Source organism: Globicephala melas, chromosome 15 (genome assembly GCF_963455315.2).
Source record: "Globicephala melas chromosome 15, mGloMel1.2, whole genome shotgun sequence".
Taxonomy (NCBI): Eukaryota; Metazoa; Chordata; class Mammalia; order Artiodactyla; family Delphinidae; genus Globicephala; species Globicephala melas.
In genome coordinates this window covers 57,830,860-57,902,272 of record NC_083328.1, presented here as the reverse complement: position 1 = coordinate 57,902,272, position 71,413 = coordinate 57,830,860, and the positions used below count along the sequence as shown (strand labels likewise).

General features: G+C 46.4%; 1 protein-coding gene across 1 annotated transcript; it reads left to right on the top strand.

Annotated features, from left to right (window-relative positions):
- The first annotated feature begins 17,255 nt into the window (after positions 1 to 17,255).
- On the top strand, positions 17,256 to 59,235 carry LOC115847561 (protein-glutamine gamma-glutamyltransferase E-like). The gene is made up of 13 exons (XM_060285317.2): positions 17,256 to 17,313; positions 27,891 to 28,058; positions 28,403 to 28,645; positions 29,253 to 29,371; positions 30,765 to 30,893; positions 34,105 to 34,282; positions 34,386 to 34,521; positions 47,168 to 47,271; positions 48,644 to 48,889; positions 52,265 to 52,573; positions 54,915 to 55,072; positions 58,364 to 58,497; positions 58,875 to 59,235. The coding sequence occupies exons 1-13, from the start codon at positions 17,256 to 17,258 to the stop codon at positions 59,020 to 59,022; spliced, it is 2,130 nt and encodes a 709-aa protein (XP_060141300.1). The 3' UTR covers positions 59,023 to 59,235.
- Positions 59,236 to 71,413: the final 12,178 nt, after the last annotated feature.

Sequence of the window (71,413 nt, the reverse complement as noted above, 5' to 3'; positions counted from 1 at the left end):
AGCAGCTGTCTGTGAGCTTGCCGCCTGATGCAGGCCAGAATCTCAGGAAGGGGAACAGAGAGCTGGAAGGAGCCTGCGTCCTTAATAACATGGTACCAGCTCTGGACAGCCTGCCCCAGACTTCTTATTTAGTAAGAATAATAAAATCCCTTGTTTGCTTAAGTCACTGTTTCTCAGGTCTCTTTTATATGCAGTCAGTTGGCATTCCTAACTTAATATGTATCCGGTAAATGAATTCAATGAGGATACAGTGAAAAGTCAGTCTCTTTGTTTCCTTAACCACCAGACTCTAGGTCTCTTCCCTAGAGAAAAACCACCGTTAGCACCTTCTTTTAAATCTTTTCAGTTATTGTCTAAGCACACACAAGTATATGCAGGCATCATTGTGTGTGTGTCTATTTTTTTCAGTGCTCTTTTGATAATAATTTAAATCTACAATCCTAAACCTTAAGACTTGGGGGTGTGAAACATACAAAGGTCATTTTGTTGAGATTCTCAGAGAAGGTCAGAGAATGGGCCACACTTGTTGAACATCACTGTGTCCAAAGAGGTGTTTTGGATGAGAGTGTGTAGAACGTGTGATGGTGTAGGGGCTGAAGAGAAGGTCTGACCTACTGACTGACACCAAACCCCACATTTCCAAGGTCTCCAAGTAAATGAGTGAAGAGCCAGGACTAGCACTAAGTTTCCAGTTATCTAATTAACTGCTCAAATGTCACCCAAATATAATCATTAAGGACAGAGACTCTGAGCCAGAGGAAGTCCTCCTGGCTGTTTTGCTGCGGGGCAAAGCTGAAGAGAGGCCAAGTGTGTGGGGCCTGTTGGAAGCAGTTAGTGGCTCGTAAATTCTTTAATTGGTCCTGTGTCTCGATTGACTTGAAATTCCACTTCCTCTCATGTTCCCTGTGCACAAGTCCTGTGAATATTGCCACCTCTCTGAGAGTCAGCCTACTTGGACTTTCCAGGACTTCATGCTCCAGAGCGGTGAACAGAGCCGTTCCCAGAACTTCTAGTGTCCTGACTCTCTTCCAGCAGACAGGGTTCTAGCATTGTTTGCCAGTCACTCTTCCGGTTTAAAGTCAGTAACTTCCTTGCTGTGAGGGGCCATGTTATGCCAGCACAAGCTTGAGCCCTCTGTAGTTTATACCTTTCTTTACAGATGCATGAAACTAAGAGCTAAATCTGATGCGTGGGAAATCCCCACTTGTCCTTGAGAACTGAAGAACCTTTAGTATCAGATACATTCGGTGAAGATGAAAATTGCCAGTCAAACCCAGCCAAGAACCAATAATTCAAACTGTAAAATAATTCACTCATAAGTCACCTAGCGCCAAATCCATGTTTCTTTCCCTCATCCAGTATACAACAAGATCAAAACAGGATGGAAAGTGCACCCTTTGCACTCATTCAGAGCGGGCTGTTTGAAAAGGTGTGGACAAACTTGATAACTAAGCACGATGGTTGGCTGGGAAAGGCGGGCAGCTTACAGAGAAGAGTTGATCATGTGTGATCAAGCCTCTTCCCTGCCTTTTCCCTGCTAAGAATGCCCTTTCCTCCAATTTTTGTTTGTTCATATCTACCTTTTAAGGAGTGGCTCAAATGTCTTCCATGAATCTCTCCTCAAGTCCTCTTCACTGTTATTGTTCCCTTCTCATAGCAGGTAAGCCTGCAGAACGCTGCTGCACAGTGTTGTCAGGTTTTCTCTTCTCATCTCCTCTGTTAGACTGTTAGAGTTAACTCTTTAGAGGCAGGGATTCTATTTTATTAATACTTTTTTTAGAAAAATAAAAAATTTCCTGGTACATAATTTTACTTTCCTGTTAATAATTTATGCATATTCATTCTAGACAGCAGACAATACAGCAAAGCAAAATCAGGGAATACAAATCATTTGCATTTTGTTGTGCAACATTCTAAGCTTTTAAAATTCCTACATTTAATAACAAAACAGCAGACTCAGAGATATAGAGAGTAAACTAGTGGATACCAATGGGGAGAGAGAAGGGGAGGGACAATATAGAGATGGGATTAAGAGGTACAAACTATTAGGTATGAAATAAACTAAAAGAATATACTGTACAACACAGGGAATATAGCCAATATTTTATAATAACTATAAATGGAGTATAACCTGTAAAACTTGTGAATCAGTATATTGTACACCTGTAACTTATACAATATTGTAAATCAGCTACACTTGAATTAAAAAAATTCCTACATGGGCTTCCCTGGTGGCACAGTGGTTGAGAGTCCGCCTGCCGATGCAGGGGACATGGGTTCATGCCCCGGTCCGGGAAGATCCCACAGGCCACGGAGCCGCTAGGCCTGTGAGCCATGGCCGCTGAGCCTGTGCGTCCGGAGCCTGTGCTCTGCAACAGGAGAGGCCACAACAGTGAGAGACCCGCGTACCGCAAAAAAAGAAAAAAGAAAAAATTCCTACATTTAAAATTCTTACCTTTATAGGTGTATCAAAATTGGATTACCCTATAAAGTTTTTAAATCTTTTTTTATGTTACTCTATATCATTAACATCAGTAAATATGACGTTATTTTTTTAATGAAAATATGTTGTTTTCTGATTTTTTAAAAATGAGAATATGTTGTTTTTCTGATTATAAAAATATGTGATACGATTCATAAAAATTGAAAGAATACAGAATTGCATACAGTATCAAGATTATCTTTTTTTTTAACATCTTTACTGGAGTATAATTGCTTTACATTGTTGTGTTAGTTGCTGCTGTATAACAAAGTGAATCAGCTATACGTATACATATGTCCCCATATCCCCTCCTCTTGCGTCTCCCTCCCACCCTCCCTATCCCACCCCTCTAGGTGGTCACAAAGCACCGAGCTCATCTCCCTGTGCTATGTGGCTGCTTCTCACTAGCTATTTACTTTACACTTGATACTGTATATATGTCAATGCCACTCTCACTTTGTCCCAGCTTACCCTTACCCCTCCCCATGTCCTCAAGTTCATTCTCTACGTCTCCGTCTTTATTCCTGTCCTGACCCTAGGTTCATCAGAACCATTGTTTTTTGATTCCATATTTGTGTGTTAGCATATGGTATTTGTTTTTCTCTTTCTGACTTCACTCTGTGTGACAGACTCTAGGTCCATCCACCTCACTACAAATAACTCAATTTCATTTCTTTTTATGGCTGAGTAATATTCCATTGTATATATGTGCCACACAAGATTATCTTTTAATCACACCACATAGACCACTATTTCCATTCTCGTATGTAGCCTTCTATATATTTGACTAGATTTTCTTCTGAGAGCAAGTGTGCTTATATGTATCACACTCATATATATTAATACTTATTTAAATATGTTCATTCATACATACTTTTTTTTTTCTTTTTGGGTACGCAGGTCTCTCACGTTGCCTCCACTGTTGTGGAGCACAGGTTCTGGATGCGCAGGCCCAGCGGCCATGGCTCATGGGCCAGCCGCTCCGCGGCATGTGGGATCCCCCTGGACCGAGGCACGAACCTGTGTCCCCTGCATCGGCAGGCGGACTCTCAACCACTGCTCACCAGGGAAGCCCCTACATACATTTTTTTAAAACATGAACATCTTTCAGTGTCAAATTCTCATGTATCTACATCATCCCTTTTAATACCTGCATAATGTATGGATCTGCCACAAGTTAATAAATTTCCTATTATTGAACATTTACATTTTTTCCAAAGTATTTCCTTTTATTAACAAATTTATGGATCATTTTGTTATATGCACTTGTATATGTATACTTTTAAAGGTTTTGGTACAAATTGCCCTTCATGAAATGTGTTTATGTTTGAATTTTCCAAAGTGTCTAAAGAGAGCCTGGCACATGGTGGACATAATAAATGTGAGGTGGATGAATGCATGGAATATAGAAAAATATTTTCCCCTCCCTCTAATCTTTCTTCTTGTCTTTCGAGACCTCTGTGGAAGATCTGTTGATTCTTCAGGCACCATGGGAAGGGCCCAGGTTACTCAGGCAGTGCCTGTGTAAACTAACCACCTCAATTCTCTTAGCACTTTGGAGGCTGGGGAGATGGGCCCTGAGAGGGGGCGTCTGGCTCTGAGCCCGCCTGTGGGTGAGCAGCAGGGCTGGGGCCAGACAGAGCCGCCTGAAGCTATGGACTCCCAGCCCAGCCTATGCCTTCCCCACTTCACTCCCCTGGACAGCTCTTCACCTCTTCCCAAACCTTTAGATTCTGCGTAAATCACATTTATAGTCAAGTAACTTACGTTATGTCAGGTGGTAAAAATAAAGTGAAACGCTGTACATATACAAGTTACTCTAAGCATCCAGCACGTGAGTGAGCTTAAACATCTTTTTTTCCATTTATTGTTGTTATTATTTTTTTAACATCTTTACTGGAGTATAATTGCTTTACATTGTTGTGTTAGTTGCTGCTGTATAACAAAGTGAATCAGCTATACGTATACATATGTCCCCATATCCCCTCCCTCTTAAGCCTCCCTCCGACCCTCCCTATCCCACCCCTCTAGGTGGTCACAAAGCACCGAGCTCATCTCCCTGTGCTATGTAGCTGCTTCCCACTAGCTATTTTACAGTTGATACTGTATAGATGTCAATGCCACTCTCTCACTTTGTCCCAGCTTATCCTTCCCCCTCCCCATGTCCTCAAGCCCATTCTTTATGTCTGCATCTTCATTCCTGTCCTGCCTCTAGGTTCTTCAGAACCTTTTTTTTAGATTCCATATATATGTGTTAGCATACGGCATTTGTTTTTCTCTTTCTGACTTACTTCACTCTGTAGGACAGTCTCTAGGTCCATCCACCTCACTACAAATAACTCAGTTTCGTTTCTTTTTATGGCTGAGTAATATTCCATTGTATATATGTGCCACATCTTCTTTGTCCATTCATCTGTCGATGGAGACTTAGGTTGCTTCCATGTCCTGGCTATTGTAAATAGTGCTGCAGTGAACACTGTGGTACATGACTCTTTTTGAATTACGGGTTTTTTCAGGGTATATGCCCAGTAGTGGGATTGCTGAGTCATATGGTAATTCTATTTTTAGTTTTTTAAGGAACCTCCGTACTGTTCTCCATAGTGGTTGTATCAATTTACATGCCCACCAACAGTGCAAGAGGGTTCCCTTTTCTCCACGCCCTCTCCAGCATTTAATGTTTCTAGATTTTTTTGATGATGGCCATTCTGACTGGTGTGAGGTGATACCTCACTGTAGTTTTGATTTGCATTTCTCTAATGATTAGTGATGTTGAGCATCCTTTCATGTGTTTGTTGGCAATCTGTATATCTTCTTTGGAGAAATGTCTATTTAGGTCTTCTGCCCATTTTTGGATTGGGTTGTTTGGATTTTTGATATTAAGTTGCATGAGCTGCTTGTAAATTTTGGAGATTACTCCTTTGTCAGTTGCTTCATTTGTAAATATTTTCCCCCATTCTGAGGGTTGTCTTTTCGTCTTGTTTATGGTATCCTTTGCTGTGCAAAAACTTTTAAGTTTCACTAGGTCCCATTTGTTTATTTTTGTTTTTATTTCCTTTTCTCTAGGAGGTAGCTCCAAAAGGATCTTGCTGTGATTTATGTCATAGAGTGTTCTGCCTATGTTTTCCTCTAAGAGTATTATAGTGTCTGACCTTACATTTAGGTCTTTAAGCCATTTTGCGTTTATTTTTATGTATGGTGTTAGGGAGTATTCTAATTTCATACTTTTACATGTAGCTGTCCAGTTTTCCCAGCACCACTTATTGAAGAGGCTGTCTTTTCTCCATTGTATATTCTTGCCTCCTTTATCAAAGATAAGGTGACCATATGTGCGTGGGTTTACCTCTGGGCTCTCTATGCTGTTCCATTGATCTCTATTTCCTTTTTTGTGACAGTACCATACTGTCTTGATTACTGTAGCTTTGTAGTATAGTCTGAAGTCAGGGAGTCTAGTTCCTACAGCTCTGTTTTTCTTTCCCAAGATTGCTTTGGCTATTCGGGGTCTTTTGTGTTTCCATACAAATTGTGAAATTTTTTGTTCTATTCTGTGAAAAATGCCAGTGGTAGTTTGATAGGGATTGCATTGAATCTGTAGATTGCTTTGGGTAGTAGAGTCATTTTCACAATGTTGACTCTTCCAATCCAGGAACATGGTATATCTCTCCATCTGTTGGTATCATCTTTAATTTCTTTCATCAGTGTCTTATAGTTTTCTGCATACAGGTCTTTTGTCTCCTTAGGTAGGTTTATTCCTAGGTATTATATTCTTTTTGTTGCAGTGGTAAATGGGAGTGTTTCCTTAATTCTTCCTTCAGAGTTTTCATCATTAGTGTATAGGAATGCAAGAGATATCTGTGCATTAATTTTGTAACCTGCTACTTTACCAAATTCATTAATTAGCTCTAATAGTTTTCTGGTAGCATCTTTAGGATTCTTTATGTATAGCGTCATGTCATCTGCAAACAGTGACAGGTTTACTTCTTCTTTTCCAATTTGGATTCCTTTTATTTCTTTTTTGTCTCTGATTGGTGTGGCTAAAACTTCCAAAACTATGTTGAATAATAGTGGTGAAAGTGGGCAACCTTGTTTGTTCATGATCTTAGTGGAAATGGTTTCAGTTTTTCAACATTGAGAACAATGTTGGCTGTGGGTTTGTCATATATGGCCTTTATTATGTTGAGTTAAGTTCCCTCTATGCCTACTTTCTGGAGAGTTTTTATCATAAATGGGTTTTGGGTTTTGTCAAAAGCTTTTTCTGCATCTTTTGAGATTATTGTATGGTTTTTATCCTTCAATTTGTTAATGTGGTGTATCACATTGATTGATTTGCGTATACTGAAGAATCCTTGCATTTCTGGGATAAACCCCACTTGATCATGGTGTATGATCCTTTTAATGTGCTGCTGGATTCTGTTTGCTAGTATTTTGTTGAGGATTTTTGCATCTATATTCATCAGTGATATTGGCCTGTAGTTTTCTTTTTTTTTTTTTTTAACATCTTTATTGGGGTACAATTGCTTTACAATGGTGTGTTAGTCTCTGCTTTATAACAAAGTGAATCAGTCATACATAAGCATATGTTCCCATATGTCCTCCCTCTTGCGTCTCCCTCCCTCCCACCCTCCCTATCCCACCCCTCCAGGCTGTCACAAAGCACCGAGCCAATATCCCTGTGCCATGCGGCTGCTTCCCACTAGCTATCTACCTTACTACATTTGTTAGTGTGTATATGTCCATGACTCTCTCTCGCCCTGTCACAGCTCACCCTTCCCCCTCCCCATAACCTCAAGTCCGTTCTCTAGGAGGTCTGCGTCTTTATTCCTGCCTTACCCCTAGGTTCTTCATGACATTGTTTTTTCTTAAATTCCATATATATGTGTTAGCATACGGTATTTGTCTTTTTCTTTCTGACTTACTTCACTCTGTATGACAGACTCTAAGTCTATCCACCTCATTACAAATAGCTCAATTTCGTTTCTTTTTATGGCTGAGTAATATTCCATTGTATATATGTGCCACATCTTCTTTATCCATTCATCCGATGATGGGCACTTAGGTTGTTTCCATCGCCGGGCTATTGTAAATAGAGCTGCAGTGAACATTTTGGTACATGACTCTTTTTGAATTTTGGTTTTCTCAGGGTATATGCCCAGTAGTGGGATTGCTGGGTCATATGGTAATTCTATTTTTAGTTTTTTAAGGAACCTCCATACTGTTCTCCATAGTGGCTGAAGCAATTCACATTCCCACCAGCAGTGCAAGAGTGTTCCCTTTTCTCCACACCGTCTCCAGCATTTATTGTTTCTAGATTTTTTGATGATGGCCATTCTGACTGGTGTGAGATGATATCTCATTGTAGTTTTGATTTGCATTTCTCTAATGATTAATGATGTAGAGCATTCTTTCATGTGTTTGTTGGCAGTCTGTATATCTTCTTTGGAGAAATGTCTATTTAGGTCTTCTGCCCATTTTTGGATTGGGTTGTTCGTTTTTTTGTTATTGAGTTGCATGAGATGCTTGTAAATTTTGGAGATTAATTCGTTGTCGGTTGCTTCATTTGCAAATATTTTCTCCCATTCTGAGGGTTGTCTTTTAGTCTTGTTTATGGTTTCCTTTGCTGTGCAAAAGCTTTGAAGTTTCATTAGGTCCCATTTGTTTATTTTTTTTTTCCATTACTCTAGGAGGTGGGTCAGAAAGGATCTTGCTGCGATTTATGTCATAGAGTGTTCTGCCTATGTTTTCCTCTAAGAGTTTGATAGTTTCTGGCCTTACATTTAGGCCTTTAATCCATTTTGAGCTTATTTTTGTGTATGGTGTTAGGGAGTGATCTAATCTCATACTTTTACATGTACCTGTGCAGTTTTCCCAGCACCACTTATTGAAGAGGCTGTCCTTTCTCCACTGTACATTCCTGCCACCTTTATCAAAGATAAGGTGTCCATATGTGCGTGGGTTTATCTCTGGCCTTTCTATCCTGTTCCATTGATCTATCTTTCTGTTTTTGTGCCAGTACCACACCGTCTTGATAAGTGTAGCTTTGTAGTATAGTCTGAAGTCAGGGAGCCTGATTCCTCCAGTTCCTTTTTTCATTCTCAAGATTGCTTTGGCTATTCGGGGTCTTTTGTGTTTCCATACAAATTGCGAAATTTCTTGTTCTAGTTCTGTGAAAAATGCCAGTGGTAGTTTGATAGGGATTGCATTGAATCTGTAGATTGCTTTGGGTAGTAGAGTCATTTTCACAATGTTGACTCTTCCAATCCAGGAACATGGTATATCTCTCCATCTGTTGGTATCATCTTTAATTTCTTTCATCAGTGTCTTATAGTTTTCTGCATACAGGTCTTTTGTCTCCTTAGGTAGGTTTATTCCTAGGTATTATATTCTTTTTGTTGCAGTGGTAAATGGGAGTGTTTCCTTAATTCTTCCTTCAGAGTTTTCATCATTAGTGTATAGGAATGCAAGAGATATCTGTGCATTAATTTTGTAACCTGCTACTTTACCAAATTCATTGATTAGCTCTAATAGTTTTCTGGTAGCATCTTTAGGATTCTTTATGTATAGTGTCATGTCATCTGCAAACAGTGACAGGTTTACTTCTTTTCCAATTTGGATTCCTTTTATTTCTTTTTTGTCTCTGATTGGTGTGGCTAGAACTTCCAAAACTATGTTGAATAATAGTGGTGAAAGTGGGCAACCTTGTTTGTTCATGATCTTAGTGGAAATGGTTTCAGTTTTTCAACATTGAGAACAATGTTGGCTGTGGGTTTGTCATATATGGCTTTTATTATGTTGAGTTAAGTTCCCTCTATGCCTACTTTCTGGAGAGTTTTTATCATAAATGGGTTTTGGGTTTTGTCAAAAGCTTTTTCTGCATCTTTTGAGATTATCGTACGGTTTTTATCCTTCAATTTGTTAATGTGGTGTATCACATTGATTGATTTGCGTATACTGAAGAATCCTTGCATTTCTGGGATAAACCCCACTTGATCATGGTGTATGATCCTTTTAATGTGCTGCTGGATTCTGTTTGCTAGTATTTTGTTGAGGATTTTTGCATCTATATTCATCAGTGATATTGGCCTGTAGTTTTCTTTTTTTATGACATCTCTGTCTTGTTTTGGTATCAGGGTGATGGTGACCTTGTAGAATGAGTTTGGGAGTGTTCCTCCCTCTGCTATACTTTGGAAGAGTTTGAGAAGGATAAGTGTTAGCTCTTCTCTAAATGTTGGATAGAATTCATCTGTGAATCCATCTGGTCCTGCACTTTTGTTTGTTGGAAGATTTTTAATCACAGTTTCAATTTCAGTGCTGTGATTGGTCTGTTTATATTTTCTATTTCTTCCTGGTTCAGTCTCAGAAGGTCGTGCCTTTCTAAGAATTTGTCCATATTAGCACTTGACATGAGGTGGAGAAGAAGGAGGATGAAATTAGGAGTCAAAGGTTTAGATTTGAGTCTGGCTTCTGCTAAGACACAGAATCTATCTGGGCCTCCATTCTCTTCCTTATAACATGGCAGTTGTACTAAAATCTGCTCCTAGGAGCCCGGTAAGGATCAGGGGAGATGGTGAATATAAAAGCAAATGTTGTGATAATTGTACAAATATTTAACAATGTTAATAATATTTGCTGCTATTGATAAGATTGAAAAATATTTCCTTAATCTTGCATATCCGACTCTTGAGGCCTTTCTAAGATGGGTTTCTTAACTGAAAAAAAGGAAGGGACCAAAATGGCAGCATGTAGAGCAGAGTGTGGCAAGCAGGGAAGCCCGCATCCTAGTTCCAGGTGTTGGGGCTCACTGTTCTCTTTGGTGGAAGGAAGAAGTGGGACAAATGACCTTCAGTGCTCTTCTAGTTCTGAGCCCAGGCCAGTTTATCCTGTGACCATAGGCAAATCATTTCTCCAAAGGCCTCAGTTCTCCCATATGTAAAAGGCAGGTTTGGGCTGAATGAACTTTCTGGGCCACTTCCTTTCTGAGGACTTATGCAACTCCCCGGGGACCTGCCCTCTGTCCTTCTTGTTTCCTGGCAGGCAAACCCCGGGACCTGCCCTCTGTGCTCTTGTTTCCTGGCAGGCAAACTCCGGGACCTTCCCTCTGTGCTCTTGTTTCCTGGCAGGCAAACCCCGGGACCTGCCCTCTGTGCTCTTGTTCCCTGGCATGCTCTTGGTGCCTGTGCTCTTGTGCACACCGCCAGCCTTCTGGTGGTAGCTTCTTCTCTTCCTTGTTTGGTTTTTCAGCCACACACTCACAGGTGGCTGAGTGACAGCTTGACAGAGTGAACCAACCCTTCCGTCAAGAGGCATCACGGATGCACTGAGCGGGGCTGCCTTCTGATGTCCCTTCCTCATGCCCCAGGATCGTGTCCTCAGCCTGTTTCCGGGCAGAGCTGGCCTCCCCCACCCTCTCCCACTGTCTTCGCGCTGGTGCTTCCCATAAACTCACGTGCAGTCTTTTCCTGAGAAGGCTACCTGCTCTCCTCTGCCTGGAATGGCTCTCTCTGGTCTTTTCCTGCCTCCCCCTCAATAAATAACTCTTTTTAATCTCCGCAATCGGTGGCCATCACTTGTTCTGCAGCTCTTTCCAGCTCTTATGAGTTTCTGCTTTTAAAACAAGTTCAGCTTCTCCCTAAGCTGCTCCCTCTCTTCCTGAGGGCTTGGAGTCTCCAGTCCTGACCAGTTCCCACCCCTCCGACAGACATTGCGTGAAATGAGCACTGACATGAACTGTGAGGGACTTTTACAAGTCTACTCTCCCTCCAAGGTTTTGCTTTATTTGTTTGTTTGGGTGGGAGTGGAAAATTTGGACATAAACACATTGAAGTTGAGGCTTTGATATTAGTTCCGAAGGGGCCCTTCCTTCTGTCCAGCCTTGAGTTAACATCATTGTCACCAGTATCAGTAACAACAATATCCTGAAGGCAAGACCCAGAGACACCCTGGCGTCACTGAACTGGAGGATTCATCAGAGACAGGGTAACATAGATAGGCCTCTGCTGTCCAGCAGACCCGGGTTCAGATCCTGCTTTGCTACTTGTTAGCTGTGTACCCTTGTCAAGTTCCTTAGCTTCTCTAACTAAGCCTCTGGTTTCTTATTTATAAAATGGAATTGTACTATCTCCCTGGGAGGATTGTTGCGAGGTTTAAAAGTCAACTGATGTGAAACACTTGGCACAAGGCCTGGTGTCAGGAAACGGTGGCCAGCCATGCAGACTCACACACTCCCCTCCTGAGGAAACGTCACTAACAGAGTCAGATCGTGTATCGTTAGGTGCCTGATGCATGACATTGGACAAGTTCCAGAGGCTCACACGGAGAGAAGTCAATGCACCTTGTCATTTACAAAGAGCTTTTACGTGTATCATCACATGATTCCTCAGAATGCTCTGGAGGGTGAGCAGTGCTGGCATCATCATACCCATTTTTCAGAGGAGAAACCTTAGGCTCAGAGATGTTAAGTGATCTGCCCAAGGTCCATGTGATTATAAAGATACGTGCTCATGAAATGTGTCTGGGGCTTAAACCTAGGTTTGCTTGTTTCATCACAAACTCTTTTTCCACAACATACTGGAATGACCAGGAGGAGAGGAGACACTTGCTTTGGGCCTTGGAAGCGATGAGACCTTGATACAGTAGGAATAGGGAAGGTGTTCCAGGCAGGGGCATTTTATAAACAGGTATAGAGGCAGGGACAATCATGTGGGGTTCCAGGAAAAATGATTAGACATGCTTTGCTGAATAGGAGAGTTCGTGTAAGAGTGGTAGAAAAAAACAGAATTAAACCGGACATTCGCTGAAGTGAATGCCAGACTAAGGAACTTGAGCTGTGATAGGTCATGGGGAGCCACTGGGAGCCATCGAAGCTTTCAGAAGAGGGGAGCACATGATCTCATCAAGAGGAGAGGCCTCTAAATCATGACTCACCAAGAATGGTTGGAGAGACGGACGTCTAACCTAGAGAAGAACAGACTTATTGGGAGAGATGGGGGTGTTTGCCAGACTTGGGGGAGAACACGATGGCTGTTGGGTGAAGAGGGGGATGGGGGACTCAGGTGGGATCAGTGAGGGGTGGGGAGAAGCAGCGAGGATCAATGGGCAGAAGCTCTAAGGAGACAGATTCTCAGTTCAAAGGAGAAGAACTTTCTGGTCCTTTCAACGCACTTTAAACCCCGGTTCCTGAGAGCCCACGGTGTGCTCTGGGCACAGTGATGCACTGGGGATGGCGCAGTGATGGATCTGGAAAAAAGCTCCTGCCTTCACAGAACTCCTATGAAATGGGGGAAGATATGCCTTAAACAGAATCATCCCAGAAATGGATGTTACAGCCAGAGCTGTCTGGTTCGTGTATGGGCTGCTTTGAGACTGTGAGTTCCCTGTCACCGGAGTTTTCAAGAGAAATGTGTCAGGAAAGGGGATTCTTACACTGGGAAAAAGGCTGAGTAGATGACTTCTCATAAGGTTTTGTACCTTTACACGTGTAGTGAAATCTTCAGCAACTCTAAATCCCTTAATTAGAGGGAGAAAAAAAGGCAAATGATCAAATAGCGTCTCCTTTTTTTTTAAAGCCCATATTTGCATGTTCCATCCTAATGGAGTCTGAGGTGCAGAAAGGGTGGCCAAGCAGGAATTTCATCATGCGTGTGGCTGGGTGACTCCACCTGTGAATTGAAAATCATTAGCTGAAATTGTGACACAGCATGCCAATTACAGCATTACCCCCGCCTGCAGGCTGGGGCTGTGGCCGCATCTGTGGCCGTGGTACAATCCTCCAGCAGCTAATGTGAAGTCAGCTCAGAGCAAGGAGGCAAGGCCCCACTGCTGGGCAGTTAGCAGACCGCAGGGAGCCGGGCCAGAGCGGCAGGCAGGGCGGAGGGACGCCGGCACCACCCTTCTATAGGGGAGTGTCATATCTACGATTTCAGAGTTCTGAACCTCACAACAGCACTGGGAGGTGTGTGCATAGGCTGATGAGGAAACTGAGGCTCAGAGAAGGAAAAGGATTCTGCCAAAGTCACACAGTGGGCAAGCCCCAGAGCCCGGTGTTTAGTTGGGCTCCTCTGAATCCAACTTGGGCATCTTTCTACCACACCACCCTGGGGTCAAGACTGATCAGCTACAGATCCTTCCAAGGGGAAACCAAGGGGCCGGTGGGCAGGCACCACTGTCCACACTGTGGGTCCCATCGCGAAATCTATGACACTCGTTACTGCGGGATGCTGTACGGGCAATGAGCATACCAATAGCATCAGTGCTACCGTGTTATGCTGAGTGGTGACAGATGTGATGCCGAGCACTTGTATTCATGCTCTCCTTCGATCCTCGTGGGGCTTGTATCTCAGCTTTACTGATGAGGGAACGGAGGCTCCAAGAGTTGAGGTGGTGGCACAGCCGAGTTTGGACCCCGGTCTGTGTGACTTCAGGATTCTTCAAGGGCAGCACTGCCTCCCTGTCCCCTTGTCAGTTTTTCCTGCCAGGTCACTGAAAGGGATGCCCAGGGTCCAATTCTTGGCTGCCAGGCCAACAACAGCAGTAGTAGTAATAAGCAGCCCCTCCCCCCATTTCTTTATCCCTCGCTTGAGGGCTTGTGCAGCCCTTCACATCCGCTCATCCCCTTGGAATCACGCAGCTCTCGGGGTTTCTGGCAGGACTGACTCAGCATAGTGAGGGCCTTGCCCAGAGTGCCAGCCAGTGCCACGGCAGGGGCCAGGATGCATGCCACACACCCAGCTGCTGCTGGGGCCAGCTCTCCCCGCCATTACCTCTCTACACTCTGCTCTCTTCCGAGTCATCTGCCAGAGCCAACAGTGGCCACAGTCCACGGGGCCATGGGTGCAGAGCCGCCAGAGGCCTGGGAAAGGCTGAGGTCCCACGTCACTTAGGCGGCCAACCTCCAGGTTAAGCAGATGGGCTCTGGAGTCGCTCACATATGGGTGTGAATCTCCTGGTCACACAGACTTGTGTTAACCCATTTCTCCCTCCCATAAGATAGCAAAATGGTACCCATGCCATAGGACTGATCTGAAGACAAGAAAAGGTAATACATGTGAAGCGTTTAGACAGTGCCTGCCCAGGGTGGGCTCTACATTGATGGTAATTATTTCCACCTTTACACTGATTGTTTGATCCACTCATTCAAAAATATGTGTGCTCCTGCCGTGTGACAAGCCTATGCTCTGTTCTGAGAAGATGTGGATAACACACAGCCTGGACCTTCAGAGAGTGAGTGATGGGGACAGACCTAACCAGATTGCCCCAGTGCAGGGAGACGCATTTGGTAAGAGAGGCCCTAAGATGTACCAAGTGCTGTGGGAGCCCAGAGCACAGAGACACAATGCGGATGCCTCTTTCCCCGTCCGCCTGTCTATTCACTCTCACTTCTCTCAAGATCCAGCATTCCCACCTTCTCCCTAACGCCCTAACAGTGTCCTGGTGCTTCCCTCCCCCTCCAAGCTTGGGGGAAGCCTTGGGAATCTCCACTCTGTCATGGACCCTTGGAGCACTATCACGTTTTAACAGTCCCTTGTCTGTCACAGGAAACCTTGGAACTTGTAAACAGCCACAATAGGATCTTTTGAAAAATATATCCCCTTAAAACAACAAACAAGCAAATAAAATACGTAGAATGAGAGTCTCCCTCTCCTTTATGTAACCAGTATAGAAGCTAGGCTCAGAGATGGTCCGTGACTTACCCTCCAGTGTTACGGAGAGTACATGGCAGAGCCAGAATGAAAGCATGCCACAGCTACAGGTTCAGGGGCTGTCCCCACTGCCTCATTAAAAAGAACAGTCCCCCCCCTGCCCCTCCCCACATCTGAATCAAACCGACATTTGATTCCAGGTGACAACTGGATTTAATCCATTATGGTGCACATCCGTGCACTTCCCACTCACATCACCTATTTGATTATTCCCCCACTTATCGAGTTGAGAAGGGTGGGCATGCCTCCACTCTAGTCAGAGGAGGCTTCCAAGGTTTCAAGGTTTAGTGATAGCCCAGGACCCAGCCAGCATCGGAACTGAGTGCTTCTAACCCCAAATCAAATGCACTTTCTGGCACACTGCAACCTGAACAGTGAACCGTGATGAGCATCTCACGCCCCTCATGCAAGTGGAGACCATCAGCGTGTGCAGATGGTGAGAAAGGACTAGGCAATTTTCTGCTTGCATTCTGGGGAGACATTTCTTTGACCTCCCCAAGGGACTTCTCAGCATCAGCTCTGGACAAACTACTTCAAGAAAAGCATGACATCGGGCTTCCCTGGTGACGCAGCGGTTGAGAGTCCGCCTGCCGATGCAGGGGACACGGGTTCGTGCCCCGGTCCGGGAGGATCCCATATGCCACGGAGCGGCTGGGTCCGTGAGCCATGGCCACTGAGCCTGCACGTCTGGAGCCTGTGCTCCGCAACGGGAGAGGCCACAACAGTGAGAGGCCCGCGTACCGTAAAAAAACAAGAGAAAAACATGACATCATTTCCTAAACCCTACGATCCAGGAAGTTGCTCATCTTGAAAAAACAATCATAAACTCAAACTCTGCATGTTTTTTCTTACCTCCCCTCTTCTCCCCAAGCTGGTCTTGCACAAGCAGCATGACCTTCCATTGGGTGACAAGTATGTGGTTAGTGAAACGCTTACAGGTACTACAGGAAGGACCTGTAATGAGGTGGGTGCCTCACCCACCTCATTAGGACTCTCACTGGGGTGTGTAGGAGAAGCTTCTATAAATGGTAAGGTGATCCCAGCGGCCAGTCTCCCCACACCATCTGTGCCATTCCCAGACGAACCCAGAGAGGAGGCAAAGGAAGGTGAAACATGTCTGGTGAGTACATGGAATCTTCTCTGCCAGCCCCCGCTGGATGCCCATGCTTCTGGGCCGACTGAGAGGCAAGAGTGTCCAGCTCGGGACAGCTGCCTTGGGAACTCTGAAGGCTAGACCTTGATATTTTAGGGTTCTCTTTCTCAGGGGCTGCCTATTCCCTCTAGCATGGTCCCGGAGATAGAGCGTGTTTGGGATGGAGTCCTGAATAATGGGCAGGGTCTTCAACGCAGCTGGAGGTCACGTCCCCTTAGACAGACAGACAAGCTTTGCCTTTTCAAGCCAGCTGGTACCTGCTTTCTGTGTTTCTCAGTGCAGTTTTACCAGCTGTCAGTCACTCTGGCAAAGAAAAGTACATCTCAGGGCTACAAGGGAGGGAGGGAGTGACAGCATGTGAGTTGATTTAAAAGAAACCACTGGCAGCGCCGGAATTCTCCTAAGTAAACTACACATCCAGAAGCACCAGCAAGCTCTTTAAAAGTGACTTGGTGAGCTGGAACCGCCAGGAGCAGAAGGGAGCAGGTGTGCCGAGGACAGTTCCTACCAGCGGCCCCTGGGAAGGGGGTGAAACATCACTGCTGGGGAGCTCAGGTTCTCTGGCTCTGAGGTCACTTTGAGGACTGGGCTCGGCTTTGACGGCGCCCCTGCTAAGCAGCAGGCTAATTATTGCCTGTCATGGGTGCTCTGCCCAGTGGTTTGGCAGCTACACCAAATCCAAACAAGGCAAGAGTCAAACCGGTAAAATACTGTGAATGGTGGTTAGGTCTGCAGGAAGGTTTGCCCAAGAAATCGCTGAGCATGATGCAAACGGGCAATGCTGGTTACTTCAGAAGTCACAAAGACCAGGACAGGGTGGCAGCAAAAAGGACCATTCCCTCATCCCCAGCTTCCTCCCGTGAGCATGCAGCAGTGCTGGGTTGCTAAGAAGGGGAACTTTGGATCCTGTAGACTTTAGCAAGAGGGGATGCCAGCTGTCAGCCAGGCCATCTCCCTCCCTCTGGAGGAGATGGTGGCCCAGGAAGGTACAGACACTTACCGGGGTCCCACAGAAAGCTGATAGCAGGGCCCAGACTCGGTTCTAGTAGCACCCTTTCCACTGTGTCCTACTATCAGAGCCGAGCTTATCCATGAGTGCGGGTGACGTCTGCGACACAGGAAAGCAATACTGAACCTGGTTCCTCATTTGAGCCTGAGCCTCTGCTGCCGCTGAGCCTCAGGCTCCCGATTCAAGACAAAGGGCTTGAAATGGATAGACTTCCAGGCTCCTGCCAGTACTGACAGCTCTCTCACCATGAAAGGGCACCCGGGACAGAGAGCAATGGGCCCCAGCAGAGGCTCACCCTCTGGGGGCATGTGCACCCACAGCAGCCTGCCCACCGGGAGACCTGCATGACGTCCTGAGGGGCCCAGTGTGTCAGTGCCTGTGACTCATGGAATTGAGCTCTTAAGGCTCAACTTCTGGATCCACCAGATATTCTAAGGTCACAGTGAAATGTGGACGATGGTCAGTTCAGAGAAAATCAAATTTTTAAAAAGAGAGACAGGGAAACACCTTCACTCCTTTGAAGCTCTCACACCTGAGTTCCTGGCCCGTCCTGGTCAGTCAGCCAAGCAGGTTTCAGAAAATGGTTCCTGAATGAACGGGTTCACTTACTGGACACCCAGGGAAAGAGCCACGAGGCGCGGTGGAGCACAGAGATCATGAGCTGCGGTCTCTGCCCTCGTGGGGCTCGAAGTGGATTGTCATTAGGCTGTGTTACAAATCCAAACAAGAGCCAGGGGGCCAAGAGGAGGAGGGGATTAATCTTGGCCATGGTTTGGGGTAGGAAAGACCCTGGGACCCAGGTGGCACTTGGTATGGACGATGAGTTGGACTCAGTCAGAAGTAGTTTTGTGGGGGCTTCCCTGGTGGTGCAGTGCTTAAGAATCCGCCTGCCAATGCAGGGGACACGGCTTCAAGCCCCGGTCTGGGAAGATCCCACATGCCGCGGAGCAACTAAGCCCGTGTGCCACAACTACTGAGCCTGTGCTCTAGGGCCCACGAGGCACAACTACTGGGCCCACGTGACACAACTACTGAAGCCCGTGTACTTAGAGCCCGTGCTCCACAACAAGAGAAGCCACCTCAATGAGAAGCCCACACACCGCAACGAAGAGTAGCTCGCGCTCGCCACAACGAGAGAAAGCCCGCGTGCAGCAATGAAGACCCAATGCAGCCAAAAAAACAAATTAATTAATTTTTTTTAAAAAAGTAGTTTTGTGGAATGAGGAGTGTTCTGGGCGGAGGGAACAGGAAAAGAAACGTGGGTGGTTGGGCACGTGTGACCCAGGGGACTATCAGGGTCACAGCGTGCTGGTCTGAGAGGGCTGCGTCTAGCTCCCAAGTTAAGGTTCGTGTTGGAATCCGGGGTGTGCGGTTACTCCGCCTCCCGGAGTGGGGGATGATGTGGTGGAGGAAGGCCTGGCAGCCTTCTGCACAGAGTGGTCGGGCACCATCTGCCTGCCAGGCACCGAGGCCAGAGCCCCACGCCAGACAGGAATGCAGGCTGTGGACACAGACGCTGGGCCCAGTGTGGAGGGGAAGCATTGTTCCCCATCCTTGAAGCCACTCGGAGGCCCTGGGTCAGAGGCAGGATCCCCAAGGTTCCAACCTGGATGCAGACCTCTGCCTGCAGGAGGCCAGAACCTCTGTGCTGAGGACTGACGCCCTGTCCCGCTGGGATGGTGCGCTTTCCCGCCAGCCGCTTTGCTGGGCAGAGCGCTGGCTTCAGGACTTACCCTCTCTGGCCTCAAGCCCCAGTGTGCAGAGGACCCGTGCCGTTCTGGGCTGTGGGTCTGCACAGAAGCCCTTTCCGGGGAGCTGGGATGCCAGCGGCTCTTTCCCCATTTCCAAGCCCCTGCGCTGTGTCCGTGCTGCTCTGTTCACCTCAGAGAACTTCTCGGCTTAGCCTCCACCCTGCTGGGCTGCGCTCCACAGCTGGAGCAATGGTTCCTTCCCCAGGGCCCACGTGTTGGCCTGGGATGTGAGCTGGAGTGAGGAAGTAAGGAACGGGGACTCAGGTCTCTGGATCGCTGAAGTAAGGAACGGGGACTCAGGTCTCTGGTAGGGGCTGAGGGGGATTCCGAAGGAGTCTGCACTCGTCTCTCTCAGCCTGTTTTCCTCCTTTGTAAACAGGAGATGGTGACTGCCCCATCTGCCTCCCTCTCAGAGCAGCTGTGTGGCTCAGGGGAGAGAATTCACTGAAAGGAGCTTTGATTAGTGTAAACGCTATGTAGGCCTAAGGCAGTGATTCTCAGTCCTGGCTCTGGCTCCGAATTAGAATCACCAGGAGAGTTTAAGGGAAAAAAATCAACGCTGTCCCTAACGCAGAGATCAAGATCCTGATTTCGTGGGTCAGTGGTGGGGCTTAGGCTAATATGAATTCTCCAAATGATCCTTGGACTCAGTGAGGGTCTAAGAGATCCTAAACTCTCTCTGGAAGTGAAGGGGGCCCAGAATCCTTCTTCCTTCCTCTCCTCTCATGCTGACCATATAATGTCGAGGCGGGGAGGAAGCTGTGGGTGGCCCTTTCTCTCTGGCAGCTTCCTGGAACTGTGCCCAGGTCATGCCACCACCACGACCTCAGCTGGCTGCAGGGTGGCAGCGTGGAAATTGCGTGTGGTCAGGCCGCACCAGCTCCCAGTCTGGGCTCAGGCCAGGCTCTGCCTGAGCAAGTGATATTTGGCAAGTGACATCACCTGACTGGACTTTCAAATCACTCATCTGTGAAATGAGAATGACAACATAGAAGGGTTTGTAACTATAAAAGAACACATGCTCACACATGCTTAGCAGTGTCTGCACATCTGAGGCCCTCAATGGCAGCCCATGAGAAAGCTCAAACCCTCCTCTATCCTGTGTTGCTGGTGCCATTATGTGTGGGATCCTAAGGCATTTGTATGCCCCTACCAGAGGGCCAGGCCCTAGTGATGGGCACACGTGGGATCCCAACAAAAGCCCTACAAGGGAGGATGTTTGGTTTCACTGTCCCCTTCTACAGAGATGCTGAGACCTTGCTCAAGGCTGCTCAGACCATCCGTTCAGGGCTCATTCATCCCGGGATCCTCAGCAGCCCCTCATTCAGCCACCCAGGGAACCCCCATTTCCCCACGACCTGGGTGCCAAGAAATTGTACCACCCATGCTGCACAGGGATTGAAAATGTCTGAATGTGGGAGAAAGGTGAAGGGAAGCAGCACAGGCTAGAGAGAGAGAAAGAACAGAGTGGCAAGGGCTGGAGCGAGTGGGGGTCCTGCCAGGAGCTGGAAACATCCCGGTGCCTGGAGCTGAGGGGGACATTGGGAATGACTCACAGCCCACCAGTGACCAAGATCTAAGACCTGGTTTCTGAGCCAAGCTCTGCCTCTAAACTACCCTGTGACCTCAGCAGATGGCTTCCCCTTCCAACGCCTCAGCTTTCTTACCTGTCATATGGGAATATTGGATCACATCACTGTTTTTCAAGCTGCCAGTTGTCACCCATTAGCAAGTTGTGAAATCAGTTTAGTGGATTGTGATCAGCAAATTAAAAAAAAAACAAACAGAAAATATCAGTGCATTGTACATAGTAAGGGTTAGTATTTTTTTGTGAAGCTTTACGTCAATCATAGACCCATGTGTGTAAGCAATGTACAAAATGTATTTCTGTATTAATGAAGTCTCTAACAAAAAGCTTGAAGACACTTGGCTAGATGACTTTTAATATATCTCTCAGCCCTAATTAACTCTAGAAATCTGTAAGATTAAAAAAAATCTTAGTCTAGAGAAGAGACCTAGGGAATAGGGTCTGGGCAGGTGGGGAAGGTGCAGCCCCCAGAGTATCATTATGTGATGGGCACCTGCCAGCAGCTCTCTGTGGTCCTCCCGGAAACAACAAGTGAAAACCCCAGTCCCACACCTGCAACCAAGTCATCCTCCCCACCTGCTGCAGGTGACTCGATTACAGAGCCCAGCTGATAAGGATGGAGACGGTTGCCTAGTGAGCCCGCTTTCACAATCTGGAATCTGTTCTGTGCTTCTCATGTTACCCCTGCCAAAGGTGGACCACAGAAGAAGGGGAGGTTACATTATCAGGTATATGTAATTAGGTTTAGCTGTGAATGACAGTGAACCCCAAATAACAATGGCTTAGAGAAATAAACAAGACAGAAGTTTACTTCTTCCCTACACAATAGGCCTGGATGTAGGCCATTCTGGTGGAGAGGACAGCTGCACAATCCCCAGGGGCCTGGGCTCTGTGCAGTTCCCCACTCTGACGTCCTGAGGGCATGCGTGGTCTAGAGTTGAGTCTACATCACACCCACACCCCGGGCAGCAGGTGGAAGAAGATGGAAGTGAGCAGGCTAAGGGCATTTGCCAACTTTTGAAAAAGAGGTTTCCTCAGAAGGATTGAAAACAGGTATTCAAACAAATACTTGCAAATGAGTGTTCATAGCAGCACTATTTACAATAGCCCAAAGGTAGAAACAACCCAAATGTCCCTCAACTGATGAATGGATGAACAAAATACAGTATATAAACATAGTGGAATATTATTCAGCCATAAAGAAGGAAGGAGCTACTGATAAATGCTACCACATGGATGAACCTTGAAAACATTATGCTAAGTGAAAAACCAGACTCAAAGACTACGTACACGTGTGACTCGATTGATATGAAATGACCAAAATAGGCAAATCCAGGGGAACAGAAAGTAGATTAATGGTTGCCAGGGGCTGCAGTTAGCGGGGAATGGGGAGTGACTGCAGATGAGTGGGGGATATATTTGGGGTTGATGCAAAAGTTCTGAAAGTAGATAGTGGTGATGGTTGTACAACATTGTGAATATACTAAATGCCACCGAATTGTATGCTTTAAATGGTTAAAACAGTGAATTTCACCTCAATTTAAGAAAAAGAGGTTTCCTAGAAGTTAATACACATCACTATACCTACAAGTCATTGCCCAGAACTCATTCACATGACCCCCAGCTGCAGGGGAGCCTGGGCATTAACATGGGGGATTTTATTACCAAGAAAGAAGGAGCAAGTGAATACTGGGATAGACTTTTTTTTTTTTTTGCAGTACGCGGGCCTCTCACTGTAGTGGCCTCTCCCATTGTGGAGCACAGGCTCCAGACGCGCAGGCTCAGCGGCCATGGCTCACGGGCCCAGCCGCTCCGTGGCACGTGGGATCTTCCTGGACCGGGGCATGAACCCGTGTCCCCTGCATCAGCAGGCGGACTCTCAACCACTGCGCCACCAGGGAAGCCCTGGGATAGACATTTGTCAGTTGCTACCACATTAGTGTTGCTGGTGGCACTGATATTCTCAGGAAAAAAATATTGGGGAAATTGCCCCCGGCCTGATGGTAGAGTTAAGCAGTGACTCAAGGAGGCGGTGTGGGATTGTGAGACGGGCCCTGGATGAGAGTTCAGAAACATCCCACTGTGGGCAAACCACCTCCTGGGCCTCCACGTCCTCACAGCCAGAATAAGGGTGTGGGGAGATGCTCGGTCTCCAAGGCTTCTCCCTTGGAGAGTCTGTGTTTTTGAGTCAATTGTAAGGGCGAAGCCACTCTCCTTTCATCCCTGCCCTTCATCCAGGCAGGTGTAAAAAACAGCTCTGAGGCTCATAAACATCCATGGAGTTGTAAACTCAAGAAGAAACTTGGATGGCTGTGCACCTCCCCTACCCCCTGCCCTACCCTTTCTAGAACACTCTGGCTGTGATTAGTGCTATGCCAAGGGGTGGTGGGTGGGAGAACAAAGGCCCTGGATAATCCACAGACAGGATCATCAGATCCTTGATTTGGGGCTGGCAGAAACGATCCTAGGGCTCACACGTGGGGCGGTGACTGAGGGAGGCAGGAACCACCTGGGGACTTTGGGAGCGTGCACTCAGCATGCCGTCCCCCTCGGGATTCAGGGATGCTCCTCTTCTACTCACCTCCCAGTAGAATGCCCTTTGGAACACATTTCCCCTTCCAGGTGCTCACTCTCTCCTCCGTGTCAGGATGCAAATGCCAGAAGGGAGGACAATGCACAGTGAGGGCTTCTCACCACCTGGGTCCCCCTCCCAGGTGGAGAACAGGGGACCATGGCAACAGGGAGGGTCAGTAAGACCTGGGTTCAGAATCCTGGCTCTGCCAATCATTAGGTATATGACCTCGAATAAGGTATCAGTTTCTTTCTTTTTTTTTTTAGTTGAAGTATACTTGATCTACGATGTTCTGTTAGTTTCAGGCATACAGCAAAGTGATTTGGTTATACTTATATATACATTCTTTTCCATTATAGGTTATTACAAGATATTGAATATAGTTCCCTGTGCTATACAGTAGGACCTTGTTGTTTATCTATTTTATATATAGTAGTGTGTATCTGCTAATCCCCCCCTCAGTTTGCAGTTTCTGTAAGATTTCATCGATGACAGGTGTAAGGTGCTCTATGTACTGTTTTGGGGTTTTTTTTTAGCAATACAAAAGGTAAATATTTTTTCAGAACAAAACTTTAAACAATCGATTTTACATTCTAAGCCACGAGGAAATCGCAAAACATAAAGGAAAGACAAAAACTAAAAGAAAAGCAGTGTACTGTCTTTTCTACTTGAACTTGATAACACTTAGTAGACCCAATGCCCTCTAGCTTGGACTATTTCCCAAGTACATTTCAGAGTTAACAGCTCCCCTGGAATTCCGTCTTTCTCCTGAGAGTCCGGAGGTTGCAGATGAGCTCCAGTCCGCTGCTTCTCTGGGGACACTAGCTATTGAGGCTAAGATGCAAATGCAAACCTTTACTCAGGATCACCTCTATTTCTCACTGATGGCAATGAACAGGGAAGGGGAAGGCCACAAAGAAGTGGGGCCACTTTAATCCAGATACGGTACCCAAGGGGGCAATGAGTACACCCTGGATTATGTTCCTTTGTCCCTTCCGTATCTCCCAAGTATTCTGAAGCTCCTGCCAAATCTTCTGCTTCCTTCCCCAGATGATTTCTTAGCATTCCCCTGGGCTCATTATTCTGGAAAGAGCAGACTTTCTGGGCCCTCAAGTGTTGAGGAAAATGTTGTGAGGTGTGAGAGGTAGTGGAATGAGCACCGGGCTTGGGGTCAGGGAACTCTACTCTAAGCTAGCTCTGGCACCAGACAGCTATGTGATTTTTGACCCAGTCATTTAACCTCTCTGGTCCTGTTTCATCTGTTGGAAAACCAGTGGATTGGTCTAGACCAATTTTTAGGTCCTTTCCAGCAGGAAAATTCCAGATTCGATTCCATGATTCTGTGAAGAATGGCTTCTGAGCCACTGAAAGCGCTGTCACAAAGTCCATGCATTTTAATGCCATAAGAGAGGCCCTTGGCCACCATTCAGAGCCTATTGACTCAGGTTACATACACTTCTAACAACACTGGTTTCACAAATTCTCAGACCACGGAGATTAGAAGCAGCAAATTAAAAGGGGACGGGATGAGCTTCAAAAGATAGACACCCTGACAGAAGCCAGGGTCAACAATATTCTCAATTCAACAAACATTGATCTTCAAAAACAATAAAAAATGGTTTAAAAAAAAAAAGGTTTGGCACTTAAGAGGGGTAAGCTGGCTCTGTGTTCACCCTGGCAGGCAGGCGGGTGTTCAGTGCCCAGCCACGCCGGTTAGCTGAGCTGCCACGGAATTGTGAACCGCTTTGGGACGCTGGGCAAAGGCGTGTCCTCGTTTGCCACAAAGGTTACACGCGATGCCCTTCCGGCAGTAAGGGCTCAGGTGCCCCTCCTCCCCGCACCCGAAGGGGTGCTCTGTGTACTGTTAAGAGCAGTTGACACATAGGAGACTGATGACAAATGTGTCATGCTCTTCCTCACCCTCCAGCTCAGAGAAGCTCTGCATGTCCCACGAGCACCCCATGAAGGAGCAAGACTCCTTCATGCCGGGGCTTATGCTGGGAGAGGCAGAGATGACCATCTCAGTCATCCCAGGACTTCACCTAGTCCGTGCAAAGTGCCCTTCGTCTCCTTTCGGTGTCTGCAGCCAAGGCACCCTGGAGCTCAGTCTTCTTCATCATTTTCCCTGCAGACAAGCCACTGCGTTCTGGCATGAAAGGGAGACATCGCTACTATTTTTCTGATAGTTAGAATTGTTTTATTTTTCAGGACTTAAGCAAACCTAGGTACACTGGCTGTGTGTACTTTTGCATGTTGATTCATCTTTTTTTCATATAGCAAACAGTGCATAACCCTCGGCACAGCAAAGAAGGAGGTGGGCCTGTTGGAGGGAAGGCAGAAGTTGGCTATAGATGGGAGTCGCTGCCACCCCTCTTTCCTCACCCCTGTGCTTGACTGAGGGCTGTCTGGGGACATAATTGCTGCTCTCCAAGAGTCCATGGTCAAGAATAATAAGCTTCTCCTGGGGAGAAGGCGCATATCCTTTAGGGTTTGGGAGCGGGGAAGAATCTCCAGGGGGGCTTGTGTGACCTCAGACCACACATTTCTAAGAGCTCTTCTTTTTTTCTAAAACGAGACAGTGAGTGAAGCTCTACCGGATCCCATGCACAGAAGGCAGTGAGCACAGTTCGTAAGAGGCAGGGGTTTAAAAGGTGGGGACGTTGCCCTAAAGAGTCCTAGCTTTTAGCAAACCAGCTCTCTGCAAGTCACGTAGAGCTTGATGTTTGCCAGAGGGTGCCTGAGATCTGAGCTGTCGCCATTCAATGTCTGCATTCAGGAGCGTTCATCTTCTTCTGTCCCACCTTCTCTCCGTTTGCCTTGCCCTTCATTCAATAGATATTTTTGATTGCATGAATGTTTTAGTTTCCCTGAGCAAAAAAAAACTTAATTTATTCTTTCAATAACCATTTGTTCAATGAATGAATGAACAAGTGGGCATTTGAATGAATGAATCTTTAGTACTCCAAGTGGAGGTGAGATCACCTCCTGAGCCCTGCTTCAGCAGCAGCCTTTGGCTCATCACCCGAGTCTGCGTCCCACTCAAGAGAGTGTCTCTTACGAGCCTCTGCCCATCTCCGGAGTTGCTTGGATGGGAGCCCCCAGCCCCAGGCCCGCCCTGGAGCCACGCCCTCCCTGCCTCCCCTTTCTCCTCTGTGCAAAGCCTCTGCTCTAGCTGAATGAGACACCTGCTCTCCTGGGCCTTGGGCCTCTCTGCCTGTTGCCTGGAACGCACCTGACAAAATTCTCTCTTCCTTCAAGGCCCAGCATTTTCAATGAATTTTTTCTGATCCCTATAACTGAAAGTGATTCTTACCTACATCTCCTAGACACCTTTTCTGGGGGAGATTGGATTTACCTCATTCCACCATTCATTCTGACATGTCGTCTTATGCACTCCTGAAGCTCTTTGAGGATTCAAACTACTTTTCATACATTTTCACACCCCCAACATTGTGCTTTACGTAGTGTTCTATAAATAATACGTATTCTCTATATGTTTATTGAACAAATACCCCATATACACCTTTCCTTATAGACTAAATTTAGAGCTCTAGTCATGATAGTCATTGCATGACATTAGTTTTATGTTTGTTTGCTCATTTATTCCCTTGGTTGTTTGTCTAACTGTCCTAACACAGTCAAGCAATGTGCTAGGCATCAGAAGATAAAGTTCAAGAAGGCACATTCTGATGAACACAGACAGACACGTATAAACAAGAGCTGTGCCTGGTGCTGGGATGGGCTACTCCACTCCCATCATAGCCATGGCCACATCGTAAAGACAGAGACCACTTTCATTTGCAGAAGAATGGGTGGTGAACATCTCAAATGTAGCTCAAAGGAATTAAATATCTCAAAAGGTTTAAATTGGCTAAACTCCTCATATCTCCTGGAATCTTTCTTCTCTGAAACCCTTCTCAGCTTAGCTCCCTCACCTCCACAGTCACCTGAGAAGTTTGGGGGTGGATTTTGAGGTGTTAGTCCTCAGGGTCTTATCCAGGGGTCTCACGGCCTTAGGCCACTCTTGCCAGTGAGCATTTGAAAGACCTTCCAGGCCAGTGATTGCCCAATGTCCAGCCTCGAAATGCTTGTCAGGGTTACACAATCCTCCTCAGCATCAGATGCTCAGGCCAACACCGAGGTGTTGCACATATAAAGTACAGATGACACAGCTAAATGTTTGCTGGGTGTTGGAGTGATAGAAGACACCTGGTATCTGGGAGGACACAAAGGAAAAAGCAAGGAAGCCAAACCAGGGTGGTGGATTCGAGAGAAGTAGCCTCCTCCCAGTTCTACGTGAGCCCGCATCCACAAAGGAAGGAGGATAAAGTGGACAGAATTGGTTACTCAGTTCTCCTGGCCAGTTGGGTGAAGCTACTTCTTTGAGAGCTGAGTGACAGTTGGCCAGGGGGAGGGGGAAGTGGGACTAGTGTGTGCAGAGCTTCAGCAGCCTGAAAAGGCAGATGGGAATAGGTTGTAAAGTGCTTGCTATGCTTGCATTTTCATGTGATTCTTCCTAGAATATTCTTCCCCAGCGAGCCCTGTCCAAAAGCAGTCTCTTTGGTAACTTATACTTTTTCCCCCACACCACCATCCCTTGCCTCTGAGGATCTCAAGTCTTCTTTTCTGTCTCATGGCTTTAGGACTCCAGAGTGTCGACTGGCAGATAAGCCTCAATGAGCAGGCACATCACACAGACAAGTTCTCCAGCCAGGAGCTTATCGTGCGGAGAGGCCAACTCTTCTACATGTCATTGACCGTATACCGATGTCTCGGCTGTAACAGAAGTGCGACATTCACAGCTTCCACAGGTACCTGCTCCCTGCTCTCCCAGCCAACACACATCTGAGTAGACCTCGGGGCTGTGCATCCGAGGGATGGTGGTGGTGGTGGCCCCGGGCTTTAGCCCAGCTCTACCATTGACTTGGTGTGACCTTGAGCAAGTTTCGGCCTGTCTCTGAGTCTGAGGGTCACGGTCTTCACATCAAGAGGGATTTGGCCCACGTGGTCTCTCCAGCTGCTTCCAGCGCCATAACACAATGCTTCATTGTATGATGTCTCCCAAAGGGCCCCGGCAGTTATATTGGAATCTGGTTTCTCCCCACAGTCTGGCCAACACGACTTGGTTTCCATTGTCCTATGCCTTCTTTTACAGGGCCTTACCCCTCAGAGTCGGCCAAGACAAAGGCTGTGTTTCCACTCTCCAACAGGATAAGTGGCACTGGCTGGGGTGCACAACTTCTGAACAACAAGAACAATGTTCTGAGCATCTCCATCCTCAGTCCTGCCGATGCACCCATAGGAAGATACACGCTGAGCATTGAGATCTCCTATGAGGGCAATGACTCCACTATGGAAGTTGGAACATTCATACTGCTCTTTAACCCCTGGTTGCAAGGTAGGCACCTAGCCACCCACACTCCCAGCAATCAGCCAAGCGATGCCCATGGAAGGGAGACGGGGGGAATGATTTTCATGGACTCAGGTTTGATTAGGGAAAGTTTCTGGAATATGGAAACCGCACAGAAGCTAGAAGTCAGAAGCCAGGGGTTTGAGTCCAGCTCTGCCACTTAACCAGCTTTGTGTGTCTGACAGTCACTCTACCCTTCCAAGCATCAAATTCCTCACCATTAAATGGACATCCTGCTATTTCTGGAGCTATTGCAGGGATCTCATGGGCTTTTGAAAACTGTATAGTACGGTGTAATGACCACAGCACAATTCTGCAGTGTGGAGATAGCTTGTGCCTGAAGAAGCAAGTGTTTCATTCCCAAGGGTCTCATTTTCAGATTCTCAGGTCATCCCAGCTTCTTTTTCAAGCTCATAGTTCCCATAATATGAGGTGGAAGCATTATAGCCCAAGGCTTCACTCCTCAGTGGAGGTTGGGTGAAGGGTTGCAGGTGGGGCTTGCTCCAGCCCCCAGGAGGATACTCAGGACTGAGAGGACGACTGGTCTCTATAGTCCTCTCTATAACCCCTAATATCTGCTTTTTGTGTCAAACAGCCGATAGTGTCTTTATGAGTAACCATGATGAGAGAGAGGAGTATGTGCAGGAAGATGCTGGCGTCATCTTCGTGGGAAGAACAAGTTACATTAGCGTGATTGGCTGGAACTATGGACAGGTAAAAAGATCATAAAGCCTGGTGGTAATGTCCCTATTATACCCAAGAAGCTCAGCCGCTGGCCCCACAGATAGGTGGAAGTTCCCAAATCTGTCCATTCGCCTGCCGTCTCTTCATTCATCCATTCAGAAGGCATTTACTGATGACCTACTATGTGCCAGGCCCCAAGCTGCACACTATGGATACAGGAGATGGATAAGACAGATTTCCTGTCTTTGAGGAGGTCACAATCTAGTGGGCAAAACAGACACGTAACTAAATTGATGCAATGAAGTGTTATTGGTACCATGATGCACAAATGAGGATAAGGCCCAGTAGAGACACTTGGGACAATAATGTAGTTTCTGTTATTCATTCTAGGTAAGAATGTGAGGAAGCTTCCTTGGCGTGTGCATTCGACCTTTCAAAGGTCCTTCATTAGTATGACATCTGAGTCCACAGAGTTCCCAGGTTTGCTCAGCCTGAAAAACATCCAGGGATTCCCTCCACCTTTTCTTTTCTCCAGTAGACAAATGAAGACATTACAAGGAAGTGCCTTGGGTGGGGTACCTTGCATGTCCAGCAGGGGGTGGACAGGTGCATTCTCTGCCATGTCCAGACCCCATTCTGTAGTCAACCAGAGCACATCTGCCGTATATTTTATATGTTGAGTTTTATATGTTGGGTTCTGTGTTAAATTTCATTCAAAAAGAAAGTGGGATGGGGTGGGTAAGGGCATAAGGTGCACCCGGGGATGGAAGGGAAGATATTTTTGAAGGGCGAGATCTGGGTAAGCCTCTCTTAGAAAAGGACTTTTGATCAGAAACCTGAAGGAGGCAAAGGAGCCAGATAGATCTCTTGGGGAAGAGCACTGGAGGTAGAAGGAACTGCACATGCAAAGACCCTGAGGCAAGAAAGAGCTTGGCCTTCTCCATTTGAGAAGCAATGACAAAAATAAGTCTTATTTTGTGAAAATGGCTTCAAATTCCAATTTAATGAGACATTTTATCTTTTTAATCCGTTCCCCCAAAGTCTGAGTAATATGCTCAAGATCAATGTCAGATCTAGATGGAAACTTTGAGATGAGCTCAGTCTGATCCCCTGTTATAAAGATGGACAAATTGAGGCCCAGACAGGCCAAGTGATTGCTCTCAAGTTCATAACAGTGAGGGAGTGCCATTAACTTTAGGGGCCTCAGTTCAAGGCCTTGTGTATAGCCAGAGCTCTGGATGAGTTTGCAGGGTTAAAGCCCAAGTTGGGTGGTTGTTCCTCAGATTCTCTCAGCTCTGGAGGCTGTGGAGTAGAAGGATCTGGGCAGAGCCCATGGTTCTTACCAGGGTAGCCCCCGTGCCTTCAATAAGCTGATACTATTTGTCATTTCTTTCATCGTAACAAATGGTCCCATTTTGAACAGTTTGAAGAAGGCATTCTGAACATTTGCCTGTCTCTGCTGGATAATAGTCTGAATTTTCGCCGTGACCCTGCTACTGATGTGGCCCGCAGAGACGATCCCCAGTATATTGGCCGGGTGCTGAGTGCAATGGTGAGTGATGAGAAAACCATAATAACTAGTTATTCCTCTATATCAAACCCAGCTATGGGTTAGGCACAACCACTTATAGCGTTGGTTGACATCTCACAAAATGTAGTTGTGGCTGTTACCATCCCCATTTCGCACGCGTGGAGCCTCTACATTAAAGAACATTCCTGAGACACACAGCGAGTGAGTGGCAAAAGCAGAACTGGACCCAGGCTGCCTGGCTCCAAAGCCCTTTCCACTGTATTGCGAGGCCTTCCTCCAGTGACGAAGGATTCGGTCTTTGGGTGTCTGCCAGGACCAGAAGGAGGCAACGCTGAGAATTTGCTCCATCCCTGGGGCTCCTGGGAAAGGGGGTAAGCTCCTGAGTGAGCCTGAAGCGTTAACCTCCTTTGCTCTGACTCATCCCATCCTCAGCACAGAGGGCTCCAGTGCCAGTGGGGAGGGCAGAGGCCAACACAGTCATTGTCTAGATGCGGAAACTAATGCCAGGGGGCTGAAGTGACTCACTCACAGCCTCAGCCTGTGAGTCTGGTCAGAACAAGGCCTCCAACTGCCCGCCCAGGGCCTCCTTCACTTGTCCAGTCCCTCCACGTGAGAAACCTGTCCCCACTTCCCCAGACACATGTGCACGTGCACTCAGAGGCACACATAAGCTGGATGCTGGAGGAATGCACTGCTCTGTAGTCAGTGTGCAGAGAGCACCTCCATCAGAAATTATCCAAACAAGGGATAGCCTGCTCAAAAGTTACAAAGTAAAAAGCTAAAAGTCAGAGAGTTCTTGAACTTTAACCCTCTGAAACTAAATGATTACTCAGGAGTGTCTTTACCTTTTTTTTTTTTTTTTTTTTTGATTAATGGACTAGGCATTTCAAGTCTCTTTTGAGTTGGGAGAATATCCAAGCTAACAAGCTAGTTACATGGTTAGAAATTTGAATGACCTTCTGACTGCATGATAGATATCGGGGGTCATCAGACAGCACTTCTTAACCCAAACTTCACAGGACAGCTGTGGGGAGGCCCAGGCAATGTGGAGGTGCTGAGGAAATGGTGGGGACCAAGGCAGCTGGGAAGAGTGCAGAGAGGGAGTGGGGCCTGGGCCCAACCTGGAAAACCAAGTGGCCCAGGAGGGGGTGGATTAAAGCCAACGCCAAGGTCGAGGGAAGCTGGATTCAGGCACTTTAGGAAGTTGAGCCTCCTCAGCTCAGGAGAGGGGAGGGGAGGCAGCTGGCTCCAGTAGCTGCTGACTCACCCCTGCCCTCCAGACAAACCACTTGTTCTCAGAGCTGGGTGCCTCAGCGGAACCTCCCCACTCTCTCTCCAGCCCTCCTGGTTGGGCTGGGCCACGAGCGAATTATGGCCTGTGTGGGGCTTTGAAACCTCAGCTTTCAGTCAGAGATGACCCTGCTGATTACCACTTTGGAGGCTGATGCACCTGTGACTCAGGAGATGGGGATGGGCCGTGCAATCTTCCATCTTGAAGGAGCCCCATCTGGCCCCATCCTGCTATTCCAGCCCAGACCATCCTGGAGGGGCTGTGGAGCTCACCCACCACACGGAGGGACCGCGGAGGGCTGGGTCAGCCTGTCCTGGGCAAGGATCCTTCCATTTCCAGACTGTTCGTCCTCATAGGCCTTGCCCTTGTGGCCCCCACTGAGAGAGGGAGCCGTTCTCACTGTAAGGTTGGGATAAATGCTAGTCAAAGTTTCATAAACTCTGAAAACGTGGCTGCTGGAAGACAGCTGAGGAAGTACTTGTTTCTAAAGTTCCCTGTGTTGGAAGGTGAAGAATGAAGGCCCAGAGAGGGGAATCGACTCCCGCGCAAGCAGTCACCCAGCTGACAAGCAGCCAGGCTGGGCTTGCAACTCGGGTTTCTTCTTCTTCTTTTTTTTTTATTTTTTATTGGAGTAGGGTTGCTTTACAATGTTATGTTAGTTTCTGCTGTAAGCAAAGTGAATCAGTTAGACGTATACATCTATCCTCTCTTTTTCAGATTTCCTTCCCATTTAGGTCACCACAGAGCATTGAGTAGATCTCCCTGTGCTATACAGTAGGTTCTCATTAGTTATCTATTATTTTACTTTATTTAAAAAAAATTTTTTAATTGGGGTATAGTTGTTTTACAGTGTTGTGTTAGTTTCTACTGTACAGCAAAGTGGAGTTCCCTGTGCGATACAGCGGGTTCTTATTAGTTATCTGTTTTATACCTAGTAGTGTGTGTATGTCAATCCCAATCTCCCAATTCATCCCACCACCCCCTTTCCCCCCTTGGTAACCATATATTCGTTCTGTACATCTGTGTGTCTAGTTCTGCTTTGCAAATACATTCATCTGTACCATTTTTCTAGATTGCACATATAAGCGATAATATACGATATTTGTTTTTCTCTCAGGTTTCTCCTTTTTTCATTCTCTTTTAACTTTTTGTCATGGAACAGTTCAGACTTTCACTAAAGTAGAGGAAAAAGTAAAATGAACTCTTACGTACCCATCACCGGCTTCAGCCATTACCCACTCAAGGCCATTCTTGTTTCATCTCTGTCCCTTCCTCCACAGATTGTTTGATAAATCCCAGACATTATATCATTTCATCCCTAAATATTTCAATATGAGTCTATAAAAGACTAAGACTAAGAAACTCAAATCTTTTGATCGCTAGTCCAGCGCTCTTTTCATACTGCATCGTGGTTGTGTTACTTATACAAGAATCATGCCTTAAGTTGAGGGAACGAATAAATGAATGAATGAATGAAAAGCAACAGTCCATCTTTATTCTTTCCAAGAAGAAGTTAGTTGCTGAAGTTCTAAGGGGATCTGTTTAGAAGACCAAGACACCAAAAGAGAGCTTCAAACCGTGGACTCTCGAGTCAGGCAGCAGCAGCTGCCCATGAGTTCTGGCCAGAAATTGCCTGCAGGCTGATTTTTTGCCCGTCCCTCACCACTGACAAGCCCCGGAGCCTCAGTTTTCCCTGTGAGCTGGGGATGATATGTGAATTAGGGGCAAACATGGCCTGTTAAGGAAAGCACTGTTAAATTCATATACCGCTTGATACCCCTAGGGGGATCATTGTCACAATTATCATCCAAATCACCCAGAAAGACAGAAAATCCACTTGAAGGAGGCTCCCTGGCTTCCTTCCGTGTCTCCTTATCTTGTCCCCTGAACTCTGCATGTCACTCTCTGTGCTGATTTCTTTGGGGTTTTTTTCCTGCCCAGATCAATGCCAATGATGACTATGGTGTGGTTTCTGGGAACTGGAGTGGTAACTACGTAGGTGGCCAGGACCCGAGGAACTGGAATGGCAGCGTGGAGATCCTCAAGCGGTGGCAAAGTTCTGGCTTCAGGCCAGTCCGATACGGCCAGTGCTGGGTCTTCGCTGGGACCCTCAACACAGGTACTCTGGGTGTGATGTGCCTTTCCTGGGTGGGCAGCAGTGGGGTATCCCAAGATACCACCTCCACTGCACCCCAAGTCCTCAGACTGCCCTTGACTTGCAGCGCTGCGGTGTTTGGGGATTCCCTCCCGAGTTATCACCAACTTCAACTCAGCTCATGACACAGACAAAAACCTCAGCGTGGATGTGTACTATGACCCCAGAGGATGGCCCATGGACAAAGGCAGTGACAGCGTATGGTGAGTGTCTGACCCTTTCTGAGCACCACATCTGAGCAGCTTCTCCCCAGCTCTCCCCAGCTCCTGGGACCCAGCTCCAAACAGGAGTTAGGAGGCAAGTACCATGTCAACATATGGTTTAGAGTGGAAATGCTATCCCTTCTTGACCTTTTGGCTAAGATCAAGTGTAAAATGAAAATGCTGAATCTAGCAAGAATCTAGCAAGACCCGAAACAGCTCTTCTCAGAGTTCTGCAAAATCTGATGGTCTACTTTATCTCGCCGCCAGATGAAGGCTGTTATACCAGTGCAAGATATGATTCCTGGGCTCTTCCCTGAATTTGTAGCGCCCACTGGACCCCATGCTACTTTAGAAGATAAACACTGAAACCATTGATTTTCTAGTAATAAATATAGACTTATGTCACTTCAGGCAACCCATATGACTTCTGGGTTTTCTTAGAGAAAAGCGACACATTTTCTCTTATGCATATATACTTGCTGTGTATCATGGTTGATAGAATAACATGTTAGCTTATTCTGGATTCCAGCTGAACAAAAAGGAGCTTTCTATGTAACTGGGCATATGTATTTCTAACCATAAATATGCTATGTGCACACGAATCTATCCACACACATGTGTATGTAATATATAATAAATGCCAACTGGAAGTAAGTTATCTAAAACTTATAGACATATATTCATAACTTTGTATAGCTGCATATATACATAAAATAGATATTGTTACAGCTATTTAAGATTAAACCATATGCCAAGTTATTACCAGATGGCAACTGAAAATAATTATGTCTATATCTGTATATACACATAGATATCTAGGTGTCTATGTATATAAAGTACTACATGCATATGTCAATAATCCATTGTTTGAATCCATTTCAAAGGCTATACACACACATAATCCCTCACATGCATATACTTGTCTAGATAACCTGATAACAGATGCCATCTTATTTCCAGATGTTCAACTTTGAAATGGTCTATAAAAAAATTCTTTATTACTTATTATTCCCAGAATAAGTAGATCCAACTTTACTGAAATGTACTCAGGGTAACTAATAAAGTCAAAGCAATAGTAAAATGAACAGAAAAAGCTTTTAAAACAAATAAACAACACCCCACACCAATAATGGCACTGAGTAGTGTAAGCAGCCCCTCCCCTCTGAAGGGAGGGAGGAGTATGAATTCACTCAAGGTCACATGGATTCTAGGGTTTAATGGGGCAGAGAAAGCTTATTTCAGAGGTTCTTTCTTAACCTGCCCGTACACAACGTTTCTCTCTAGTGGCACGGCTACTTACAGAGAGGTTTTTTTCCCAGCTTCTCATAAATGAAGGTCTTTTCTTCTGCCTGTTTTTTTCTTTTGTTACTGTGTCCAAAATCCCATTGTAACCTGTTCTGATCCTTGGGGCAATGACAGTCCTGACTTTGGCTTCCTTCACAAAAGGAGATGCTTGGTTCAACAAGTGACTGATTTGGGGAAGGGGAGGTCCCCTTTGGCGTAACCCTTCTGTGATCATCCTGCACACTAGCAACTGCAGAGAGACCAGAATGCTTAAGGCTCAGTCCCTCCACTGAGAGCATATCTGGTGCTGCTAGGAGATAAGGAGTGGGGAGGCCATTAGTAGAAGCTATTTAGCAATGTGGGATGGTGTGGGGTATGCCAGGTGCGTGATTCAGACTGTAAGCACTGTGGGAACTCAGGGAGGGAGCCATCAAGGAAAACTTCCTGGGAACAGGAAGGTGGGGCCTTTAAGCTGAATTTGTAATTAGTCCTGAGATCTCTTGCTTCCTGGTTCATGCTACCACTCCACATTAGCTTCATAATTCATTCCAAATATAATCACCTTGGGGCAAGTCTGGGCCTGTGGAGACATTCCAGGGTGTCTCCACTGTCATTTCTCTTGGCCTCATTGCAGGGTATTGGGCCCTAAAGCTGTGATTTTTCCTGGGAGTCTCATCCCCCCTCATCAGAACCGTCCTCAGAAAGCAGTGAGAGCTGTGAGTCCCTCCCCACCCTCCTCCCTACCAGCTGTGGGTGGGGAACCTGCACTGGGTGGTGTGCACACAGGGAATCCTGAGCCCTAGTTCCAGCCCCACTACCATCTGGCTCTAGAACTTGTGAAAGCCACTTCATGTTTCTGGTCCCCAGTTTCCCCAGCAGTGAAATATAAAGGTTGGCCTGAATCTAGATGTTCACTTAAGTCTTTAATTATTTTATTCTCTGCAGCTTCAGTTTGCCCCACTTTTTATGTAAGAGCTACCCCTCCCAAGGGAGCTATTGCATCCCTTCAACATGGTTCCCACCGGGGGGTAGTGGGGGAGCTGTCCCACGAGTCATTTTCTGCATAGAGTGGGATTCCTAACCTATTATTAAAAGGACAGTTTGGGTTTGAACAGAAATCCTTCCAACTGAATCTTTGTATGTTGTAAATGTTAAAAATTTTTAGAACCTTGTCCAGATTTGCTTAAAGTAATAGAATGTAAGGATCAAGTGAGGTTAAGCATCTGAAAGTGCTTAATAATGATAACAGCAGCAATTAATAATTTGCTGAGCAATTTTTGTGTTCCAGGTAATGTTCTGAGTGCTTGCATGTACTCTTCAGAAACAATGAAGTAGGCACTATTATGAACACCCCATTTTACAGTTGAGGAACCTGAGACACAGAGTCATTCACCCAAGGGCAGGTAACTAGAAAATGGTGGAGCTGGGATTTGAACCCAGGCGGCTTTGTAAACTATGAAGCACCAGAGAGATGCCAAAGAATGTTATCACTATTCCTGACTGATGTTTGAGAATTCAGACCGCTTACTTTGAGATTTTCCAGAAAAGGAGTGGCTGGACACCAACCAGGTGGAAAAGCTGGGTTCTTAGGTTCACACTTAGGCAGCAAACGCAACTTTTCTATGATACTAGATGCTGTCTCAGCAGCTCAGTGGGGAGAAACAATTTGCCCAAAGTCAAACTGAAATAGCATCCAAGTTGGAGGTGGACCTAGGTGTCTGTCAACATGACTCTCCCCAGTCAAAGAACATTAGAGCTGGAAGGGATCTTAGAGATCCCTTTGTTTGTACGGGTTAGGATTAGGGGACGGTTTAGGGTAAGGCTTCGGGTAAGGGTTAGGCTTAGGGTTAGGGAACGGGGACGGTTTAGGGTACAGATTAGGGTATGAAAACGGTTTAGGCTGAGCGTACGTGTGAGGGCACGAGTTAGTGTTAGCGTATGGGTTAGGATTAGGGGACGAGTTAGGGTTAGGATTAGGGTTAGGGTTAGGAGACAGGGACGGTTTAGGGGACAGGTTAGGGTACGACAACGGTTTAGGTTGAGCGTACGTCTGAGGTCATGGGTTAGTGTTATCGTACGGGTTAGGATTAGGGGACGGGATAGAGTAAGGCTTTGGGTAACCTTTGGGAAACCTTTGTTTCCCATCTGTAAAATGAAGGGCTAGGTCGGGGACCTCAAAAATTTCTTCTAGATCCTTCTTTTTTTTTGTTGTTTTTGTTTTTTTTTAACATCTTTATTGGAGTATAATTGCTTTACAATGGTGTGTTAATTTCTGCTTTATAACAAAGTGAATCAGTCATACATAAACATATGTTCCCATATGTCTTCCCTCTTGCGTCTCCCTCCCTCCCACCCTCCCTATCCCACCCCTCCAGGCTGTCACAAAGCACCGAGCCAATATCCCTGTGCCATGCGGCTGCTTCCCACTAGCTATCTACCTAACTACGTTTGTTAGTGTGTATATGTCCATGACTCTCTCTCGCCCTGTCACAGCTCACCCTTCCTCCTCCCCATAACCTCAGGTCCGTTCTCTAGGAGGTCTGCGTCTTTATTCCTGCTTTACCCCTAGGTTCTTCATGACATTTTTTTTCTTAAATTCCATATATATGTGTTAGCATACGGTATTTGTCTTTTTCTTTCTGACTTACTTCACTCTGTATGACAGACTCTAGGTCTATCCACCTCATTACAAATAGCTCAATTTCGTTTCTTTTTATGGCTGAGTAATATTCCATTGTATATATGTGTCACATCTTCTTTATCCATTCATCCGATGATGGGCACTTAGGTTGTTTCCATCTCCGGGCTATTGTAAATAGAGCTGCAATGAACATTTTGGTACATGACTCTTTTTGAATTTTGGTTTTCTCAGGGTATATGCCCAGTAGTGGCATTGCTGGGTCATATAGTAGTTCTATTTGTAGTTTTTTAAGGAACCTCCATACTGTTCTCCATAGTGGCTGAAGCAATTCACATTCCCACCAGCAGTGCAAGAGTGTTCCCTTTTCTCCACACCCTCTCCAGCATTTATTGTTTCTAGATTTTTTGATGATGGCCATTCTGACTGGTGTGAGATGATATCTCATTGTAGTTTTGATTTGCATTTCTCTAATGTAGATCCTTCTTTGAATCACATTACAGGATCCAGTGGGGTCCATTTTCTTCTAAGCCATTCTGCTCATGACAGTGGTTGGGCTTAAAAGGCACAAGGCTCTGGAGTTTTCACTTCTTTGGAGTCAGGACACTCTGGGGGAAGCTTCTTTAATATGGTTCCCTTCTACACCACTATAAAGGAGGTTTCTGAGACCTGCAACCAAATGATTTGGAACAGTTCGGCCAAGGTTATCTTTACCTTGGCATTTCTGGCTCATTTTCTTATTTCATTCAACTTGATTCCCCAGTTTCTCGAGTCACAGACTTGACTCTATTTGTAGCCTTTTATAGAGCTCCGAGGTGGAAGGCAGATGGAGATTTCCCGGCCCTGTGGTCAGGGAGGTGGCGTCGGTCAGTTCTGGAGAAGAGCTGTCAGAACCCATACCCCCCACTCGAGCCCTGGCTCCTAATGCGTCTCTCCATGGCCACCAGCCTCCACTAATACTTAGCTAGTCCCCAACGTACCTGGAGTAGCTTGCTCAGACCCACAGCAAGGAAACCAAGGCTGCAAGAGTGTCCAGGTTCCACAACAATTCAATTCAGTGAGCATGGTGTAAGTACTGCATGCCAGACCCTGCACTGGGCACAGGGCACCAAGAGGAGTGAGATACAGGAATCTCGCTAGAGGAGTTCCTAGCTGCATGAGAAGCTGGGTGATTACTGAGCAGAAGTCAAATAACTGAATCATGCAAGATGCAGAGATAGCACAGAGGTAAGGTTGGCACCCTCTGAGTATGTTAGGAAAAGATTTTCTGAAGGAGGTGGTATCTGAACTGCATTTGGAAGGACAAATAGGCAGAATGGGTAGGGATTTGGGTCACTTTCTAGAGAGGGTCTCCTGACCCCGTGAATTCAAAGGTTAGCATAACTCAGTTGCTGTCTCTAGGGGCAGTGGTTTATAAACTTCAAAGGTCGCATTAGAACTGATTTGAGTGGAGGGAGCTGGGAGGGCAGGAAATCTGCATCTTTTTAAATAAATGCCTCAGTCTCTCCTTTTCCTAAACTCCTACTCCTGAAACACTCAAGACAGGAGCAGAGCCCAAGGTTGGGAGGTGGGAAAGTATGTGGCACACAAGCAGAAACAAACCCGATGGTGCATTTGAAAGGCACATACATCCCAAGTAGCTGTGAGCAAAGTGCTGGCTTTCAAATGATGGAGGGACCAGGATGAACTTTTAACTGCTTTGTCTTAAATTCCTGCCTTGCAAATAAGTATTCAAACATAGCTACTTACCAATCTATCTTAACCAACCCGCCCTTCTCTGGGGCTCTCTGCCAGGAATGAGATGAATGTGAAACATGGTGTTCTCCCTGTTTCCTCATCCTCTCTTTCTCCTTTCACCCTTCTAGGGTCATCTTCCCACACTCCTCTTACTTTCCTGGGTGAATTCTAACTGATCTTAAGGACCCAATCAAAAAGGCATTTTGTGGGGCTGCCTAGAGATAATTTTTATGATGACTTTTTTTTCACAGTCATAGGAAATCTCAGAAATATGTAAAGTGGTTTTCTATCCAATCTTTTCTTTATTAGTTGTTGTTTTTATAGAATTGGGATCATACATTTTACAAAGGCATGGGTAAAAGACGGAGCATATGATAGACACATCCCACTTTTCTCCACACCTGGAAACCAACCACTTCATAGTTTTAAATCGTGTGCTTTGGACTAAACATGGTATTATGAACATTTTCACAATGTCATTAAATAATCTTCAAAAAATAAGATTTTAAAAGTATCATATTCCATTGAATGGTTAAACCATTATCTCTTTTCCTGCTATAAACTATCTCCTATTCCCTATGTTACCTATCCCCATTTTTTCCTACTGTAAATAACACAGTAATGAGCATTGTTATATGTAAATCTTGAGCATGTCTGTGATTAGTCCCATAAGAAAGATTCCTAGTAATGGTATATGCTGGGTTAAAGGGAATGGACATTTTAAAATCATCTAGTGCTGTAGCCTTCCAGAAATTTTGTAATGACCTATGTTTCTTTTTTTTTTTTTTGAATTTTATTTTATTTTATTTTTTATACAGCAAGTTCTTATTAGTTACCTATTTTATACATGTTAGTGTATATATGTCAATCTCAATCTCCCAATTCATCCCCCCCACCCCACGCCCTGCTAAAGATGCACTAAACATTCTTTTTTTTTCACACACACACACTGTATTTTATTTTTATAAGAGATAAATAAACTGACACCAAGCATTGTAAATGGATGACCACAACAAAAGCAACAATGATTGCAATTACCAAACACGAAACACACTCATACTATGTCATAATATTGACATTCAGTCCAGTAATCCTCCACTGTAACAGCTCCTTTACTTTGCAGTGATAATTGATTTGTACATTTTTTGCCTCTGAGTCCTTGTGAGATTTTTTTTTATTCAAACAGAAAGTCACAAAAATTATAATCATCCTCATCAGTTCACTCAGTCCCATGTAATTCATTTTTTTTTATCTTGATCTCTTGTTTTTGTATCCATTCAGCAAGGCTGTGTCTTTTGGTTGGAGCATTTAATCCATTCACATTTAAGGGGATTATCGATATGTGTGTTCCTATGACCATGTTCTTAATGTTTTGGGTTTGTTTTTGTACGTCCTTTTCTTCTCTTGTGTTTCCCACTTAGAGAAGTTCCTTTAGCATTTGTTGTAGAGCTGGTTTGGTGGTGCTGAATTCTCTTAGCTTTTGCTTGTCTGTAAAGCTTTTGATTTCTCCATGGAATCTGAATGAGATCCTTGCCCAGTGGAGTAATCTTGGTTGTAGGTTCTTCCCTTTCATCACTTGAAGTATATATCATGCCACTCCCTTCTGGCTTGTAGAGTTCCTGCTGAGAAATCAGTTGTTAACCTTATGGGAGTTCCCTTGTATGTTTTATGTCATTTTTCCCTTGTTGCTTTCAATAATTTTTCTTTGTCTTTAATTTTTGCCAATTTGATTACTATGTGTCTCAGTGTGTTTCTCCTTGGGTTTATCCTGTATGGGACTCGCTGAGCTTCCTTGACTTGGGTGGCTATTTCCTTTCCCATGTTAGGGAAGTTTTCGACTATAATCTCTTCAAATATTTTCTCTGGTCCTTTCTCTCTCTCTTCTCCTTCTGGGACCCCTATAATGCGAATGTTGCTGCATTTAATATTGTCTCAGAGGTCTCTTAGGCTGTCTTCATTTCTTTTCATTCTTTTTTCTTTAGTCTGTTCCACAGCAGTGAATTCCACCATTCTGTCTTCCAGGTCACCTATCCGTTCTTCTGCCTCAGTTATTCTGCTATTGATTCCTTCTAGTGTAGTTTTCATTTCAGTTATTGTATTGTTCCTCTCTGTTTGTTTGTTGTTTAATTCTTCTAGATCTTTGTTGTGCAGTTTCTTGCATCTTCTCGATCTTTGCTTCCATTCTTTTTCCAAGGTCCTGGATCATCTTCATTATCATTATTCTGAATTCTTTTTCTTGAAGGTTGCCTATCTCCACTTCATTTAGTTGTTTTTCTGGGGTTTTATCTTGTTCCTTCACCTGGTATATAGCCCTCTGCTTTTTCATCTTGTCTATCTCTCTGTGAATGGGGTTTTTGTTCCACAGGCTGCAGGACTGTGGTTCTTCTTGCTTCTGCTGTCTGCCCTCTGGTGGATGAGGCTATCAAGAGGCTTGATGGGAGGGACTGGTGGTGGGTAGAGCTGACTGTTGCTCTGGTGGGCAGAGCTCAGTAAAACTTTAATGCACTTGACTGTTGATGGGTGGGGCTGGGTTCCCTCCCTGTTGGTTGTTTGGCCTGAGGCCACCCAACACTGGAGCCTACCTGGGCTCTTTGATGGGGCTAATGACAGACTCTGAGAGGGCTCACGCCGAGGAGTACTTCCCAGAATTTCTGCTGCCAGTGTCCTTGTCTCCATGGTGAAACAGAGCCACCCCCTGCCTCTGCAGGGGACTCTCCAACACTAGCAGGTAGGTCTGGGTCAGTCTCCGCCGGGGTCACTGCTCCTTCCCCTGGGTCCCGATATGCACACTACTTTGTGTGTGCCCTCCAAGAGTGGAGTCTCTGTTTCCCCCAGTCCTGTTGAAGTCCTGCAATCAATTCCCACTCGGCTTCAAAGTCTGATTCTCTAGGAATTCCTCCTCCCGTTGCCGGACCCCCAGGTTGGGAAGCCTGACGTGGGGCTCAGAACCTTCACTTCAGTGGGTGGACTTCTGTGCTATAAGTGTTCACCAGTCTATGAGTCACCCACCCACCAGTTATGGGATTTGATTTTACTGTGATTGATTGTGGCCCTCCTACCATTTCATTGTGGCTTCTCCTTTGTCTTTGGATGTGGGGTGTCTTTTTTGGTGAGTTCCAGTGTCTTCCTGTCAATGATTGTCCAGCAGCTAGTTGTGATTCTGGTGTTCTGGCAAGAGGGAGTTTGACCTGTGTTTCTTTACAGTACTGACAGTATGTGCTCTTCCTACTCATATCATTCGTTGGTATTATTTATCATTGTCTGTTTGTTTACCTCTTATGGTCTTATTCCTTCTTTCTTGTTTTGGAGCTGACTTTGTAACTCTCCCCTTGTTCTCTGAAGGATGTAGCAGGGTCACAGTGCACCTGATCAGTACTTAGGGAGCACTTCTAACTCCTGACAACTGTATAGTGTAGAACTCCCAATCTGGTCCCCGTAGGAAGCCTTGCAGGTTTCATTTTACAGCATGCAAAACAAAAACAATCTTTTCCTGATTATAAAACACTAAAAAAATAAATTAGTGAGAGTAATAGTAATATAGCTACCCAAAGAAAAACACTAACAACATTTTGAGGTAGATCCTTCCAGACATTTCATTCTGTTTTTGTGCATTGAGTGTTAATTACCCAAATGAGACCAAGTTAACTAGTCTATTTCATAATTTTTAATATCCTTCTTGTCAATAAATTAAAATTTAGAGGGACAGTATAGTTTAGTAGTTAAAAGCATGGACCCTGCAGCCCTCTGCCTGGGTTAAAATCCCACTCTGCCTATTTACTCACTTTGAGACCTTGAACAAGTCACTTAACTTCTTCTCTGTGCCTCAGTTTCTAGAACTGTCAAAAGGAGATAATAATTATTCCTATCTTATATGAGCATTGTGAAGATTAAATGAGCTACTATATAAGACAGAAAACTTAATAATATGCTGTGTTGACACAACTGTATTAGCTATTAGTGTTTATATAATATACATATTTTTAAATATCTATTTATTTTGTAAATATAGAATTACAGAAGTAATAAGTAATTTTCATTATAGAATATGAAAACATTACAGAAATAAATAATGTGCAACTTAGTTCATATGCACCAAAATCTGTCCATGTGCACAATATATACACCAAACCATTATTTAAACTGTGGTTATCTAAGATAATAGAATTATGGGGGACTAACTTTCACTGCTTTTTTTAATGTATAATTTTCTAAATCGAAATAGTTTCATCATATTAATATGTTTCTTATAAACTTATACATATACACACTATTTTGTAATTTTTTTTCTTACTTGGTCATATAAGTTAGACATCTTCCATGTCAGTGCTAGATTAATTTTCCGCATTCTTTTGGACAACTGCACGATATTCTCCTGCATGGCTGTGCCACAATTTATCTGACCAATTCCCTATTGATAAATTTTTCCTCCATTATTTTTGCTATTACAAACAATGCTTCAGTGAACATCTTTCCATGTACATCTATGTGCACTAATGTGAGGGTTTTTATAGGAGAAATTCCTAGAAGTGGAACTACTGACTCAGTGAGTATATAGGTTTTTAAGGGTATTTCAAACTCATTGCCAAATTGCCCTTGACAAATGTCATACCAATTTAAACTCCCACCAGCAGTGTATAACACTGCTTGTTTTCCCACACAATGATGAGTATCACACAACAATGTGTATCATCCTATGCTTTCATCTTTGTCAGTCTAATAAGTGTAATGGTATTTCTTTGTCGTTTTAATTTTCTTTTAATGGTGGTGAAATTAAAACTATTTCCATATGTTCAGTGATCATTTGTGTTGCTTATGAAAATTGCCTGCTCATTGTCAATTATTGACATGTTTGACTTCCTCTTTTTTGTCTTTTTCTTTAACCTCTTTATTGGAGTATAACTGCTTTACAATGGTGTTTTAGTTTCTGCTTTATAACAAAGTGAATCAACTATACATGGACATATATCCCCATATCTCCTCCCTCTTGCGTCTCCCTCCCACCCTCCCTATCCCACCCCTCTAGGTGATCTTTTGTGTCTTATTGATTTGTAAGTACTTTATAATATTCATTATAGTAAATCTCTGTCTAGTATACATGTTGCATATATTTTCCCTGCTTAATGGATTTTTTTCAACGCTTTTTTCTCTCTTCTTCAAATTGGATAATTTCTACTGATCTGTCTTCAAGTTTGCTGACTCTTCCCTCTGTTTTCTCTATTCTGCTAGTAAGCCATCCATTGAATTATTTAATTCCAGATATTGGTCTTTTTCCCAGTTAAAATATTCCATTTGGTTCATTTTTTCATATTTTCTATTTTGCTGCTAAGAGGCCCCCTCTTTTCATTTGTTATGATCATATTTGCCTTTATTACACTGAGAATAGTTATCATAGCAGCTTTAAAGTCTTTATCCAATAATGCCAACACCTGGATTATCTAAGGGTTAGTCCCTGTTGATTGTCTTTTACCTTGAGGACAAGCTACACTTTTCTGGTTCTTTGTATGTTGAGTAAATTTGGATTGTCTCCTGGACATTGGCTTCTTCTTGATTCTACATTTTGTCTTAGCAGTCTACCTGAGGTAGACTCAAACTGCAAATTCTATCTCACCTATGGTGGGCAGCAGCCCAAATTTCAGTTCATTTTTTGAATTTTTAGCTGGACTACTTGTAGTTTGCCTCATATATGCCTAGCTCAGAGGTCACCCAGAAGCTTAGGCAGAGTTTATATACAAATCTGGGTCCCCCTTTCTGATTCTTTCCTTTCTAAGACTTCCCCTTCACTCTCTAGCAACCCTGGTTAACCCAGGCTCAGTTTCTTATCTCCCCAGGTCAGAAAGATGTAGGCTGTCTGTTGGAGTTTTTACTGCCCTGCACTTTACCTCAACTGCAACCTGTCCTTAGGGGCAAGGGCGCCAAAGTACAACTTGCTCCATGCTGGCCCCTTCCTAAAAGTTTTGGCACCCTCCCAAAATCCTCCTGCTTTCTTTACTCTCAGCTGTCTTTTGTAATTTTTTCCCCAGTTTATTGTTTTCTACAGAAAGGACTGTCTATTATGAGCTTATTCCCATGCTGGAAACAGAACTATAGTTTGTTTCTTTGTTTTTTTGGTATATGCGAGTTTAATATTTTTACCTAGTCACATTTATCATTCAGAAGTTGGTTCTCTGCTTAAAACTATCTTCTCCAACTCATGAGTATAACAAAATTTTTTTTCAAGTTGAATAGAACTTGAATTTATGTCAGACTTACTTACATTTTCTTCTAAGTTGGACTCAAAACTGCCAAGCCAATGTTTATGTAGTTGCTGTGGGATTCGAGAAGGGGAGAGTAGAGGGCAGAATCAAGAATGCATAAAGCTTTGGCTAACTGGTTATACCTGCTGAGGGAGAAGACAAATGACTGAGACATATAGATTGGGAGACAAGGGGCTGCCATGGATGAAGAACATTTTAAGACTGGTATATGTCATTCTTCAATCCGGACCTCAGCCCAAGGGCTTTGTGGCTCTTAGCCAGACCTGGCACTCTTGCTGCAGCCCCATTCATTTTCATCCCACACGAAATACAGTAGTGTCCCCCAACAGGATGCATAGGAGAAAGCTGTGTGGGTTTGCTTGCTGGATTCTGGCTCTAACCTAGATCTGTTCTGCTCCTCAGAAAGGCAGTAGAACATGGTGGTCAAGGACCTAGGTTTTGGAGTTAGGCATACCTGGGTCCAAACTTTGACTCTGGCATTGTTAGCTGCTTAACTTCTCTGAGCCTCAGTTTCCTCTTTTAAGAGATATGCATAAAAATAGTACCCACTTAACAGTGCTGTGAGAATTTAAGTGCGACAATGTTTGCCAAGGTCTAGCACAATATCTGGCACAGAGTAAACTCGCTTGATGAGTATCAGGGTGCTGCACTGCCAGATCAGAGATGTGGTGTTTTGCCACTCCTCTGCTGTGTGGCCTTGGCCAAACTCTGTAGTCTGTGGTTCTGTCTGCAGGAATTTCCACGTCTGGAATGAAGGCTGGTTTGCACGGACTGACCTAAGCCCATCATACAGTGGATGGCAGGTTCTGGACGCCACCCCCCAGGAAAGGAGCCAAGGTAACCAACCCTCTGACGGCCCCCTTCTCTGGGTTTGGCTCTAAGTCATGACCTCTCGATTCTTTATAGTGGTGGACAGTGGCACAGCAAGGTCACCCAAATCCTCTCTACCTCCAGAGGGAAAGGAGGGATTAAAACCAAACTATTTGGAAAGTAGATTTCCCTCCTAACTTTCTTGGTTCAGGCTGCTATTAAAATGACTGCCATACCTGCACTCACATGGCTGCTGCAGAGGCCCTGGCACATGCCCTGCAGCAAGGGAAAGGAGCCGTCCCCTGCCAGCCATGATTCTCCTGCACCACCTCTGGTAGCCCATCCCTCCCAGCACAGAAAGCTTCCAGGTCCCCATTGCCTTGGGACTTAACCCAAATTCCCTGGCTCAGCTCCAGACCTCCGTGATCACGGCCCCCATCACCTCTCTCACCTTCACACGTGTCCCCTGCCAGACCGAGCTCTCCACGCAGGCTGGCCCGGCCCCATCCCTGTGCTCCCACCTCTGGCCACTCTCCCATCAGAGCTTGGGTCTCAGGCTCTCCAGGAACCTTTCCCCTTCCCTCCCCTGACCTCCAGAGCATTCCTGTCCGTTACCCTCATTTTCAGTTGTTTCTTTCAAACTTAAAAAAAATCATAAAGGTCATATAGGCACATGGCTTAAAAAAAATTCAAATCATTCTAAAAGCACTTACAATGAAAATGAAGTCTTACTCCCTTCCCCAACTGCAGCGTCTCTACCAGAAGCAAAGAACGTTAGATTTGGGGAACTTGGGTGTGAGGAGGGTGACCTTCCAGATATTTTCTAGGCCACTATTCAACCTTTTCACTGCAACCCATTAGCAGCTATAAAATCAAGTTAATGTGTTGTGACCATCATTTTAAGAAATGAAATAGAATATCATGGAAAGGGGTGGGGAAAAGGAAAGGAAAAGAAAATATCAGGGTGCATTGGACATTAAGACTAAGAATTGTCCTGTGGAATTTTTGTTTCAGGGTCATATATGTGCCATGATGAATGATTTGCAGAGTAGAAAAGAGGCAGCCCTGAGCACAAGACAGCAAGACTTTCCCCTTTAGTAAACAGACTGAGGGCAGTGGGTCAGCACAAATTATGCACCCACAGAATACAGGATTGGGCCGTCTTCTGTGGAGGTGGAGTCTCACCAGAGCGCTATTGCAGAAGATAACAATAGCCCCGGAGTGTCCTGCTGAGTGCCCCAAGAAGGGGGCAGACTGTTGGGGTTGAAGGAGTTTGGCGGGGTAGAGGCAGGGGAGTTGGGTGGTCATGGGTGGCCCCCAGAGGAGCAGGCCATGGGGTGTACTGTTGCAGATGGGCCTGGGTTTGGCATGTATCCAACCTCTGCACCCTGGCCCCCAGGGGTGTTCCAGTGCGGCCCTGCTTCAGTCGTCGCTCTCCGAGAGGGTAATGTGGACTGGGACTATGACATGCCCTTCATCTTTGCTGAGGTTAATGCCGACCGCATCACATGGATCTACGATGCCTGGACCGGCGCCCTGAAGAAGAATTTCTCAAACACTCACACCATCGGCAAAAATATCAGTACCAAGGCGGTGGGCAGCAACTCTCGCATGGATGTCACTGAAAAGTACAAGTACCCAGAAGGTAGGAGGGGGTGTGGATGGGCTGTGCCACCCAGGGCTTAACGGTGGGAAGACAGCTCTGAGGTGGAGAAGGAAAAATTGCTCATACTCCTTCCGCATTGTCAGCTAATTCTGCCTGAATGGTAGGACTGCTCCCTGGCATCTAATGCCCAGCTCCCCAGACTGTTTCCCGTGGGAACAGAACCGTCATGAAAAGACACTGTACCACTGGGAATTGGCCATAGGACTCAGGCAGCTGCCAGTCCAGCTCATCTCCAGCTGTGTCCCTTTGCCAATTACACAACTGGGATGACAGCCCCACGATTGAACATCACAGGGAGAAACATGGCCCCCACGAGAGACCCCCCCCCGAGGACCTCTCAGTCAGCCCACTCCCCTAGCCTCTAAGAAACACAGGCAGGAAACATTCTCTGAAAAAAGAAATGGACAGTCCCCCAAGATGTGGGCACTGCTTCGTCTGCTTCAGAGGCCTCCCCAAAAGCCAGATGAGGTGGGCTTACACCATGAGGACAATGCCCGAGTCCCTGAAATCTTCAGCATCCACATGAGTGCTGGTCTCCCTAAAGTCACCTAGAAGCCTAGTTGCTACGAGGCCACCTTTAACACAAATTACATTTGTTGCTCTATTTAGGAAGTTGCTTTCAGAGTCAGAGACTTATCTCTTTGAGGAGTCTCAATAGTGACCAAAGTTCTACATTTGAAGGTGATGTTCATTTTTAGAAAGAGGCAAAAGTGAATTAATGCTTGCTCTAGCAGGCCAATCACTCCTTAATGGGGTCAACATGTCACTCTTTCTAAAATACTTGGAAATAGTTCTTTCAGCTGATCCTCACTGTTGGTTCTGAGGTGTCAAGAAAAGTGCTCTCATGAAGGTGCCCACGTGCCCCCAACGTGAACCCCACAGCTCCATACCCTGCTGACTGCTGTTGTTGGGTGCCATTTACAGAAGAGGAAAGCTGAGCAGGGGAGTGGGCTCCAAGCCCAGGTGGCTGAACCTCTGGGTGTGGTATTTGTGGCCATTTTGAGGCACGACTCTAGGGTGATGAGATTGGTGCCCTCAGTTGGACCCCAGTCCACCTATGTAGGCCATTCCCCCCAGCTGGGGTCAGATGGCCTTTCTCTCAGTCAGTAAACATGTACTGAGACCTCCCCAAGTGCCCACCCACGCTTGGCTCTGGGAGGCCAGGAAGCATCCCGCAGATGAGCCCCTGCCCCTGCAGAGCTCACAGGCCAGGGGGACAGGCCGGTGTGTGACAAGAATTCTCAACAGTGTCATGATGTAGAAACAAGAGTAGGGGCCAAGGAAAAGATAACCCCGGGCAGGAGGTGAACTCCATCCTACCCCTCATAACCGTGCAACCTCAAGCAGGATGCTTAGCCTCTCTGATCCCTCGTTTTCTCACCTGTAAAATGAGAAGAGCGAGGCCTATCTTCAGTGGGATTTAAATGAGCTAGTGTACAGAAAGTGCCAAGGGCAGTGCCCGGCACATAGTGAGGGCTTAATAAATAGTGATGATTTTTGTCAACTTGAACATCTGCAACCTCATTGGAATGACCTCCCAGAGGGACTTCTGAAGTGCACTGTTTACACGGTTGTGTGATTCTGTGGGGTTCCTTACCTGACTGTCACACCTTGATTCTGCTTCTTGGGGGCTCTGGCTGTGCCAGCCAAACCTCCTGAGAAATGGGAAGGGGCCACGGCCAGGTTGTGGGATCCCTGCAGGAGCCCTGGTGATGACCTAGCCCCTGTGTGACAGCAGGGCTGATCACACCGCCTGCTGTTGATCAGTCCTCCTTACCTAATGATTCCAGCTTGTGTCTGATGGCCCCAGGGAGGAAAAGCTCATAAAATGGGCTGCTAAGCATTGGCGCAACAGCAACACCAAGGGAGAAAACAGTAGCAGGAAGCTTGGTCTTGGGTAAGCCTGGCAGGTGACCTATGTAGCTATGTAGGCTCTGAGCCTCATTGTGCATAACACACCTGCTTCGAGGTTCTGGGCACAGAGGCTCAGCTCCCTGCACAGCCATCAGACCTGGGTGTGGACTTACAGCTCAGCTAGAGAATGGGAATGCACCAAAAGGAACCCAGCCCACCAGGAGCCATCAGCCTGGGTAACTGGGCTGCCTGTCTTCTTTTCAGTAAGCTGTGCAGGAGGAACTACTAGACTCAGGTCTCGGTTTCTGGGGACTGGCCTTCTTTCTGCCCCTAATTCCCAGATTACCAGTCCCTTGGACCAGTCGCTCCTCCTCTTAGGGCCTTAACTCTAACAGTTGGCCTCTGGGGTCTCTGCCAGTTGTTACATGTAACTTATGGGAAAGACCTCACTAAATTGTAAAGTGCTTCTAATAAGTCATCTGACGCCTTAAAATTTCACAGGTTGGTTGTAAAGCGCTTCTAAGTAAGTCATCTGATGCCTTAAAATTTCACAGGTTGGTTGGGGAAGTTAGGGGGCGGGGGCAAAAGTATGGTCATTCTTTGTGTATCTTTGTCTGTGTTCCTGGAAGGACAATACCTTCTCCTTGATAGTGGGTCTATCTTCAGGTCAGGCAGGGAGCCTTATGTGCACTGTGTGGTCTACCCGGGCTCAGAGACTTGGAGTTGGCTCTTAGCATCCCAGGAGCCGTGATTTTTAGGCCATGATCTTGGCCATTCTCCAGGGACTGTTTATAGCATCACATTCAGCAGCACCCATGACCCAGGTCAGAACCAGAAACCCAACCTGTGGTTCAGCCTTTGTGTTTATGAAACCTGAACTCTCTCGACAATTTAAACTAGTCATAACCTGGAACCACAACAACTGTGGGAAGTTCTCGTCAACTGACATGGACAAAAGTTCCACTCTTCAATTCTCAAAGCATCTTTAGAAACAAAGCAGAATAACATGGTAAACTGGTTTGAAATTTTTTTCAATGAAGTTAACTCTAAATCATAACCATTTTTTCACTCATGAACTTATTGTAATCTTTTTTAGCTCAGTTTTTGTTATTTTTAAATTATCTGTTTTTTCTTTGTCTCACAAAGGACCATTTATCAAAAGAAAGAAAGAAGGAAGGAAGAGAGGAAGAGAGGAAGGAAGGAAGGGGGCGATCTAGCCTAATTAGCCTAAGCAAAATATCAAGCCATAGAGTAATTTTATGCACCTTTCCCTACATCTCCATGGAAATTTAGAGCTGATTGGAACAGCTGGGATGTGAGCCTCGTATTAAGGAGGATGAAATGGAGACCTGCAGAGGTCAGACACTTGCTTGAATCAGAATCGTTGGGCAAGCAGCAGAACGAGTGTTAGTTCCAGGCCACCCTTCCAAGCAGGATGCTGTCCTTTGTCCAGGTTGCCACCGCATCCCTGAGGTGCTTCTCTCTTTTCCCACCACACAGGTTCCAGCCAGGAAAGGCAAGTGTTTGAAAAGGCTTTGGGGAAACTTCAACCCTCCATGTCATTTCGCGCAACATCTGCAAGAGTCTTTAGTAGAGAGGAACGGGAGCCCAGCATCTCCGGGAAGTTCAAGATCACTGACATACTGACAGTGGGCAAAGAAGTCAACATGGCCCTGATGCTCAGAAACCTAACGGGTGATTCGAAGACAGTGACGGTGAACATGACAGCCTGGACCATCGTCTACAATGGCACACTTGTACACAAGGTGTGGAAGGAGTCCGTCACCCTGTCTCTGGGTCCCAATGGAGGTAACTCATCCTGTAGGTTGCTGGGGTACCATGCACCCAAGGTAGCTGGTATTCTCTTGGGATTGGAGAGTTCCTGTTGGAACCGAGTCAATTGATTAAGGAAGGAACAGCACGTGACCTCTGTGGTCAAGCCTGGGGTTTTGAAGTTTTGGAGGCTGCTATTATGGTGAATAGTGCAAGTCAGTGTGGTGCTAACCCGAATCCTTTTATGCCCTGGGGGAAGAAGGCGGGAGGCTTTGGCAGTTAATAGACACACTGCAAATACCCCTTACAGGTACATACCACATTGCCCAGTGGGCAGAGTACTTCCTTATATATTCGTAGGTACTATCACATTTGACCTTCTAAAAGGACAGATTTCAGTATTCCCTTTTACAGAGGTGGAAACTGAGGCTTGGAGAGATTGTGACTCGCTTAAGAGATTGTGTCATAGCTAGCAGGTGGCAATGCCAAGTCTTGGTCCTAGATTTCCTAATGCTAAATCCAGTGCCACCACCCATTTCCTAGGTTTTATTGCTGCCACCCCTCTCCCATACCAGCTGCCACCCTACCCCACCCCTCCCCACCACGCAATGAATCACTTTCTGAGTTTGACCCTAGAAGGGTTGCAATATACCACAAGGTCTTGAACCCTCTCCAATGTTCCCCCACAGTTGCCAGTGGGTGCGTGGAATTTCTTGATTCCCAGCGACAGTGATAGGTTTTCTCGGAGGTCTGAGCCTCTGGGAGGAACCATGACTTTGTACTCCTGGGTAGCATAGACAGGAGGGGACCAAAGTAGAGGAGAGAGAGTCTGGGGCTGTGGAAGGATTAGAATGCAGGTGTGCCCACAGTGGCAAAATCCTTCAAGCTGTTATGAAAAGTCTGGACTTATACAAAGCAGATTGACAAGGGTGGGGTGGCTATTTGCTTCACATAAGGAACTAATAAAAACTGATTAATTACACAGCCCATCTTGAAGGAATTCTGTCTGCAGAGAAACTGCAATACCTCTGTATTACACCTGTCAGAAGGCAGCATCCCTAGCAACCTCTCTTCTGGCAGAATGTAGCAGAAATCTTCCCCATACCAAGAGCAACTGCCTGGCTCTTATTTACCTTCAAAGCTCAAGGGAAGAGCTATTTCTGTAGAGCAAAAATAATTTACGTGAGGTAATGCTTTCTAAAAATCCATACTTCTGCCAGAGGCAGCAGAGTGAAATGGGAAGGAGAGGAAGGAGGCAAGTGAAGTGGTTCTGGAGGCCTGACATCATCACCTACTTTCTGGGCGACACTGTTAAGTCCCCCTCTTTTGCTGAGCCTCAGCGTTCACTGTCCAAGAGGGCAGGACCAGCTGATGCAAGGGCCTGCGTCTCCACATTTGGGGCAGGCTAGGTAAGTCCCTCCAGTGCTGAAAGCAGAGACAGCTCCTTCCTCACAGACTTTCCTCAAGGGGTGTATGACCCTGTGGATGCGGGGGCCCCCCCAGACCACCCAACATGACTGCATAAGGGAGGGGGGAGTGCCCTGCACCCGCTGGAAGGGGAGGACCCTCGCTGCCTGCCCTGTGAGTCAGAGAGGGGCCTTGAAGCTTAGGGAGGAGCCAGATAAAGGGAGGAAAGCTGGGGAAGCCCTTTCCATCTGAGGGGACCTTGTGAGTCAAAGCTTGGAGGTGATAAGGTACCTATTTTGTCAAAAGGACAATGAGAAGCATGGGAGGGAACGTTCTTTTGAGGGGGAGAGTCACGAAGGGCCGTACTGAGGGGTCTGAACTTTATTCCTGAGGCAGCGAGGGGCCGCGGAAGATTTTTGAAGTGACGTGGAAGAAGAGTGACATGATTTGGGGGTGGGGGTGGAAGTGCTTCTAAAGCCTATCTTCCGGTGTGTGTGAGTGTCTGGGAAGCAGGGGAGACCAGAAGCGGGGAGGTGGTCCAGATGCTGTTGCCACAGAATCCCAGGCTACTGGATGACCGGGGAGGACCCAAGCGCTTATTTAGCCCTGGCTTCCCTTGCTAGTTATTACTGTGTTGTCATCATTACTGTTTTCGTCATTGGGCAATGAGTTAGTACTCGTATTCTTCCCCTGTCCCTTAGAAGGAAACTTGCCCTTCGATATTTTCCAGGACAGGGAGGAGGCTTCAGCCCCTATGAGCCCATCCAGCCAGAGTCCTGGGCTACCCCTGGCCCCTGCTCTGCAGCCTGCACGGAGCAGACAGATGTTTCCCACAGGGCCTGGCAGGGAGGGCTCAGGCAAGCCTGGGCTGCAGATGATCCCAGCCAGCTCGCATCGACTTGGCTTGGCATCAGCTTCTAAGGTTTCGACCCCACTCCCTCTCACTCTGCTCCCTGGCTTCTCCTTCCAGAAATACAGCATCCTGTAAAGATCGCATATGCACTGTACGAGAAGTACCTGAAGGCAGACAACATGATCCGGGCCACAGCCGTGTGCGAGATCAGCGACGAGACCGAGGTGGTGGTGGAGAGGGACATCATCCTGGAAAACCCCACCCTGACCCTGGAGGTAAAGGGGTGCTGAAGGGGTGCCTCTCCAGCCAGCCCAGCCCTCCCAGACTACAGAGAAGGCCCTCCCCTGCTGATGGGCCCAGCTCAGCTCCAGCCTCTGCCAAATGGATCAGTCAAGAGTTCCAATCAGAGTAGCGCCCTTGGGACTTCCCTAGCGGTCCAGTGGTTAGGACTCAGAGCTTTTACTGCAGGGGGCACGGGTTCAATCCCTGGTCAGGGAACTAAGATCCTGCAAGCTGTGGGATGAGGCAAAAAAAAAGTAGCCTCCTTGCTCCCTGTCTGACAATCTCCACAGGCACGTTGCCCTGTGGCTTCTTTGGTTGCAGCTCTAGACCCGCTGGGGATGCCAGCTGAGGATGGCCAGAGGGGCTCTTCAGCTCACTTGCTCTGGACATCTGCTGTGTCCTGGGCTGTGCCAGGCTTGGGAATCACAGGGGGCCACAAGGGGTGGGTCCTGACTGCAAGAAACCCACAGCCCAGCCCCTGGACACACTTGTAGAGCAAATCTGCAATGGTCAAAACTCATGTGCATCTCCCAACTCTAGACCCCAGAGGTACAGAATTGTGGACTCTTGGAGAACTAGTCTCAAGCTCCCATGTCCTGCCATTTCACATATCAGTAAACTGAGGCCCAGAGAGGAGAAGGGAATTTCCAATTACTGCCAGAGCCAGGGCTAGACCTCAGGCCCTTTCCAGGGCACCCAGCACACCCACAGCCAGCAACAGCATCTTCCCAGTGGTTGAGAATGAGGATGCCTCAGTTTTTGGCTGCAGGCTCTGCTCCCAGGCTCCCTCTCAGGAGCCCAGGCATCTGGGGGCTTGCAGGTTGGCGTGAGGCACTTGGGGCCATTCTGTTCCTTCCTCAGCACTGGGGCTGGAAGTATTTGGCTGACTCCAAGCCTGTCCCTGACCACGCCAACCCCAGCCCAGTGTGAAGGCTGCCAGAGCCAGACAGCACACATCTGAGGGGTGAGAGCCTGGCAGGGAAGGACAGGCAGACGAATGGGTCAGGAAGATGGGGTCTTCCCGTGGGATCCCACAGAGAGCTTCAGGGGTCCTTCCGAGGCTCCTCCCGAGTCTGCTGTACCATCTGCACCAGCGGTCTAGACAGAGATTGCCTTTTATTTTCCATCGCAGTGCCACTAGCCTCCCTAGCCCCAGATTTCTAGAGTACTTGTGGCTGCCCTAGCCCCACCCTCCCTAAGCTACACCCCAGCTTCAGAGGTTCCTAATGTCAGACAGAGGGCAGGGGGACCCAGGGCACCTGCTCCATGCAGCTAGCCTGCAATAGAGCTCTTTCATTGCCCTGGTTAGTCTAGACTGTTCTTCAGAATGGGGGGAGGGGGGTTGTCCATCACCTCCAGGGCCAGGGAGGGAAGGCCACCCCTGTTGTGGGCCCATCACACTGGTTGTGAAACAGAAACAGCCCCCCCACATTGGGCAGGACTAGAACAGAGCTTCTGGGCTCCAGGCTCACCTTCTTTCCTGCCCGCCGAGTTTTCATCCTCAATCCATGATTGTCCCCTGAGTGTAGAAGCTTCTCCTGCTTCCCAGGACGTTTCCAAGAAATGCACCCCGTCCCTGTAGAATGACAGGCAGCAAGTGTTGTTTCCCACTCCTCAGGCTGCGAAATGAAACATTCTGCATAAAAATTATCAGTGTTTAAATGAAGTTAGTTTTTCCCCCATTATATTCCCTTATCCAATATCCTCAAACCTGCTTATAGCTTTCTCTTGTATGCAGTACTTTTACTCTACATCTTTTAGACTTCCATATCAAATCAGCTTTGTCTTTCAAGAGAGTGTAACATCTTTTCAAAGGAAATCAGAATACACACAGCCTGGAAATATTCCATCAAAAACTTTCTTATTTAATCTTTTTAAAGGGCATCTGCTCTTTCTTCTTTGGGGCGTCTTGGTGTGAATTTGCTCTTATCGCAACCTCTCCTTACTTCAGCCTTCAGAGAATCAAGAAAATCTCATCTTGATTGAATGAATCAATGCATAGCTCACTCAGAGCAGGGCACGCGGGTGATCTGTATGAAAAGAGAATAATTTGGGTAAAATCCTATTATCTTACTTGACGCTGATCGGGAGTAGGTATTGAAGACTTTAGAACCAGACCATACAATCTGAACTTTGTTCCAAAGGGTGATGTCCTTCCCGTTGGCCCATGACCTACTGACAATCAGACACAGTCTTCTGGTGGCTCTTATCCTCTTCTTTGGGTGCACGCACAGATTTAGGTCAATAGGACGGGGTGGTAAGCAGCAATAAAGAAAAGAAAACAAATACACGAAAATCTCAAATTGAATATCAGCGTGAAGGATATGGCATCGTTTATGTACCCTCGTGTCCCAATGGCATAAAATTATGCTTCACTCTTCAAATCGTGTCATACACTTAAATGAGTTCCATGGGAGAAATTACGGTATAGATCATGGTCTCTAAAATGTTTCAATTATGCACAAATTATTAGCAGGCATTGCAGGGTCTAGCAAGAAGAGCAAATGGCTCTGGAACCAGAAAGGCCTCGGTTATTGAATCAACCTGAACTGCAGATTTATTACTGTAAAATGATTGCAGTGAGAATTGGTGGCAAGAAAAAAAAAAAACCAAATGAACAAAAAGTAGTGGCCTCTAACAGAGAAAAGAAATCCACCAGTCACCCAGTTTCGGTTTCTGTTTCCAAAACGCCTTCTTCTGCATCCATGATCTCATTTGGTCCCTTGTAGCCCAGGGAGGGAGGAGGGGAGGGATCAGCCCTCTTTATCAGCGTGAGAGTCAAGGCCCTGGGAGACGATGTATCTGCCCAGGCTCGGCGGCTTATCAGCAGGAGCACAAGGTTTCATCTTTGGGAGCAAATAGTCCAGGGTGCTCCTCTGACCAGAAACCTAGGTTTCTCCAGCCCCTGATCAAGGACCCTGTGCAGACCACATGTGGCACGTCCTCGGAAGTGGCGGCTGCCCTTCCTGAGATGAACTAAGAAAGGGCCCGTGAACCTGGCTGGGAATTCAAGCCCTCTCAGCCGCTGCGATGTGCTGCTTCTCTTCCACGCCTGGGTGTCCTGTCTGTATCCTGGGGATGACAGCAATTTCCTAGGAACCCCCTGCATGGATGTCACTGGAACTTAGGAGGAATAAACCTCCTAAGGATCGTTATCCTCCCTACCTTTGTCCTCAGCAACATCCTCCCCATCACCAAGCCTCCGGCGCAGCCCCGTCGGCTCTCATCCAGGGCAGATGAAATGAACAGCCCAGCCCTGACTCTGTCAACCCCTCTCCCCACAGGTGCTGGACCAGGCCCGCGTGCAAAAGCCTGTGACTGTGCAGATTCTCTTCTCCAACCCGCTGGATGAGCTGGTGAAGGACTGCAAGCTGATAGCGGAGGGGAGCGGCCTGCTGCAGGGCACCCTCGAGATCGAGTGAGTCCCAGGCTGAGGGTCCAGTGTGGGATGGTGGGAGCAGGGGCAGAGGGGCCCTCTCCAGAGCCCGGGGCAGGGCAGACAGAACTCCTCTAGCCTCTGAACCTGGGAATCTGCACATAGGGATACACGTTTGCATTTGGTTTGGGGGTTCACCAAACTTGAACTCAAGGGAAGTCCACGTCACCAGAGCTTGGAGCTGGTCCTCATATTTGGGAGATCATGGGATCCACCCACTGCCCCTTCCCCTGCTGAGGGGTCCCAGAGCTGAAGGGATTTGATGACCCAGGGTGGCAGCTAGAGGGAGCTGAAGGAGCAGTGACCTTGACCAGAGCAGAACTTGAGGCCTCACGCTGACTCCTGCCTTTCCCCATCAGCATGCCAAACCTGCGCCCCAGGCAGCAGTCCCAAGTGGATTTTGAGATCCTGCCCACCCGGAGTGGCACCAAGCAGCTCCTCGTCAACCTCTCCTGCAACAAGTTCTCCGCGATCAAGGGCATGCTGCCCATCAAAGTGGTCGAGTGAAGGGCCCAGGTGGCCCCATAAAAACTGGGGAACAGGGAGCAGGCAGGGCTCACCTGTGGAGTGAGCCCCCTGCCCACCCACACTGTCCAGCCTGGGAAACTCACTCCGTCCCCCAAGGTGGCCTGGACTCGGACCTCCAGGCTCCAGCACACACCCCTCCCTTGCTCCCAGGCTGGGCTGGTTTCACCCTGGCCTGCAGCTTGATCACTTTTGCACGTTCCCCAAGCTTCTCCTCAACACCGCCCACTCTGTGAGCTCCATGACCCTGCTCAGCCCTTATACCCTCAGTGCTGTGGGCATGGAGCGACACCTGACCCAGCGGCTCTCCAAATGGATACAGGGGCAGAAGATGGTCTGGACTGTTTGCTGATCCCCAGCCTGCAGTTGGCACATTCCTGCTCCTCTCTTAGGCCACTGTGGAGGTGGGGGGATGATGGTTAGCCATCTGTTGTAACACTCACAACCGCACCCTCAAAATAAATGTTAAAAAGAGCGCGATCGGGGCTTCCCTGGTGGCGCAGTGGTTGAGAGTCCGCCTGCCAATGCAGGGGACACCGGTTCATGCCCCGGTCTGGGAAGATCCCACATGCCGCGGAGCGGCTGGGCCCGTGAGCCGTGGCCGCTGAGCCTGCGCGTCCGGAGCCTGTGCTCCGCAACGAGAGAGGCCACAACAGTGAGAGGCCCGCGTACTGCAAAAAAAAAAAAAAAAAAAGAGCGCGATCACACAGCACTCACTTTACAGGACTGCTGCTTCAACTCAGGTGGTGGAGAAGGAGAGAGGGGGGCTGGGGCCATGTCCTTCTGGAGAACAGATGGCCTTGGGGAGGCCGTGCTCTCTATGTTCCAGTGTCCAAGAAGAGTGGGCTTGTTCTGTGTGGCTCCAAGTGCAAAACTAGGGAGACGTTTCAAATCAGTTTAGGAAACCTCTCTAAGATGATGTCCAAAAAGAGATTGGCTGCCTTGGAGCAGGCAGGGAGCGCCTTGGAGGGAGCGCCTTGTCCAGGCAGACTTCGGGCACTCTCTGTGTAGCCAGGCAAACTCTTCCAGGGTCTCTACAGGCGTCAGAGTGAGAAGGGACTTCAAAATCTTCACTGGAACCCTTTCACAGAGCAGGTGTGGGTGGTGGCCCAACCTCTGCTCACACTGCACTCGCCCCGACTTGTGCCACACCCCTCCTCTTGCAGCCAGAGCCCTGCTAACTCCACCAGAACCTTCTCTGCCTTCACACATGCTCTCAGTGTTCCTCAGTCTTTGCCCCTTGAAATACCCGAAGCAGATCCCAGAGCTTTCCGTCACTGGTGCTGACTAACCCCATTTTGGCAATCATGCCTCCCTGTTTGGATATAAGGGACCAGTCCAACCTACACAGAAGCTTCAGCCTCACATCCAGTTCAAAGCTTCTGCCCTATGCTCAGCTCAGGCCTGACCTGGGCTTGCAGAAGGAGGCACTGTGCATACCCCCTCTTCCTTCCTCCTTCCCCTTTTGTTGCCTGATCCATCAGAGTTGGAGAAGGGAGAGGGGAAATTAGGAGAAAAATGACAAAGTTCTATTTCACTGGTGTTGATGCAGCCTGGCCACAGGAGCCCGCCGCGTGGCTGGCATGTAAGTGCAGGCTTTCTGTGTTGCATGTCTCCAGTGTGGCCAACATGCCCCTCAGACTCAGCCTCTGGAGGTTCTCCCCTACCGCTAACTGCTCTGGAAGTAGTGGTCCTATTGTGATGGTTTGAGCCCAGTTCCCTTTCATGGGCTCCACTGCCCTGCCGCAGCCACCTCCTCTCCCACTTCTGCATCTCAAGCTGGTCCAGCGTCAGCTTCCCACCTCCAAGTGCCCCAGGTGGGCAGTCAGCACCAGAACGTGTGTCCATACTTGCTCCTGGTGTCAAGGAGCTCTCACCAGGGCCCAGTTCTGGTGTCTGAACGCAGCTGGGCCTCCCAGTCTCTGCAGGACACCAGGCCCCCAGCTGCGGAGGGGGAAGCTCGTCTCTCCTCTTGGAGCCTTGCCACTCTCTCAAATGCCCCTTGATTTGGCCTGGAGATAGACACCAGTCCCCAGTGAGCAGGGGCAGGGTGAAATAGTCAGACTTCTGCCCTGGTTTCTATTAGAAAAAAGGAAATCCAGAGGTTTCCATTTCCTCCCATCCACATGAGGCCTGCCCCAGACTTTAAATCCCTCAAGCATCAGCCCTGTCAGCAAGAGTCTCCCGAGTGCCTGCTTTCTGCCAGGCTCTGTCCAGAGAGATTAAAAACCAACAAGAAAAAGTCTCTTGCCTCTTTGGCAGGTGCAGACTTTTCCCCGGACTCCCTCCCGGCTAGCCGTGGTGCACTAACCCCTTCAGGCTGTGTTCAAGCCCTCAACCCCAGTCCTCTCCCCGCGAAGTCCGAGCCTCAGCTCGCAGCCCCGCCCGCCCCGGAGGGTGAGCAGACAAACCTCTGGGGCTGGTGAGTGCCGGTCGGCACCGATCCTCTGTGCGGGAATCTCCCCGCTTTGCCCTCCGCACCCCTGTTGCTGTGCTCTCCTCTGCGGCCCCGAAGCTCCCCCCTCCGCCTCCCGCAGTCTCCGCCCGCGAAGGGGCTTCCTAGTGTATGGAAACCTTTCCTCCTTCACAGCTCCCTCCAACTGGTGCAGGTGCCGTCCCTATTCTTTTGTCTCTGTTTTTTCTTTTGCCCTACCCAGGTACGTGGGGAGTTTCTTGCCTTTTGGGAGGTCTGAGGTCTTCTGCCAGCATTCAGTAGGTGTTCTGTAGGAGTTGTTCCACGTGTAGATGTATTTCTGGTGTATCTGTGGGGAGGAAGGTGATCTCCGCGTCTTACTCTTCCGCCATCTCCCCAGCACCAATTCAGTAAAAATTAATTAGCACTGTGTGTCAGCGAGTCTCTAGAACAGTAGAATAGAAAGTAGCAAGTGCTGTGAGGAAGTTACAGATGAGATACTGTGGGCATTGCGAGGAAGGGGAGTAAATTTCTATCCCTCCACCCAATAAAAAGTCTAGGACATGAGACCCCCATCCCCCATCTCTGTTGGGAGCTGTGCAGCTAAATGCATTCCTGCCCACCACTCTAATCTGGCCACTGCTACGGATTCCCAGCCTTGGACTCCTGGGCTGACCTCCTCTGCCAGCTGCAGCAGGAGCATCTGGTAATAGTATTTTTCTTCTTTTGTTTTCAGAAATCCTCCCTTAACTCACCTTAAATGTTAACCCACTAGGTCAAATGGTAAATAAGCAATGTTTCATGGAGGTCACAGAGAATTGGCTTTGAAAGTCAGAGGGGATTTGAGCCCCATGTGACCTTGGATAAGTCTCTGAGCCTCAATTTCCTCATCTTTGAAACAAGGATAGTGATACCCATATGAGATACTGCACTTAAAGGGTCCAGCAGTACCTGGTACAGAGCAAATCCTCAAAACATGTTAGCTGCTCTTTTCATCACCATCATCATTGTTATTATATTATTAGCTTACAAAAGGCAGAACAGTCTTTTATAGCCTTTTTCCTCTCCTTATTGCCTAGCACGTCGTAGGGGCCTAGCAAATGTTTGTGGAATGAATGAGCGAATCCACGCAGGAAACTTTAGAAACAGTCGGTTTCACATTGCTCTGACTACTAGCAATTAACATTTGTTGAACATGTGTTCCAGGAACTGTATTACGTCCCATTACCTCGTTTAATAGTCAAGTTCAATGACCTTGTCTAGCCTTCTAGTTTGATTCCTGAAGCGTTGGTGTCATTGATTCACAGTCCAGAAGCTGACAGTGACATCTGCTGCAGATTTCTGTATTATTTTCATAATGAGGTTGACAAGAGCATTATTTCTGTGACGTAGGCTCTGCTAAGAGTCTGGTGTCATGCTGACATCAGGCCCTGTGTTCTCATCTCCCCAAGGGTGAGCTGGCTTCCTTGATGCAATTTCCTCATCCCTTAGTGGATTGCTTGACATTACACTCCTGAGACAGCGGGGCTCAATGAGAGTTTATCGCTGCAGCCCTTCAGCTGCACGGGCCCCCGTTCACCAGGACAACCTCACACAGCATCAGGTTCCTCCTTCTACCTCTGTGGCCGCTTTCAGAGCAGGGCAGCAGCCCCAGGGAAGGTCTTTCTGCTCCTGATCCTCTCACGGTATTTGACTTTTGGGTTAGAGAATCCTTTAGGAATCACCTAATCTAGTGCTTTTAATACTGCTCTGTGGGGGTTTTGGGGTTCAAAGGGCCCCTTCCCCCCACCAGGAGCTGCTATTTTGGGGAGAAGAGCTACCCAAACAGGCAGAGTTTGGAGCATCCTACCTCTGATTCAACCCGAGTGAGCTCTGTGACATCTTTGGAATATTGAGGAACAAGTCTCTTTTCATCTTGCAGTAGAACCTTTAGTAGCAAGTCAGCCCAGTCATCAGACAGAGGCTTTGAGCAAGATATTTATTCATTTAGCTCTTCATTCACCTCATTCCCAGACTCTCTATGAGGGTGTTGGGGACCCAGCAGTGAACAGAAGAAGCTCCTGCCATCAAGTAGCTTATATTCTAGTGGGAGGAGACAGACAATAAATTTATGTGCCATGGAGAGCCTCTCCGAGGAGAGGAATTGTGAGCAGAGACCTGAAGGAAGTGAAGACTGATAAATGGTGAAAGTCTGTTCTGAGCAGAGGGGTGGCTGTGCGAAGTCGCTGAGGTGGGAGACCAGAGTGGCTGGCGAGGAGGAAATGATGGAGCCAGTGGAGGGAGCAGGGAGGGGTGGGGTCTGCTCTAGGACCCTAGAGAGAGTGGAAAGGACTTCAGATTTTCATTCTAAGGGAGACAGGAAGACATTGAAGGAGTGAGAGCAGTGGGGTGACATCGCCTGACGGATAGGACCATTCCGGTGACTGGGGAGTGAATAGATTTTCGGGAGGAGACCAGTTAGGAGGCTTTTCCAAGAGCCCAGGTGTGAGGTGACGATAGCTTGGACTCGGGCGGTGGAGAGAAAATGTGAGAGGTACTAGATTTGGGAAGGTAGAGCTTCAAAGTTCTGCTAATAGTTCCATGTCTGGTGGGAGAGAACGAGGAATCCCGAATGACTCCAGGGCTTGGGCCTGAGCACCTGGGTGAAAGGTGCCATTTACTGAAGAGGAGAGGCAACAACAGACATGGGTCACAGTTTGCCTGTGCAGCTGCTCTCATGGTGGCAGAGGAGTGATGTTAGAATGTCTGAGACCTGAAGTGGGTGCTAACTGAGGTTTTTTTCCGTAATCGTGATTTTCCTGAGGGCACACAAGCTGGATCTAGAAGCTGGGTCAACTGATCCCCAGTGCTGAGGCCCCCTGGTGGCTGTTGAGTGTCGACACACTGTCACTTCTGTTGGCTGCACTTCAGGTCCAGCGGCTGGACCAGAGGCAGCAGGCCACCTGCGGTGCATTCTGATGCTCGGATGGCTGGTGCCGTGAAGAGCTCAGGTGTACAGATTAGCACGTGGGCTTTTCTTTTCTCCCAGTGGCATACTTGAAGGAGAATCAGGCAAACCACAGTACATTCAGGAGAGGATGTTCAGAACGGCCAGGGCACTGAACACCGCACCCTGACCGGGGACAGCCCAGAGAACCGGGATGTTTGCCTGGAGACGAGTCAGTGGGGCTTGAGTGTTTCCTCTGAGAGTGTGCTTCCTGCTACTGTGTTTGCTGGTTCCAAATATATGTAGTTTATGGTTTTCATTATTTAAAGTATTATTCATTAATTACAGGATAATCCTTCTGCTCTTGTTGGTTTGACCGCTGAAGGGTTTGACAGGGGTAGGGCAGCGCTGCCAAATGAAACTTGAACTCGAGCCAGGTATGTAATTTTAAATGATCCAGTAGCACACTACTGGATCATTAAGCACCAGCTGAAATTGTATCCTAAAATCAGCATTGTGTTGGTCAGCTCTTAAATATCTTTGCTAATCTTCTGTCTAGTAGTTCTGTTAGTTGCCGAGAAGGGGTGTTAAAGTTCTCAACCGTAACTGTGGATTTTTCTGTTTCTTCTTTCAGCTCTCTCAGTTTTTGCTTCTTGTATCTTGATGCCCTGTTGCTTGGTGCATAGACATTTAGGGTTGTTATGTCTTGGTGGATTCATTCTTTTATCAGTATGTAATGTCTCTCTTTTTCTCTAGTGATGTTCTTTGCTCAAAAGTCTATCTTATCAGATATTAATATAGGAACTCCTGCTTTTTTTTTTTTTTGTGGTATGCAGCTGGTGAAAGCACCAGCTGGTGCTTTCAGCACCAGCTGAAATGAATGTTTAAAATATGTTTTATTTAATTCACTATATCCCCAAATCATTTTAGCATGTAATCAATATACAAATTATTAATGAGAGAATTTGGACTTTTTTTTTTTGTATGAAGTCTTGCAAACCTGGTGTATTTAGCACATCTCATTTTGGACCGGCCACCCTTCAGGGCTCAGTAGCGCACGTGACCAGGTACCACAGGTGTGGATAGCGTGCTGAGTGAGCAGAACAACAGTGCTTGCCATAACTGTTTTGTTCCTACTAGTCTTTTCTATAATTGTTTTCCTTTTAATTCTCTCAGTTGAATTTGGAAAAGGCCACCTTGTCTTGGCCTGCTGAAGAGAAAAAAGAAAAGAGGATTTTGGTTTGTGTTAGAACGAAAGTAATACAAAAGGAGGGAGGTGCAAGTCAGACTTTGAGAACCATAGGGACGGGGTCGTTGATGGTGGGAGGAAAGGGACAACAAGAGGTGAGCTGACAGCCGTGATGATAAAGGTAAAGTTCTTGTCAAAATCAAAACTTAACTTGAGTATTTTGTGATTATAGAAGTAAACATTTTGTAAACTGTTAAAGAATTTCGATCTAAAATGGAGCCAGAGGATATAAAATGTAAAATCTCACACATGTGCCCTCAGGAAAACAAAACCTAAGGACCGAGACACTGATTTCCTGTAAATGCCTGATTACAGAAAATTGATAATATTGGCATTTTCTTAAATGATAGGCACTTGGTCAGGGGTTGCCTCGTATCAACCATGGGAAGTTTTGCTTATGGTTGCCAGAGGCGTGAATCATGACCCAGGTCGGGTTGGTCTCAAAAAACAAGCTGAACTGAGCTTTGTATGGCTGTACTGGTTTTGTCTGCTCAGGGAATCTTCAAGCTGGTCTCTGTTTTGTAACTGACTCTTAAGTGAGCTCTCCTTTCTTTGCTTTCCTGCCCCCAAGCCTCAGCACCTGTAGCTTGCTATAGTCTGTGTCCTGAATTGCATTTCCTCTGCTATTCCTGCAAGAGCTCATCTTTTTGATAACTTTGAGCTTGGCTCAGTTTAACTCTTTATTTAGGCCGACAAGACTATGAGGAAAACAAAAGTGCCAAAGGTACTATAATGCTAGAGATAATCCCTGTTAACGGTATATTTTATTTTATTAATTTTTTATGCTTATATATGCATGTATACTTACATTTATATTATCTTCTCAAGACTTTGTACTAATTGGGACTGCTGACGATTGAAAGAGAGTGCTCATTTCATGAGTGAGAACTTTTGTGGTCTCAACTCTGTTTTCCTAATACTGAGCATGAATTATAACAGCTTCTAAAAAGAGTGAGTCCCTTTATCTTGCCCCATAGTTGGACATCACGGAGCTAGATTATTTGGTGGAGGAAATACTGTGGAAAGAAGTACTGCCTGGGGCCAGAGCTGGTATAAATGACCTTTATGACTTCTTCCAACCTTAATGATCTATGATACTTATCTCCTTCTGACCAGTTGTCCATATGAAGTTTCTGTGCTGATTCTGAAATGTGGTCCATACTGCTTGTCTGTGCTCTCAGGAGGCAGGGATTTGGTGATTTCCTCAAGGGCTTTTCTCAAAGTATGAATCCTTTTGAGGTAGAAGCAGTTCTCCCAGAGGATAGAAATTGTATCCTAAAATCAGCATTGTGTTGGTCAGCTCTTAAATATCTTTGCTAATCTTCTGTCTAGTAGTTCTGTTAGTTGCCGAGAAGGGGTGTTAAAGTTGTCTACCGTAACTGTGGATTTTTCTGTTTCTTCTTTCAGCTCTCTCAGTTTTTGCTTCTTGTATCTTGATGCCCTGTTGCTTGGTGCATAGACATTTAGGGTTGCTATGTCTTGGTGGATTCATTCTTTTATCAGTATGTAATGTCTCTCTTTTTCTCTAGTGATGTTCTTTGCTCAAAAGTCTATCTTATCAGATATTAATATAGGAACTCCTGCTTTTTTTTTTTTTTTGTGGTACGCAGGCCTCTCACTGTTGTGGCCTCTACTGTTGTGGAGCACACGCTCCGGACGCACAGGCTCAGCGGCCATGGCTCACGGGCCTAGCCACTCCGCGGCATGTGGGATCCTCCCGGACCGGGGCACGAACTCGTGTCCCCTGCATCGGCAGGCAGACTCTCAACCACTGTGCCACCAGGGAAGCCCATTTTTATCATTTTTTTAAAAAAATCCGTTGTGCTGACTTCTGTCTTTTGATTGATGTGTTTAGACCATTTATGTGTAAGATAATTATCGATATGTTAGAGCTTTGGTCTGCCAAAGCTTTTATTATTCATTTTCTGTTTGATTCCTCTGATTATCATTTCTCTGTTTCTCTTTTCTTGACTTCCTGTGAGTTTCTTGAACATTTTTTAGAATTCCATCTTGATTTATTTATAATGTTTTTGAGTGTATCTCTGGGTATAGTTTTCTTAGTGCTTGCTGCCAGTGTTACATTATGCATATGTGACTTTACCACTTCAAGTAAAGTGTGGAAACCTTACTTTCATTTAGGTCCCTTTACTTTCTCTGTTTTTAAATACTGTGTACATGGGTATCAGATAGTGTCTTATATTTGTTTCAATCATCAAATATCCTTATAAACGTCATGAAGAGCATATTCTATTGTATGTAACCATATATCTGTTTTATCCACTCTTCCTTCTTCTTTCCTGATGCTCCAAGATTCCTTCTTTTATCATTTCATTTCTACTTGAAGAGCATCCTATAGCAGTCTTTAAGGGTAGGTCTGCCAGTGTCAAATTCTTTTAGCTTCTCTTTGACTGAGGATGACTTTATTTCCCCTTTATTCATGAAGGAAAATTTTGCTGGACATAGAATTCACTGTTGACAACTTCTGTTTCAGCACTTGAAAAAATGTGGTGCAATTTTCAGCTGGCGTCCGTGGATTCCGATGAGAAATTTGTCATTCAAATTGCTGTTCCCCTATAGGTACTGTGTTGTTCCTCCCTGGCTGCATTCAAAATTTTGTGTTTGTCTTTAGTTCTTAAAAGTTTAATTATCATGTGTCTTAGCGTAGATTTCTTTAGATTTATCCTCTGGATTCACTCAGCTTCTTGAATCTGTAGGTTGTGTCTATAAAATTTGGAGAAAATTTTTGTTTTCAGCTATTATTTTTTTGGATACTCTTTTAACTCCTCTCTTTCTGGGACTCCAGTGATTAATGTTGGCTTTTTTGTTATTATGCAACCAGAGCCTGAGGCTCAGTTAATTTTTTTTTTCTGTTTTTTCTCTGTTCAACTGCTTAAATTCTTTTGGTCTGTCCTCAAGTTCACTGATTCTATCTTATCTTGTCATCTCCTCTCTAATATTGAGACTAGCCAGCAAGATTTTTATTTTTGTTATAGCATTTTTCAGTTGGTTTTTGCATTTTCATTGGTTCTTTTTTTTTTTTTGCAGTACGCAGGCCTCTCACTGTTGTGGCCTCTCCCGTTGCGGAGCACAGGCTCCGGACGCGCAGGTTCAGCGGCCATGGCTCACAGGCCTAGCTGCTCCGTGGCATGTGGGTTCTTCCCGGACCGGGGCACGAACCCGTGTCCTCTGCATCAGCAGGTGGACTCTCAACCACTGCGCCACCAGGGAAGCCCAATTGGTTCTTTTTTATGATTTCTCTTTTTGCTGAGAATTTCTATTTTTTCATTTGTTTCAAGAGGATTTGTAATTAGTTGTTGAAGGATTTTTATGACAACTGCTTTAAAATCTTTGTCAGGTAATTCCAACATTAATTTATCTTGATTGGTATCAGTTGATTTCTCATGCAAGTTGTGATTTTCTTGGTCCTTGGTGTAATGGATTTTTAAAACATTGTTTCCTGGACATATTGTCTATTATGTTAGGATACTTGAGTAGCATACTTGAGGTCCTATTTAAATTTTTTTATTTTAGCAGGCATTCACTGTGCTTAGGTTTAGCACACAGGTCCTGGTCTACTTTGGTGGGCTGTGGTTTCAATGGCAGTTTAATTTTCAGAGCCTTTGCAGTGTTATCTGGGTCTGCTTGGTTTATCGGATGCTGTTCCCATAGGCCTCTGCTGGAGCTGCCTATGGGGGAGGAAGGGGTTTCCCCAGACTGGGGCCACTGAGTGTCTCTCAGTTGGGGAGGGGACAAGGCCCATGGGGACAAAGAGGCTTCTTAGGCCAGGCACTTGCTATGGCAGAATCCCTCATGTCAATATCACCTGGCTACCCCCATCTTTGGGTGGGAGAATGGAGTTTCAAGCCCATGGGGACAAAGATGCTTCCTGGGCCAGGCTGCCTGTGGTGTTAGAGTCCCTCCTGCCAGTACCACCCACCACCACAGTATCCCCTTGATGGGCTTGGAAGGAGTCTGAGGCCCAGTGAAGAAGTGGAGCATTTCCCCCAGCTGCACTTTTTGTTCAGCAGGGCTCCCAATCTGTTCCACTTGCTAGTACTGCTGGGCTCCCCTAGTGCTGATGGAGAGATTCTTGCTAGATCTGAGGAAGGAGTGAGCTTACCTGGGCTGCCTTCTGTGGCTCAGTTGGGGGTTAGAAATGCTGTGCCTAGGGCGCCTTCCATTTGGTGGGGGGACATAAAACAAGGACTCTTCAGTTACTTCTTGTACGAGCACCCTGGCCTCCTCCCCGCTTTCCTTCTTCCCTTGCTCCTTGTGCACTAACTGCTTGTGGAGTGACCCTCACAGGTGACCTGGTATTGTGCCTGGCACTCTACCTGGCTCGGAAGTGCTCTGAAATTGTACCCTTATGTGATGACTTTGAGAGTAAAGCCCCACTAGCCTTTTCGGAACACATGGCTAATGGTTGTATCATGTTCAATTACAAGCCTGTGTTTGATGGCTGGACAGGTCCCTTTTAGCAGGTGCCAAGAAGGGGGTGGGGGGGAAGGAATGGAAAGTTCTTCCTCATTGTTCCATAGGTTCACAAAGGTTCTGGGCTGCCCTCTAAGTAGAATTTCTTTTTCCTCCCTAATGTGACTATTTCATAAGAGCCAGGAGGTTTAACATACTTTGAGATCTTATGGACACAATTATATCAGACATCTTGCAAATTTCCTGCCATCATTTTTGGCATATTTTTTATCTCCAATAAAAGGTCTAGTTGTCCATTATTAACACAGAGCTTCCTTCCTTTAAAATATTTATTCGCAAGATTTATTTAATTCGTATTTTGGGTTTGATTTTGTTAAAGGGCTGTGACAGAATAGGTGTCCTCCACCCAGCGTGGCCTTATCTGCTGGTGTGAATCCTACCTTCCTTCACGCCCAGCTTGCTGATTATTCCACCTGTGAAGCCTTCCTCACTCTCCTGCCCAGTGTCCTTACCTTCCTCACCGCGACATCTGAACCGGGAAGTTATATACTGTTTTGCTCTCTCTGCTGCAAGGGCATTTTACTCTCGCTTAGTATTTTGTTTAAACCCATTTAGAATAAAATCCAAAATCTTTTCATGTTCTAAAGGGCCTACAGGATGCCGCTACCCTGTAATCCCCTCCCCCCCACCCCCCCACCCCTGCTCCTTCCTCCTCCCTCCTTCCCTCTGCCTCAGCCACGCTGCCCTTCCTGATCCTCGAGATGTCAACACACACACTGTTGAATCCCAGCTTCTAGAAGCATGCCTGGTGCAAGAGGCACTCAGTGAGGATCTACTGAGTGCATTAATTAATGGATTTAAATAAAGTTTACTATTTTGCCATCCGAAATGTAGTGTGTTTATTTTAGAACTTTAGGAAATACAGAATAGTGGGAAAACCCTTACCTAATTTCACATTGAGAGGAAAAACATAATTTACACTCTTTTTTAAGAATATTTCTTCCCAGTCCTTTTACTGTTTATAGTATTCTGGTTGGTTTGTTTTATATGGTTATATTCATAATATATTTTGTGTAGAACTTGATCTTTTTATGTGTGTATGCCTTGCTTTTTCTGTTATATTTATTTATACTGCTTCTCATTTCAAAAATGATTTGAGGCCCTATGAGGTATGTAAGTACAGTATTTCGTTCTATTGCCCTCAGCTTGCAAGCCTGTGCTTTACCCCTGCTATGTGCTTGGGAAACTCGCTTTCCAGTGGAGAGCAGATGCACACTGTATCTGACTCCAGGAAGCAGCCAGGACCTCCCAGCTGTGCCGTCCACATAGTGCCTTTGAAAATGAGTTTGTCTCT

What these genes read in the sequence shown, in the direction of transcription:
- LOC115847561 (XM_060285317.2), top strand. Translation starts at nt 17,256, where the DNA reads ATGCCAGCTGTCAGCCAGGCCATCTCCCTCCCTCTGGAGGAGATGGTG. An exon ending in TTGGCTGGAACTATGGACAG is followed by an intron (nt 29,372 to 30,764) that starts GTAAAAAGATCA and finishes CATTTTGAACAG; the next exon opens with TTTGAAGAAGGCATTCTGAA. An exon ending in ACCCCACCCTGACCCTGGAG is followed by an intron (nt 55,073 to 58,363) that starts GTAAAGGGGTGC and finishes CTCTCCCCACAG; the next exon opens with GTGCTGGACCAGGCCCGCGT.